Source organism: Jatropha curcas, chromosome 9, assembly GCF_041381405.1.
Source record: "Jatropha curcas cultivar XTBG-Jc1 chromosome 9, XTBG_Jcur_1.0, whole genome shotgun sequence".
NCBI lineage: Eukaryota > Viridiplantae > Streptophyta > Magnoliopsida > Malpighiales > Euphorbiaceae > Jatropha > Jatropha curcas.
The window spans coordinates 8,714,259-8,786,347 of record NC_143159.1 but is presented as its reverse complement, the minus strand read 5'-3'; the positions used below and the strand labels follow the sequence as shown (position 1 = coordinate 8,786,347).

Here is a 72,089-nt window from a genome sequence, read left to right as displayed (position 1 = left end):
GTACTGGTGGTGGAATATTTAGTACTTGGCCTGGATTTTGTTGCTCGGAAAGTTTTTGTAAAAATGCCATCACGGCAGCATCCTTGGCAGCTGCTATTGATCTTTCTTGTGCTAAAATTTCACGTTCTCTATTAATTCTTGCCATTTCTTGCATTCTCCAAGATTCTTCTCTAACAATTCTATCATGTTCGCGTTTCTCAATTGCCTCCAAGAATTTCCTTTGCATATCCTCTTGCTTATGCACCACTTCTTTCATTAGCCTTTCAAAAAAATCCTTCCATTTCCTTTTCCTCTTTCGCCGCCCTTGTAGCTCCACATCCGAGGACGTAGAAGAAGAAGAAGTCGAATTCGAGAAAAGATCCGGTGACAAAGACTGAATAGGGTTTGTTGCTTGCGCAGAGGGTAAGACAGTAGGGTTTGTCGGTTGCACCGAAGGAATTGTTAGATTTATTCCTGTTGTAACAATGCCTTGAAGATGATGATGATGTGATACATGTGTAGCTAATGTGGCAGTTGCTGCCGTGGTGGTCGTACCCGTCGCTATTGATGTCGATGGAACAGTAGAAAGAGTATGAGGATGATTAACGATTGGCATTGCTATTGTTGTTACCGCCGGAGCTTGAGGCTTCGGCTGTGGTGGCTGTGACGGCGGCTGTGGCTGTGGCTGCGGTTGGGATGAAGAAAATGAGAGAGGATGATGTTCAAATGCTTCTAATTGATCGAAAAATCTATACGTCTTTCCTTCTTGTTTACCAGTTCGGCTTTCTTTGGTTCTCTTGTGATACTTATAAACGTTTTCGAATTTCTCTTTGCATTTCTTTGCGCTTCGATTATAACCAAGCTCTGCTAACTTCCTGCAATCACCAGTTTCCAACAAAAGAAAAAAACTCTTTGTATCCCATCTGAAATAAATAAAATTCAATACTAAAAACAAGAAGTCACACATAAAATACACATTTACAGCAATAAACACCATCCAAGATTAAGATTAAAACAAGAAACAGCTAATTAACTTAATTAAATAATTGGATCAACTAATACAAATCCATTATTGTTTAGAATTATGGAAAGAAATGTATAATTGAGCATTTGAATTGTGTCTGAATTAATTAATGAAACAAAAACCCACATAATAAAAATGAAAAGATTTTCAATTTATCCTACTAAAATGGAACTTAGAAAAGAAAAAGGAAAATTAAGTTTGATTAAAGCAAAAGGGAATGTTCTCATAGTCAGAAATTACTGAAAATAAAAAGAGAAAAAGAGTGTAATCTCTTTGTGAAGAGTGTATAAATTGTAAAACGGCTAAAAGAAAAAACAAGCCGAAAAAGGAAAGAAAAGAAAATTATAGAGAGATTGCAGTTGCAGTTGCAGATCTCCACCAAAAGAAACGAAACCCAAATCAAAATCAACAAAAAGAAAGTTTAACAATAATCACCTGGAAACCTCTTCCCATAAAGGACCCTTTACACTGGCATCGCGAAACGACACGTCCATATCGGACCTTATTTTCAAAAGAGCCAAAGTTTCTTGTCTAGGCCACCGGTTACCACCAAAGCTCCGGTCACCATCATCACCACCACCAACACCAACACCGCCGCCGTTTCCTCCTTTATCTTCATCACCTGAATTATTAGAACCCACATGACCAACTTCGCTAGCAGTGTTAATTTCACCACCACCACCACCACCACCAGTGAGTAGCTGGTTAAGATGAGGAGGAGGAGCTTCACCGCTGCTTCCACCACCAGCACCACCACCACCACCAGCAGTAGCAGCAGCGGCGGCTGTTGTGGTTGCTAGCACACTACTACTTGAGTCCCCTAGCATAGGACGCCCTTTTCTTGCTTTCTCTTTCTTTCTTTTCTGTCTGTCTCTCTCTCTTTCTTTCTTACAGTTCTGTTCCAAAAAAAAAAAATTATAAGAAAGAAAAATAAAAATATATCAATCGAAGCAAAAGAGAAGGTGAATTCTCTCGAGGGTTTTAAGAAGAAAGCTCGTATGGTGAATTTATTAATTTATTTCGATGGGATCTGCTTGTCAATCTCAAGAAGTTGATTCGTTTTCTTTTTATAATTACTTTTCTAGTAATTTATTTATTTTCTTGCTTTACTTCTTTTAGCTGTGGAATCTTTTGGGTTTTTTTTTTTTCCTTTTTTTTTATAATTATTATTATTATTATTTTCCATTATGATTATGATTATTATATTTTGCTGTTTGGGTAGGGTTGGCTAGTTGAAAAGCATAGTAAGAGGTGTCACTTGCTTCCTTACAGTAAATAAATTAAAAATAATAAAATTAAGTGGCACAGAAAGATATAAAAGTAAAAAAATAAATATTGTATTTAGTGTTTTCTTTTTTATTTTGACACATATTTTTACACTCAGATTTTGTAATTAAATATTACTCCAACATGTAAATCCGGAAAATATCCAACAGCTAATGATTTATTAAATAAACATTTAATTAATTCTATCTTTTATATTTAACACGTATTTTTACACTCGGATATGAAGATTTTGTAATTAAAATTTACCCGAAAATATAATTCGAAAAAAATCCAACTAATGATTTATTATATAAATAATTAATTAATATTATTTTTTATATTTTTACGTGTATTTTTACATTCAATATATGGATTTATAATTAAAATTCGCCTCAATATGTAAATCTGGAAAAAATCCAATAGCTAATGAATTATTATATGAACATAATTGATACTATTTTTTATATTTTGACACACGTATTTTTACGCTCAAATACGTAGCTTTCATAATTAAAATTCGGCTTAAAAATGAAATCCAGAAAAATCCAACAGCTAATGATTTTTACATAAATAGTAAATTAATATTATTTTTTAGAAAAATATTATTACAAAAAAAGAAAATAAATATTTCAGGAAATTATGAACAGCTGCACATAGAGACGATGGTGATAATTAAGTAGGTTTTTGTCTGTCCAGCTAAATTGAGTTAAAAGCCGGCCCACGTAGGTCAGCTTTATTTCTTTTTTTTATTTTTTTATCTTTATAATTTATAATTATTTTTTTATTTATACCATTTGGGGGGTGAAGATGAATATCAACTTTGCTTTTAGGGTGTGATTTGGGATTCTGAGAAGGGTTGGATACATGTGGGTTTGAAAATACTTAAATACCCCTAACATGGATCACATTGACCTTTAATCATTGAAGCTAAATTTTACAATTTTTTAATTGATCACCTCACTTGATATCTGATCTGGGTTTGTCTCTGTAATTTCCAATTTTTTATTGTTGAGGGATATTATACTCTGTAATCCCAAAATTGCCCTATTGATTATTTAAATTGTTTCTTTTTTAAACATGAGGAAAGGAGATTTTATTTGAATTTTTATACCTCGTTTGCTTGGATGAATGGACTGTGAAATTCATTCATTTTATAAATTTATAAATTTTAAGGAATTTAATATTTATATAACTTCAAATTTTATCGGTTGGTTGGAAATTAACAGTTATGAATTTAAAAAATAAAATTTACCTGTATTTCTACATTTATTAAAATAAAGGTCTTCTAATGGTGGCAATTCTAAATTTCAATTTCTTAACCTAATATGTAAAGTTCACTTGAAATGCAATTTATTTTTACTAATTTAACCGTTTATTGATATTTAAAAGTTATTTTTGAAATAAAACAAGTGATTATGGAATTTAAAAATCAAACTTAAATTTCTCTATGAAGTAATGAAATCAAGATTGAATGAGAAAATTTATTAATTTGATGAAGGTGACTTATATGTTTATTAATTAAATAGTAAAATATTTAAATTTCATTCTTCAAATTTTATCAATCCAAATCGGTTCCAAAATTTCCGATGATACATGCTTTTTTTGGCATCAGATACTATGTATAAAGAATATTATACACATCACTATCGGCAATAACAAGAATTCAAATTACAATGAATCAATATAATGATCGGAATTGAACTTGAAACCTTTTTGAATCTCAAAAAGACATTACTCTTTATCACTAGGTTAGGAGATTATTTACTTATTACTTGACTATTCATGTGGTTAAAATTCTATATATTGGTAGTAATCACTTGATTTTATTTCAAAAATATCTTTTAGATATCAATGGAAAGTTAAATTAGTAAAAGTGAATTGCATCCCAAACAAACTTCACATACTAGGTTAAAAATCAAAGTTAGATTTCTCTATATTTAAGGTAATGAAATCAAGATTGTATGACACAATTTATTAATTTGATGAAGATGACTTGTATTTTTATCAATAAAACAGTAAAATATTTAAATTTCGTACCTCAAATTTTACCAGTCCAAATCGATTCCAAAAATATCTAATGATACATGCTTTTTTAGCCATCAAATACTATATATAAAAGATATTATAAACTCGATTCAAATTATAATTAATTAATATAATGATCAGAATTGAACTTGAAACCTTTTTAAATATCAGGAGATCACCTTTAAGATATTATTTACTTATCACCTGATTATTCATGTGGTTAATATTATATACATTTAATATTGTTATTGTAGCCGTTTCGGTTGGATGAGACAATGGGTATAGCAGTATATATAATATATAAATGTAGTGCTTGTGTTGCAATGGGCCTACAGTGACTATGACAAATGTAGTTTGACAAAATTTGATTTTTCATAATTGAGCAAAGAAAATTTGCCATAAACTTATCTTAAAAAGGACATTTTAAAGTGGGATCCACTGTTGAATTATACTAGTTAGATGTAGGTCATGTTATTAGGCCAAGCCATTTATGAAATGAAGTAAATGGTGGGCAATTCAGTTAGGGTAGCAACCTACCATAATAAATGGAGATCAACATTTTTTAATGGCTGTGATCTTCTAATCATGGATTATTAGAATCTTATTGGACTAATATTTTTTAGGGCCATTGACCATATAGCTTGTAATTAATAGGATGTTTCTCTAATTTTGTCCTTCTAATCTGTCTTTTGTTTTGCCCATACAATTTTGGTGTGAATAATTAGTACTAATCAGATAATAATAATAATAATATACTTAATTCTCTTTTTTAAAAAAATTACAGTATTATTTTTTTTCATTTATTAGATTTTTATAGGTGCACTTGCAGTTGAAAATGACTTCTTATAGATCTTGTGGTTGAGAGCTGTATATATATATATATATTTTTTAAATTATATTTCTATTTACATATAGTTAATGTTATTTGAATTTCACCACAAGATTAAAATAATAAAATTACTTTTTTCCATCTACTTTTATTTGTCATTTTTCACAAATTATGTTTGTCCTTATTTTTACTTAACATAATAACTATTATAACTCTTTTTATTACCTCAATCTTACTTTATTTTAATAATTGAGAGCAGAGTAATTAACGATAAAAAATAATTTTAGATAAATTAAAATTTTATTTTATTATAATTTAAAACGATAAAAAAAATAAACGGAGGGAGTATCAAGTAGTTATCTTCATGACTTTTTCCATCAATAAATGTTATGAGTCAAACCCAAAAGTCTTATTTGTGGCAAAATAGGAAAAATCACCAAGAAATTTTGGGGAATTGAAATTAAAAAAAAAAAAATTTAATTTTACATTTGTGTGCAATCAAATACTGATCAATCTCAATTATTGAATCAAAATACCAAGTGGATTGCCCAACAAATAATGCAAAAGGAGTGGACCCCAACTAATCAATAGGCCATTAAATGGACAAATAATCTGAAAGAGATAAATTTTTGTAAAATGTATATTATTAATACTATGATTTGGTACAATAATATTTGAGAGTAAAATGACATTTTTAATAAATTGTGATTATAGGGATAAGTGAAGGGCAAATGAGTAAAATGAGAAAGGACATAGGTAGTGTAATAAGGTAGGTAAACATCAAAAATAATTGGCAAGGGTTTATTTCTATCTTGGATACATCCTAATTGATGATGAATTACAAGAAAGAAGATCAATCACATCTCTAACAAAACACAAATGCATGACCTATTTTCACAATTCACATTGCCTTTCTATACTTTCAATTATTATTATTATTATTATTAGATTGGACAGCCTTCAATTAATTGAGTTAGTAACTAAAAAATTTTATATATCGTGAAGGCGGGATTATTAATTATAGAGATAATCCTTTTAGTCAACAAAATTAGTTTTCTCCATGACCTAATATGATAGAAACAAGAGTTGCTCAACTTTTTTTTTTTTTTTTACATAGTGAAATTTTTAAATTTTACCTCTCAAAAATAGTGAACTTTCATTTCTGGATTGACTACTGATAAAAATCATATTCCATTTATGGTCACGACGATAAGAATTAAAAGAAAAAAAAATAGAATTATACTTATAATATATGTAAATCAATCATTGAATCAAAAAGAACCAAAAAATATTATTATTATTATTCTTGATTTAATACATAAGTAAAAAAGGATTTTAATTGATGACCCAAAAGTCAAAATTTGAGGCTAATAGAATTGGGAATTTTAATTTATTTTATGCTTTAACGGAACATCATATCATGCTTACCACAAGAAAGATAAATAAAAAAATAATAAAAAGAGTATACGCATGGGATGGGAGCTTTGTTCTTCTTTCTTTCCTCTACATTATTTATTGCGTATAAAAGTATTATTATTATTATTATTATTATTATTTTGTTGGGTGGGGGTAATTATTTATAAAAATAAAAAATAAAAAATAAAAACAGAATTTGCTTCTTTTACAAGGCATGTAATTTACTGGTTTTTGTTGTTTAATAATTGCTTCGCTGGCAAGAACTTTGGTTTCTCTAGCTGGAATGGAAGGGATAGACATTAGATTAAAGATTAGATGCCTTTGTACTTCTCCTCTAGCTGGATTTTATATATATATATATATATATATATATATATTCCACTAGCTGTACATACCCACTACTATTTACACCCCAACACCAAAAACACAACCGTAATTTCTATTTTCTTTTTATTTTTTCTTTTTCTATTGCATTCAATGAATGTATATTTAATATTATTCTCCAATTTACGGTGAGAACGCGTTTTTATATTTCTCACGAGCTTTGAATAATCGAATTACTTTTAAACAGTTTTTAATGTAATTCTGAAATTATTATTCGATTTTGGTAATATTCAAATCCGATAAGTTATTTCCGTTTTTATATTTTTTCAGTTATTAACAAATGAAGGTTCTCATTACCAACTAGAGTATTCTACGTGTATGCTCGTATCCAAAATTGAGACACTATTTTTGACTGGTTGTTACCTTTTTATTATACGAGTGAGATAATGTATTTTCTTTAAATAAAAAATAAAAATAAATAATGGTATAACAAAAGACTAAAATAAATCATGTTAATAATTTGATTACACTCTAGTGTTATTTAATTTATTTTATAATATAAAAAGGTTTTCTGTTTCGTACTTTTTAAATTTATATTCTACTTTATTTATTATACCGTATACATACATATATATATATTTATATATATGATCTGCAGTTGAAGGCTGCCATTTATTTTTTAGCAGTTAAGAAAGGAATCACATGGTAATAAATTAACAAGTGGGCGCTTAAAAGAATTTTGTGAAAGTTGGCTGATAGAATAATTAAGTTGAGTGTATAATGGGGGATACCCTCGTGGTAATTAATATTATATTTTAATTAATTATCTAATAATTAATTATATAAAATTAATTATAATATTGGAGAATGATGATATCTTTCATCTGCTATAGCAATCTTTGAGAATCACCCATATGCCTTGAAAATAATGCCATTATATTTTGTTGTTTGATATCCTATGTATTGCTTCTAATTACCATATTATAAAATTGGATTAGTTTAATACTTTGATTAATTAGTTGATAATGCACCGGCAGATGTGTTCATTTTTTTTTTTTTTTACATTAATATTTGAAATAGGATATGCTTAAATGGATTCAAGTCACCCACTACTAATTCAAGAAACTTTCCTTTCTTTGATACATTTAAAATAAAATATAGATTATGATCTTTAATATTTAGGTATGCAAGCTCAATTTTCAGAATTTCAAAAATGAATTGATTTCTGAAATAAAAATTCACGATTAACTCTTAGAAATTTTTACATAATGTCTATTTATAAAAAAAAATTAAATTCATTCAGAATATTACCAACAATGGACTGATTGGGGTGGTAAGCGATTTCAATTTTTATAAAAGTGAGAATACAAGTTCGATCGTCAGGAAACGCACTTTATTGGGATGACAAAAAAATCTTTATACTCAACCGTCCTGTTTATAAGATCTTGGATTGAAGAAATTTTATATTGATATTATAAGCTGATTTATGAATATTTTGGTCATAAATACTATTGAAAATTATTACATATTATACAATAATCCATCATTGAAAATTAAAAGTTAACTTGGTAAAATTCAAATCACTGGTTTAAACAGAAGGATAGAAATTGTGCATACATGATAATTATATATATATATGTTTGTGTACAAATAAGGATCCAAATCTAAAAATACATAATTGACAAAAAAAAAAAAAAAAAATTGAAAAATATACAACATTATGGTTGCCAAAAGAAGTCTTAACAAGCAAGAACTATGATTGGCCAATCAATCAGTAATTGTAGTTGGCACCATCATTAGTTCATTTCACTCAAATCATCAATAGGCTGTCAAACATTTTTTGCTCAATTTTAACCTCATTTAATTAACTCTATTATCTTTTTTTTTTCTCATTATAATTTAATTAGATGAAACTTAATAGTAAAGTTATGTATTATATTGCATTTGGTGCCTTGTTAAAATCATTTCATTTGGTGTCATTTGAAGAAAATTTATTAAAATGTATTTACTTCCATCTTGGAAGTATTAAAAAAAATCATATTAACCTATTTTGTATTGCAAAGTAAATTAATTAATTTTAGGTTAAATAAAAATAAGAAAAGTGTCACTTTTTGGTGAGATGGAAAAAAAAAAAATTGAAGACATTAAATACATAACAGTAGAGACTAGAGAGAGGTGGGCGACTTTTATTTACTGGCCCAGATAGAAAAGTTACAAGTAGACAAAAGGTTTACTTCACATGGGTAGCCATGTGATGTGAATGTACACTTACATCTTCTTCTGTCCATCATGTGGTTTAACCTCTACATTTATCTGGCACCAGCTAAGCAACCCACCAAGTGGATTCTTTTTTGTTTTTCCCCTTTTTTTTTTTTTTAATTTTTGATTATAAGTAAAATCGTTTATTTTTATACATCTGACACCCACTAAATTTACATTCTCTTATCAAATTCAGTTTTTTAAAATCAAATTCAAATTAATCAGAATTGAAACTGGTAAATTTTCAGGTTAAAAATCTCAATTTTGAGCTCAGAATGTCTGAAACCGGTTATCCAGACTTGTTGAATAAGCCATCAAGTATTAAAGAATGAGAAATTCTTTATTCTCATTACACTTAAAAAGGGTATGAAATGATGGAAATTGCTTAATTTACAAATTGCTCTCTTCCTTTAAATAAAAACTGTAAAAAGAGTTAGCATACACATGAGACATATTCTCAAGGAAGACAGCAAGGAGAATTTAAGACCAAGAGCTTTTATTTATTTATTTATTTTTATCTTTTTTATTTTTTAATTTTTGAATAAGTGATAGTCACTTGAATGTGACCCTTCAAGATTTAAAATAATGTTACAATGACTGATATGCTTTTATCAACTATTATGATATTTGTCACTTTTCCCACCTATTGTGCAACTTTAATTTAGTTTAATTAATTACCTAAATAAAATAATTAATTTTAATAATATGAAGAGCCTCACAATGATTAACTTTACTAAATATTGTAATCACTAAATGTTAATCACATTAGTAGAACCTTCTATGATGACATGTTCAACCTCTTTTCACTATTATTTATTTCCCTTTTAATGTTTTATATAAATATATATAGAAGTAAAAATAATAATAATAATTCAAAAATAGAGATGATTATAGAGTAAATTGGAAGGGATTACAAGCATGTGCTAAGATTTCAAAATTAATCATAGATAGAGACTGGAGTACTAAAGTTATATCATTGGAACATGAGAACAAGTGCATGTGAAAGCTAAAAACCCTAATTAAACGATCCCAAGAAGACTAATTATAGTTAATAAAACCATAATTAGTGAAGTGATTAAGAAAATCCCCTACCCCACCAAAGTACACATTTTAGTGAAAAAGAGTCACTATTTATGGACCCCATTAGGGTCTAAAAAGAAAAGCACTCAAAAGCCCATATTGAGCAAAGAATTGTGGAGGCCCCCATGTGGCCACAAACAACAACTTACACTATTGGAGGATAAAAGAGAAGTGAGTCGTAACAAAATACCATGTTCCCTCTCATGTCCACTTCATCACTTTTTATTTTTTATTTTATTTTATGTGTAATTCTAATCGAGGACTTTAGCTTCTTGCAATTTGTAATTTTCAAAATAATCCCAATATCTTCCATCTATCTATAGTTCTTAAAACACCACCGGCTATCCCTTTTGGTTTAACGGTTCAATGATTTTTTTTTTTCAAATTTAAAATTTTGATTTTGCTTCTGCTACAAAAATATTGAAGCGGTATTCGGTAACATCTTTTCAGGTAGTCAAAACGCTGAATGTTATTTTTGATAATTTTCGGTAACATAACGTTTGAATTAATTTTTAGAGATTAAAGAATTAGTTTTTAGAGATTAAAGTAGCATTTTATATAAAGCTAATTTATGTAACATTTAACTTTTTATGTATTATGAAAAGGTACCTAAACAGTTAACCGCTAAATACTAATAAAACAGCAAACAGTTAATTTGATGAAATTGATCTTAAAATAAAAAAGTTTTTATTTATATATCTATGGCTCTCTATTTCTCCTTCTTTTGATACATATTTCTCTACTCACTCATGTCCACTTCTATTGATGTGAGACACTCAAATGGATAACAAGATAAGCCTTTGCTAAAAGACTTTTGTGTTTGGTAATATTCTATAGGTTCACTTCCAAACGGCCCACAATTAGGGTGGGAAGGGGAAAAAAATTATTATCTATATATAAATAGATTATGTATTCCCAATCAAAAGTGAGCACTCACTATATGCAAGCAAATAGCAAATTAATGATCACCCACCAAAATTGAACCATAAAAGAGAGCAAGTGTGTATATGTCACCAACAATATTGCATAAATTAGTCACAAAATATATCATTTGCGTTCAAGAACCATAAAGTGCTATTCATTCTTGCAAAAACATATTATGTAATTTTTATGGTTGAAAGAATGATGCTCTAGTCTAACCCACATAAAGCATGAACAAAATGTTCTTTAACCAAAGATCATTTTGACCCTTTCTTTTTTCTCCTTCATAGCTTTTCTCTTACCACTTTTGTTTGATGTGATGTGGGACTTTGAACTAGTGGTGAACAACAATTTTCCTAGCTAACCCCCTTAAGACTAGCTAGTTCATTGGTAACCTTGAAAGATTTTTTTTTCTTCTTATTTCCCATTCAATTTTTCCATCACCTTCATTGGAAATGGAATTTTGGATTCCAAGTTTAGACCAATCATTGAATTCATCCATCTGTTGGCTACTTAATTACTCTCTTTATCTCAAAATATATATCATTTAAGATTTTTGCACAAGGGTTAAAGAAGTAATTAATCTCTTAAATTATAACAAAACCATTATCCTTTATCACAAAAATAATAGTTACTTGTGAAAATATTTATTGTATCCAATGTAAATAAGGATAATATTGAAAAAATATCATTTATCACTCTTTAAAATATTCAAAACGATTTATATTTTGAGACAGATAGAGAAACTAGTAGGAGTAATTTAGCTTCATAAAAAATCAATCAGTATGATATTAACTAGTTTGAAAATAATACTTATAGCAGATTTAAAAGTGAAAACCTCATTAAAAAAAAGTAAAAAAATCAAAAATAAAAAACTTGAATTAGATTGCTTTAAGAATAGTTGCAAAAGATAGTTTAGTAGCAAGTATACATAATGTAGAGCTTTTTCAAAATATAAATTATTTTCGTTTTATTATATTGGCTAAAGTGAATTTAATACAATTTACCAAAACTAAAAATTAAGTTAATTTTGTAAATATAAATTAGAAATGATAAAAAGAAATTCCTTTTATATTAATTATATTATTCTCTTACACAATCTAACCCATGAATTTGTTATCATTTTGAATTAGTTAATTATAAAGAAGGCAATTTGCATTCAAATTTCAAAAGTCACATGTAATAGCAATATAATTGAGTAATACAAGCACGGAATGTTCATTAATCAAGTAATTATTACACGGAAATTGTAATTAGTTTATTAATTTAAGTATATGCGTGTTTAAGCATTACAATCCATTTAAAACCTAAATAGTTAATTAGCTGTTAGCGTGTAATTAAATGTTTGAGTGCAAATAAATCCTATTGCTAATGTTGTTTTTAAAGATAAAGCAAATAAGTTGTTATCTTTTTTAATTTTAGGTTATGTAAAGTAAAGAAATGCATACTTTAAAAAGAAAAAAGAAAACTCATTTCCCACTTGAATTGATAATTTCATATTGCCTCCATTTGATATACATCTTTCTTTTTTTGGTGTCAAAACTTTGAAAAGGAAAGAGATAAGTATTAAATTATTTAATTATTAATATTTTGTTAAAATAATCTTAATTAACTTTTATTTTTATTTTTATATATATCTTGGTTGTATTTAAGTAATAAGATGGTCTTCTTTGTCAGTTTTTGTGCATTCTACTTAATTTGTCTTCTCAATATAATCAAAAATATATTCATGCTAAATCTAGAAATTCTTTAAAAAATAATAATAAAAAATCCCTTACAGTGTGTTTTGTAAAAAAAATTCTAATAAAAAAAGGTAAGAAATAAATTTATTTATGAATTAAGCTAAATTTAAACATCAACGTACAAAGTTAAAGTTACTCTACTTATAATTTAGAGGTCGCAGGTTTGAGATAAAAATAATTTATCTATAAAAATACGAAAAATGTACATACATGGGCCTTTTGCCGGATGGAATAGTTCTGTATTGAGTCACTTTTTTAACCAATAAAAGTCAAAATATATATTATAACAGGAAATAAATATTATATATCATTTTAATAATTTTGAAGACATATATGAATGTGTACAGTGTTAAGTGAGGAAAATTACATCCATGAAAACAATTTGTGTGGATTAAAAAAAAGAAACAATTGAATGCACATGACAGGGCAAAGCCACTGTCAATCTTTTAAGGCATGAAAAGACCATATAACTACTGGCTGAAGTTTATAGCAAAATAAATGGTGGGTCTTCGAGTGGTACAACTCCATGAAAGCTCCAATTATCGAACTACCGTAATAACATTATTATGTGCTTCTCTAAAAAAAAATTATCCTTTTTTTTTTATATATACTTTCACAAAGTTTCTAAGTTTGTATCCATTTTAACGGTCCACGGTAAATTCGACTAATTTTTATTCGTCTTAAATTATAGTGATTAATCCTACAAGTACTATTTGCTGCTGAATTATCCCGTTCTGATTAAATGATTAATTTATATTTCAATATTATAGGAAAAGTTCATATTAATGCAATGAAAATTACGAAAAGAAAATGTTAATCCATATTGTAATAATTTTATCAAGTTGTCTAAAAAACAAGGAAAGTAATTGTCAATTGTTGAAGGATTAATAATTTCTTTTAAAATAAGTTCCATTTATGCAATTAAAATCAATTTCAAATGTGTAATAATATTAAAATCTTGCAATATTACCTATAGAATAAGTGAAGCAATTGTCATATGAATGACAATTTTGTTTACACATTTTTAATTTCTTAATATTCTGTCAATGATCCTACCAAATTTATCATTTAATTTAAGGTCTTCATTCTCCTTAAGGAAGGGTGTGTACTATGACAAGTCATCACGTCTTTTTTTTTTTTTTTGCCTATTGGAAAGGAGGTAATTGAAAATTTAACTTTTTATACCGTGAAAGTTTTAAATTCATATTAATAATGTTCATTTTATCTAAACAGTTGAATACTCGCCTAAACATGATTCAAATAAGATGAATAAAAATTCATTCATTTAAAAATGAAGCAAATATAAATAAAAATCCAGTCAATTAAAACTTAAACCATTTCGCCTCAATATGGAGCATATGATAGAGTGAGTATATATTTAATCTCATCTCCCACACTCTTGGTAAGCATCCCTGATTCAAATCTCATCCATTTTCAAATTCAATTTATATGAAAAAGAAAAATTATAATAAATGGGATTTTGGTTTACCTTCTTTCAAAATTCAATTTATATGAAAGATAGATGAGAAATTGAAAAGCAAAATTTGTACTATGTATATATAAAAATGGAGGACAAGTACCGTCAAGTAACAACAAATAATTCAGCTGGAGATCTTCATTAATTAACAAATTACCAATCATAGTTAAGTCCTTCACACACAGTCCAGCTTTCTATTATGATGCGACTTTATTTTCTCCCTACTTTCTAAATCTGAATAAAAAGATCAAATGCTTCCATTCCACCATGTCACTATGAGTTATGAATCTTCATTGGAAAAATAAGAAAAAGTAGATATAAATAGCAATCACTGTCTCATCTCTTCAGAATCTTTCCTTATGTGGAACAACAACCTCAATCCATCACCAATACAACTAAGCTGCCACAATAATCCTTTCCTGTTAAAACTCACCCACATGTGTCTTCTTCAAAACCCTAAAAGCTAACCCACCAAGGTAAACTCTCAAATCAAATTCAACCTAAATGTAATGATTTTATTTATAATTTATATGTATATTTGGAAGAATCAATCAATTAGGATTACAGTCTAATTAAAAAACTAGATCATTTACTGATGTTAAGACGAAGGGATTTGTGAATGAATTCATTTTTAGTTTAATCTCAAGAATCGAATTCCGATTAATAATTTGGAGAAAAACCCATTTACTAAAAATTTTAAAATAAAAAATATCATAACAATTTGAACACTTGACATCTTATATTATAAGGCAATACTCGAACATTAAGCTATCAATTATTGCAACAATGAAAAGAAAAATAGAACTAGCACTCACTTTGGGATGAGGACTTACTACTTACTGTTTTCAATAGTTATTTGCACTGCATTCAGCTACCTAACACATACAAAAATTGGTACATTAGAAGGGTGTCCTTGCGGATCCTCTCATAACAGGGAAAGGTCCTCTCAATTCTCTTGAAATCGTCAAAAAAAAAAAAAAAAAAAAAATGAAGAAAGGTAAATTCCTGTGCAGGGGAAACAATGATGCACAAATCAGAAGGACAAAAGGAGACGTCATTTTTAGATTTTACAGGTTAAGCATTCTTCTTTATTGTCACGTTCTTAATTGTTGCTCATTACAACTGATAAAGTTTGAATACAATAAATGGTACGATGATAGTACACCAATTATAGCCCAACCTGAATGTGGGTCTTTTATTTATGGCTAACATAGGCCCTTAAGGATATTCTTTCAGCCCTTCATATAGCTAAAATCTCTTTATTAATGGCGGAATATGTAAATTGGAGCACTCTTCGCAATAAAATCTCGTAACACTTTCACTTTTAACTTTCACTTTAACGCGTTAAATACTTTAATTTATAAAATTACACATATTAAATAATTTAATTTATAAAATCATCCTATTAAATTTGCTAATTTATAAAATTAGATCGATTAAATACTTATTAAATAATTAAAAAAATATAAAAATTATTGTTTCAAAAGTTATACTAACCATATATCATATAAAAATTTATATATAAACATCCGAAGATTCTAAAAAAATTGTTATTGTTAGCGTGGAGTTTTATACAATATTACCAAAAATCATAATTTTAAGGATATAATATTTTACTTTAAATTTAGAGTGCTATAAATTTTTCACGAAAAGTATGATGATAAATTTATGTATTTGAACCCTTTGTCAATGGAAAAAAAAAAAAAATTTAGTCTTCTCTTTGTATAAGCACCTATAGAGGTGATTCTAAATTAATTAATTAATTAATTAATAACAAAACCTTGTTCTATCACATATTCACATGGCTATAAAATAACTAATAACTATAATTAAATACTAAACTGTCACCTTCAAAGCCTAATTGGAGCCATAAAAAATCTAGGTAAGAATTTCCTTTTTTTTAAAAAAAAAAAAAAAGTTTTTCTTCATAACCATTGCACTTTATCAAAAAATTAGAATATAGCAATGCAAAAAAACCACCAGTTGTACAAGGAGAATGTGAGAAAGCAGCATGACATTTCATCAATATGTCCACTTCAGTACTATTATCACATATGCATTGCAGATTGAAAGCCTCAAGGTAAATACACATCAATAAGCAAACTATGAGGTTCTGTTCCTCTGAGCTAAACTCCGATGTTCCTATAGCTTGTTATCAGCTAAAATTCCAAGAAGTTGAAAAATCAAAGACATTATCATCAGCAATTGTTTTTTATCACCAAATTATAGCCTGTAATGTAGATATGTCATTTAGTTTTTATTTTAGCAGACAAAACATGCTTAAAATGTAGGCAGGAAAACAGTTCTTGCGAAAAACCCCACATCAGATCAAACCTATTTAGAGAACAATAGTAACTTAGGCATCTTCTATTATGGAAGTCCCTTCAAGAACTTGCCAATGATAATGTCAACCACAACCAACAAGAAAACATAGTGAAACAACAAAAAATAACAGTAATTACAGCATAAACTATGGCTTAAAGTTAGCATATGAAACTCCTGGAATGTGCTAATTCATGTATCCATAATAACCATGCAGGAGCAACTCAAACATTAACAGCGACAATATACGTAGCTCAAACTCTAGACTGGGACTTAAAAGCTATAAATGCAGATAATTAACCCTGCTAAAATATTTGTAGAATGCATAATACCATTTCACAAGAGTCGAACAATATAACTAGAAAAAGGTTTTGTAACTGTCCTAAGTTTTCACAATATATGCAAGCATTGTAACATTTCCTAAATTCTTCCTCCTAAAGATACTGCAGACATTCAACAGCATCTTAACAAAACTGGAAGTAATCTTGCATGAAAAACTCACTGTTGTGAACAGCAAAATCTGAGAGTGCCATAGAATTAATTAAAAACAATGCCCATCTCTTTGCGCTTCAACTCCAATGCTATTCGCTCATTCTCAAGCTTCATCCTCTCATTTTCCACCCTGAGTTTTTCTAGCTCATGATCTCTCTTCCTGCTAAATCTTTTCCATTTGAATCGCTGTTTTTCTAATTCCATCATCTCAAGTTGAATTTGTAGCTTCTGCTCTTCTAATTGAAGTGTTTGAGATTCCATCCACTGCTTATGTAACCAAGCTGCTTTTGTACTTTCAGTTGACATTTGATTCATATCAACTTGAGCAATCTGCAGATGAGGATAGGAGCCTTTGTTACCATCTTGAGATGGATTCCAAAAACAGGAATCTTTGCAGCCCCGGCCATGTCTCAACCTTTTCATAGAACCCCCTAAGACCCCATATATTCCCCTGTCATTGCCATGGGAAGGATGCTTCTCTTCAAATTCATCATGGTCATCAGTTTCCACTTCTTGATCATCTTCATCAAGATCATATTTTTGGTTCCTTTGAATATCATCATTATCATGATCATCTTTACTTCTAAGTGCCAATTGCAAGGAATGTTGCAATGCCGGATCATGAGGTAGATGCAATCTATTACTATTATGATATGAACACATCTCTTCATAGAAGAGATGCTTCGAGCTTAATATTTTCCTGACATCATCTTTCTCTTTCTCTGTTAGATAATCTATATGAACTAGAAGCGCCGGGTTCTCCACAACTTCACAAGAAGTTCCCCTCCCAAGCATGTCATTTAGCTTTTTATACCTTTTGTTAAGATCATTGAATTTATCCTCACATTGCTGACGTGAAACATGGAAACCCCTTTCAGCCATGACTTTGGAAATTAATTTCCATTTGCCTTTTTTTTGTAAAATAGCTAACTTTCTTCTCACCCCACCATCACCATCCGAAGACATATCCTCACCTATATAAGACACAGCAGTTATCAAAAGCCTCACCATCTTATCAGTCCACTTAACACGCTGCCAAGGCAATCCCTTTTTCCCTTCACTGTGACCATTGCCATCATCTTCAGTATAGCTTGGCTCATCCTCATCACTTGCTGAATTTTTCATCTTCTCTCCTTTGTTGTAATTAGTCTTGGAAATGGTTTGATCAGAGTTATTCAAGGCCCCTATGGTAAGGGGGAAACCCTCATGAATTGAGGGATGGACTGAGGAGCCCTGGCGATGGATAGGGCGTTGTTGATTGTGTATAGCATGTGGATATTGTGTTTGATGATGAATTCTTACCGCTCCTTCCAAGTCAAGGCCTCCAAAAGGAGAACCACCAGGAAGCATACATCCTCGTGACAAATTTCCTTCCATTTTGTCAGTTTTAGAACAAATTAGATTCATACCCATGAACCCATTTTCCATAAACCTTATAAAGATGACGCTTTAAGCTCTTAGAATCTAATTATCAATTGGTTCACTACCTTCTCAGCTATTATACACAAAACAAAGAATAGCCATTTCTTATTTTTCCTTTTTGGAGAATCCCATCAAATCCCAGAACTTTCTAGATCCTCAAGCATACATTTTCAATTCTCACGAAGCAAACAAATACAAACCCTTCATTTATAAACTCAAAATCTCAGTTGAAATTTACCAAAAAACCACAAACAGTCAAAACAGAAACAGAAACAGAACAATATCAACAATAATCCTTCAATGTTCAATAATAGAGAAGCGAAAGCTACTTATCTGCAGCAGAACAACTCCAAATAGCTAATAGTCTACTACCCACATGCAGGCCTTGAAAGACAGAGAGAGGGAGACCAAGCTTTCCTATAATGAAGGCAAGAATCTAGAACATCTCCTATCAATCAAGCTCAGAGATCTTTCAGCAACAAAGAAAAGAAGTATTTACAAAGTAAACTGTGTGTGATGAGAATATTTATAAGTATATGTTTCAGCAGGTTCAATGTATGAGAAGATCTAATGGGTCCAAAGTGACATTACTTTCTTTGATTTTATATTCCAGACCCGACAAAATTGCTAATACGAGGATAATACCAATAGAAACTTGTATTGCAGAACACTTTTTTTTACCTTTCTTTCTTAATTTACTAGTTGGTGCTGCAATTTAAATTGTATTTTCTTTCTGGGTATATAATTTAAATAATAATGTGATACTATTCTTAGGACAATTGAGAACCTTTTAATAAAAGAAAAGGACATGAGGTTGGCCAAATTCATGTATTTGGCATATAAATCTACTGTCAAGTGGGGGACACAAATCACAACTTGGGTTCATATTTTATGCTTGCTTTTGGAACGAGGCATTAATAAAATAAATGGCTCAATTTCTTTTATTATATGATCTTAATAAATTAATCATACGATGTTATTCATCAATAGCTTAATTCTAATTAAAATTTTAATCATAGATGATTTTGCCTTTTTCTTGAATAAAAATATTTGTAAAAAATTCATATTTGTTTTTATATTGTATAATATTTTGAATTAATGGACGTTCAAATTGATTGATCAATTATAATTAATAACTGGTGTGAAATTAGTTTAATACCACTTTTGGTGATTGAATCAATATTTTAAAAATCTGTTAGAATTAGTTGGTCTAACCATTACTCAGAAACTATAATTGGTTTGATTAGACTTAAAAAATTGAAAATGAAAAATTAAACAAATATAAATTAAAAAAAAAAAAAAAAAAAAAACTGAGAAGTAGGACAAACTGATATAGAACCGAACTTGCTAATAAAAATTGGTTGAATGTCCATAAGCATCTCGAGTGAAATTATTGTAACTTGTGTTTCCATATTTAACTGCACTCGTATTGAAATATTTACTTTTGATATATGTTTGGATATTTCTAGCTTATATTTTTTTTATTTAAAGATTTATTGGTGCTTGTTATAGTCATTGTGTTGGCATATAAAATTTATTATCATTATTAATATTTGGTGATGAATGGTTTAAAAATAATTATATATCTATAATTATATTATTAATTTGTTCACTATATAATTTTTCATAACTATACTTTTAATTTTAATAAAAAATTAAAAAAATTCATTTGAATCTTGTTAATCTAATTCAACAGCAATCTAATCATCAAACTGATTCAATATGTCTTTTAGTTTTAAAAATATTATATGTAACTTAAAGTAATATGTAAATTTTAATTGGTCTTTCCATGTCCTTAAAGAATGTGATATTTGCGTTCTTTTCACCGTAAAAATTATTATCAATTTGTTGAATTTTATTTAAATAAAAGGACATTTCATGTTATTCATTCTATAATTTTATCCACCTCTAAATCCATATATACTACAAATCTTTTTAAAAAATATTGATAATATTAATAATTAAATATTAATATTATTGATATACAAAAAAATAATATATATATATATATATAGCAAAGTTTAGAAATGATTAATTCACTTTTAAAAAATCTTCAACTTTTTAAAGTTTAAGCGTTGAAAATATCTTCAATTAATGCACAAATATTGAAGCGTATCTCCAATGAGATCTTACCTTACACATTTTACATATTTTTTTCATTAATATTTGCATAGTGATCTGATATATAGATTAGTGTTTTACTTACATTAACGTGAGATTGATTAAAAAATAAATAAGAAAAGAAAAAGAAAAATTGTGCATTATAGAAAAATTGATCGTCTTTCCCTTATATGTTCTCACTTTCTTCAATCTTGCCCCATCAATGCCTTCTCTCTCCCTTCCTAAAACCTAATCAAATTTCTACTCGAAAGCCCTTGTATTTTTTTATTGGAATTCAGCAAGCCCAGATTTGGCGCTCTATCTCTCCTCCATAGCTTGATTTCTCTCCACTCCGTTTCTGCTTTTATGTCTCTTCTTCTCTTACAAGTGTTTTGGTACCAATTCTTCCCGTGTTCGATTTCAAGTGCGGTCTTCTTTTATTCATGCTTGTATTTATTGTGTTTGAATGGGATTATTGTACTTTATTACTGTGATTTTGGAGATAGTGATAGATATGGGGTGATTAGAATTTATCGCAGAATTCTCTTGCAATTGGACAAAAGAAAGGAAATTGATTTCTAAGTGTTTTTTATTGGAGAGGGAACAAAGTTCCCTTCTTTATTTCTTAAAAATATTACCGATTCTTGTATTGGTCTTTTCCCAATTTGGTATAGCATATGATTGTGCATTAATTTGGCATTCTTTGGATTCGCTTCTGGGTATGGAGCTAGCTATTTGTATTCTTTCTTTTTCTTGCTATGCTTGCTTGTTGTCATCAACTAAACAAGCAGCAAGCTTGTTTTTTATTCAATTGAATTTAATTTGATTGTATATTTCTATGTGGTGAACTGTGATTGTCATCAAGAGTATTGGATGGATGGAGTACCTCAATTTCTTGCAATTATTTTTCATCTAGGTTGGTTTGCCCATTGGCATTTTCGGGCCTATTGAGAATTAATTCCATGCATAAAACAGAGAACTTGATGTTCATTCTTGATAGCCAGAAGACATTCAGATTAGCCTGCTGGCAAAGTTCTAGATAAGCACACAGATCATTATATATTATTTGGCAATTTGTTGCCCTATCGTTGGGATGGGAAATCACCCAATGAAGTTTTCTTTTTCCATCTCTTTTTGAGTCATGGTTTTGCTTTGCAATGTATGATTGAGTCATTTCGATCTAATTATAAATCTCAAAACATAAATTATATAGTCATTAATTGTAATGATGGAGAGGTTACTCTTAAACTGTGATTCATTTTTTCCCTATATGTCATAAAGAAAGTTTGAATCTTCATGTCCTGTCATTTCTTCTTCTCCTTCTTGGGCCCTTCTCTGCTAGATTTTTATAGTGAAGTTAGTGATCATAATAAATGACAAATGACTAGCTAATTCAAATCATACATATATAAGATTTTCATGTCCAATTAGATTGGATGTGGCCAAGCTTCAGAGGAAAGAAGTGTTTTTTCATATTAATGGTTTTTCTGATTACACGTGTTCTTGAAAAAATGAGACCCCATCATTAATTGTTGGAAAAGGAAGGTAGATGGATGGTTGATGAGTAAAAATATAAACTTCTGTAGTAGTTGGTTTTCTGATTTCTGGTTAGATGATTTTATGTTGACGAAAAACTCACCAACCGGAACAGTGCCTCTTTCGATAAATACAGAAAAAATAAAAGAGCCATTAATTGTAAGCTTCGCAAGTAGGTTGTTGCAACTCTCAGTAAGCCTTGCAGTCGCAGAGTAGTTTCACTCTTTCCAATCTGTACAATCTTTTAATCTATTACTGTGATCAATCTGCTGGCAAGAAATGTAGTTCCTTGATGTCCAATAACTCATAACTGTCTAGAAGAATTTTCTTTTTTCCCTATCTGTTTGTGATGTTTCTACGAAGCTTTCCGTTATTCTTTTTTTTTTCTACTATATATTTTATCTTCTTTTTGTGGACGAGAGGATGTAAGTTACCATGGCCAGTGAAAATTTAAATTAGATTAATAATAAATTATTTTTATTTATTTATTTTCTCCACATTTAATAAAATAAAATAATTTTATTAATTAGTTTGTTGCCTTGAACTTTTATTCTCTATACCATAATAAAAGCACAAGGAGCACAATCAAATGGAGGGCAATAAATTGGGACTTAAAAGAAGTTCTCAATAATTTCGGATTTAAGTAGTCTTTAGTAAATTCAGTCTTAAGTAGTCCTCAGTAAAATTCGGTGTTAAGCGGTCTTCAATAAATTTGATCTTAAAGCAGTTCACATCGAGCTGAAGCAGCTCAACATTTAAACGGACTCAGTCCACTTATTTGGACTTAAACCAGTCCGTTCAATTCAGTTTAAATAACTTAATCACAACAGTCTACCGGCTATAACATTTGTTGGACATCTTGTAGGGGGACTGCTGATAATATTAATAATTGAACATTAATATTATATATATATATATATATATATATATATATATATATATATATATATATATATCCAACTAAGTCTAGAAAGGGCTAATTCACCTCAATTTCTGAGAGTTTAACGGATATATAAAAATTAAATTTAACAAATTATTTTTAGTTTTCATGCAATAGATTAAGATTTTTTAAAAAATTTTACTAATTTTTGGACCAATCAACAAAAATTCATTAAAAATTTTATATTCATATTTCTATAAAATTAGTTTTTTAGAACTAATGTTGTAAGTGGATACTCGTTATTTTTACTCATTATATAATTTTTTTCTTGATTTATTTCAAAAGTTTATTATATGCATGATAAGATATTGGGGAAAAAAAAGAAATAGATAGACTCAATACTTTTTATTTATATATTTACCATAACTTTACATATTTGTTAATGTTAAAAATAATGATATAAAATATTTATTACAAATATTAGTTACCATTGTTACATTTACCTCGGTCAATCTCATTCTCCTTTTGAAGATCTACTGTATTAATAAGCAATTCACTTTTTCAAAACATTTCACGTCAAAGTTGAAATTATTATTTTTATTATTTTGAACACTGGAATATTTTTGACGTTACTGTGAAAATTTTGAACGTATTTTGTTACCTATGAAAATTTTGAACGTATTTTGTTACCTATTTGGTAGCATGACCTTATTGTATATAATATTCTTCATGTATGTTGCGTCCTTCTTTCTTTTCTTATGTGACTTCACAAGGACATTTTATTGTGGATATTGATATCCCTCTTGACAATTAATGTCACATAGAGCTGCCCATGTGAGAAAACATCGTGTGGTAAATAAATAGACACCCACATTCGATGTCATTTAATCTCAAGCTTTGTTTATTGTCATTGTGAAGCATAGATGGACTGAAAAATGCTTTATATTGAAATAGAACGGGTATCTTTCATTTTCTGCAGGCGAAAGAGGTATTCTGTCTAAGAACACTAGCTTCCCGGAGTAGGAAAAAAGAGTTATTCTCAATAATACTAGGATTATATAAGTATCACTATGTTCAATGTGTGTGTTTCTATATTTATATTATATATTTAGTCATGCTTTTTGTTTGTGTGTGTATACATGCTTTGTGTGTGTGTATGTGTGCGCATTGAGTTGGGAAGATCATATACATCATTAAAATTATATATATAAATATTACTGAGATTATAAACATTCGTGAGATTATATACCTCATTGAAATTATATAAATATCTATTGTGTGGTGCCTACTCAAGTGGGATCCACACACGTGATGAAAGAAAGAGGAAAAATTCTAAAGTTGGCAGCAAACAATTCAAAGGTTAGCATGCAATTTTGATAAAACGGAGAGCCGTGAATGAGTAATGCACGACTCTCTCGTATCCTCTCCTATAAATAGAGGAGATTGCCAAGCCTCAATGCACACATGAGAAAGAAGAAAAAGAAATATAGAGAGAGTTATCTAGTTTGAGGAAGGGTTTCCTAAAATTGGGGGAGGGAAAAATAGTGAGGAAATTATTATGGGGTGTTTTTGGGAAACACTTTGAGTGCCACTATTTTTGTATTGCTCTCTTTGTGTACATCCTATTTTTTTTAATAGTGGAAGAATTATTCAGAGTTTGTCCCGTGGAAATAACCCTAAACAGTTGAGGGTGAATCACGTAAATTCTGTGTGTCACAATTTTACTTTTCCGCTGCCGTAATTATTTTCGTAATTTTATTGCCGGTGCCCTAACAAGTGTTATCAGAGCCGAAATTTCGGCAGGTCCAGCCGGTCAGATAGCGGTACCGGATCTGTGGATATATTTTGAAAAAAAATATACCATGACGAAGAGAAAATTAAGACGAGTCCATTGGTGTTGTCTGCTCGGAAAGACGTTGCAGAATCGACTTAGTGATGAATAGTAAAATAGTAATTCAAAGTTGATGGTGAATAGTACTATTGGCGTTATTGCTGTGTCTGTTTCAAGTAAGCCCAGCACTATTCACGCATAGTACTATTCACATGTACAGTTACTATTCAAGTATACTATTACTATTCATGGTCACTATTCACGTATACTACTATTCACGTATACGGTTTATGTTGGTGATGATTTTCTGCGTAAGTCAAAATGGACAAGCAAAATGATCAGTCTAAATGGGGGGAATTACCATATATGGAGAAATGAGAGATCTCCTTATGGTAATCAAAATGCATTTGCCTGTGTTTAGTTGAACTAAACCGGAAGAGAAGACTGATGAGGAATGGACTTTCGAGCATGCGTCCAAATCTCGATTGGTAGATTTGATGATGAATGTTTCTATAGCACCTTCAGAAATGGTCAGTGGAAGCTCACAAAAGGTTCATTTGTGTTAGCTAAAGACCGAAAGTTGTACGTGATGCATGTGAAACTCTCACAAGACACTTTGAGTGTAGCGGAGAATGACAGTACAGTTGAATTATGGCATAAATGGTTACGCCACATGAGTAAGAAAACTCTCGCAAGAAAGAACATACTACCTGGATTGGATGAAGTTCACCTAGAAAAGTGTCCTGATTGTATGGCGGGAAAGCTAAACAGAGTAGCTTTCAAGATTACCCCTCCTTCTAGAATGAAGAATGTATTAGATCTGATTCATTCAGATTTGTGTGGACCATTGGCGATGTTGTGACATCCTACTGAGTCGAGTCTTAGCATAGAGTTGAGTAGTCGAGTTGAGTAGAGTTGAACCAAACCCGGTTGGGGTAGAAGAGGTTATTAAGTGGAGTTACTTGATTGAGAGAAAAGATTAAAGCACATGGGTGAGGACTGATTTGCATTAAAAGATTGAGCTTGGGTATTAAGTTGTAGCCTGTTTATAATTGAGGTACCATTTCGGAAGTTTTACATAAAATCCTTGGATTTTTGATAGCCTACCCGTGCATACCCATTTCACTTTCCCATTTTCATCTTTATCTTCATCTTCTTCATTTTCTTCCTTTCCTCTTCCACCTTACTTTCAATTTTCATGGTAGTTAAGCCTTAACTTCAATTTTTCTTCTATCCAAGTAAATAAACCTTCTTGAAGTTCATAATTGAATCATTTGGTGTTATTACTTTAGAATTCATAAGAATTCTTATTTATAGGTGAAGGGAGTTCAAAGAGTGTAGAGAAAAGAAGCTAAAGAGGAGCTCAAGCTTTTGGAGTAAAGGTTTGATATCTCTTGTTATTTTTCATTTTCTTTGTATGAGATTTGTGTGGTGTGTTGCTATTGAGACAATCTTGCTTTATGTTGAGTGGGAGGACTGGTAATGGTGAGAAAACAGGGGAAAACAGGGGAAGTATTGAATAAATGAAGTAAATAGTGAGTTATGTTGAAACAGGTTTGCTGGAAATTTTACTAGTAACTTCATCTTGATTTTGACCCCATTTAATGATGGAATTAGGAAGTGTCATAGAAGAGTTATTTGTTCCTGTATGTGTTAGCTTTACATGGGTTTTTGAATCATCCAAATTGGAGTTGTATATTGAGAGATATGACCAAAAGAGTACAGACAGTGCAGGCTGGAAGCGCCCGCGCGAATTGCATGACGAGTTCGCATTGCCTTCTCGCGCTCGCGAATTTGAACTACGCGCTCGCGACTTTCACCTGAAACTCTCTGACTCTCATTTGGCACATCTCGCGCTCGCGACTTTGAAGTGCGCGCTCGCATACTTGGCCCTTGGCCTGTAAGCGATCGCGACCTTCATCGCACGCTCGCGAAATTGGCCTGGGAACTCACTGTCTCTCATTTGGCACTTCTCGCGCTCGCGACTTTCAAGTACGCGCTCGTGACTTGTGCCCGATAACTCACTGTCTCTCATCTAGTGCATTACGCGCTCGCGACCTTGCAAGGCGCGCTCGCGACTTGTGTTTTCATGCATTTTTGGACTTCTTTTTCAATGCAATTGTATTCCTTTGCTTCACTTATATGCCTCCAATCATTTTAACATCAAATACAACATTAGAACATGTATCAAAACAACATTCAAGCATGCAAATGATGCGAAATCAAATAAACATTATGAATTATGAAGTTATGAACTATGACTATGATGTTGTGTGATATTATTGACATACCAACATTATGGTCCATTGAGGTTAGGTAGAAACCATGTAGATAAGGCTATGTCGCGACATAGGATAGCAGATTTGCACCTCATACAGTTTGAGTGGATATGATTATATATGGGCCATAGCAGCCAAGCATACAGTATTCATCCAGTTTCATACAGTTTTTCTTATCACTTCGGTTTCACTATAACCTTATGGAGCCATACAGATATCTTGACATAACATTTCATGAATTATACAGTATTATAAACAGTACAAAAGATAATCAAGGTATCATGAAAGTATCATGATGTGTGTGCTTATATGTGTTTGCATGGTTCTTTCTATACATGTATGTGCTTAATTGTTTCTTTACTTGTTGAGATATCCACTGAGCATTATTTGCTCAGCGAGTTACCTGTTTAACTCGCAGGTTTTGAGATTGGACCGTAGAGAGTCGGCTTACAACTGCTGCAGTTCATCTGTAGAAGACTCAGTCTTCAGGGTAGCTACTCATTTGGATATGTATCTTTTGTCTACCCCTTTTTATGGCATGTACAGGACACACAGTTGGGCCCATTTCATTTTGACATTAGTATCATGTTTTGTAAATATAAATTACATTATTTTTGTAAACAGTATCAGCATGCTATTATATTCAATATACATTATGATTTCAGCATGTCAGGCCATACAGTCAACCAGTTTGTAGCGTCTCGGTCTGGTTCATTCGGGTTTACGGGTGGACCTGGAAGGGGTGTTACAGATGTCATATGGTGGAAATCGATATTTTATGACATTTATCGATGACCATTCTAGGAAGACCTGGGTATACACATTGAAGTCTTCTAAACATGGTTGAGAGACAGATAGGCAAGAAGCTGAAGTGTATTAGGACAGATAATGGTGGAGAATACACTGGGCCATTTGATGCTTTCTGCAAAGAGCATGGCATTCGACATCAAACAACACCTCCCAAGACACCGCAAGTGAATGGTTTGGCTGAGAGGATGAATAGAACTTTGATGGAGAGAGTCTGATGTTTACTCTCACATGCAAAGTTGTCTAAGAGATTTTGGGGTGAAGCTTTACTCACAACAATTTATCGTTCACCTTGTTTCCCTCTACAGTATGATACTCCAGAGAGAGTATGGTCAGGAAATAATGTTTCCTATGATCATTTGCTAGTGTTTGGTTGCAAAGCCTTCGTACATATCTCGAAAGATGAACGGTCGAAGCTTGATGTCAAGACTAGACAATGTGTATTCATTGGCTATGGCCAAGACCAATTTGGCTATAAGTTTTATGACCCAATCCAAAAGACAATTATAAGAAATTGTGATGTTGTATTTGTTGAAGATCAGACTATTGAAGATATTGAAGCAGAGTGCCAATAGATCTGATGAAAACTCAACAGACATACAGAGAGTCCCTCCAATAGAATGCAGACAAATTGGAGATGAAGAAAATGTTCCACAAGAACAAATACTAGAGTTAGAAAATCCAGAAGTTCCTAATGAAAATGAACCAGATGAAGATTACGGTGTTCATGTTCAACCACCAGCACTGGAAGGTTCTCAAACATTAAGAAGATGTAGTAGAGTCTGACAACCATCTACTAGATATCCAGTCAATGAATATGTACTGACAACTAACGGGGGAGAACCTGAAAGCTTTGAAGAAGCTATGGAAATGAACATAAGAGGAACTGGATTGAAGCCATGCAAGATGAAATGAAGTCCTTGCATGAGGATGAAACATTTGAGCTGGTGAAGTTGCCTAAAGGCAAGAAAGCTTTGAAGAACAAGTGGGTGTTCAAGATCAAGAAGGAAGAACACAGCTCCCAACCACGATTCAAAGCTAGACTGGTTGTAAAAGGATTCAATCAAAGAAAGGGTATTGATTTTGATCTTTTCACCTGTTGTGAAAATGACATCTATTCGGACAGTGCTCGGAATGGCCGCCAGTTTTGAACTGGAAATTGAGCAAATGGATGGAAAGAGTACCTTCCTACATGGAGATTTGGAAGAAGAAATATATATGGAGCAGTCAGAGGGTTTCATAGAAAAAGAGGATTGTGTTTGCAAACTAAAGAAAAGTCTGTATGGCTTGAAGCAGGCACTGAGACAGTAGTACAAGAAGTTTGAGTCTGTTATGGGGGAGCATGGCTACAAAAGACTACTTCAGATCACTGTGTTTCTATTCTCTGATGATGACTACATTATTCTTTTGCTCTATGTAGATGATATGTTGATTGTTGGTCAGAATTCTGTCAGAATTAATAGCTTGAAGAAACAGCTAAGTCTTTCTTTTGCTATGAAAGACTTGGGACCAGCAAAGAAAATTCTTGGCATGAAGATTACAAGGACTCGAAGAACCAAGAAATTATGGTTGTCACAGGAGAAGTACATTGAGAAAGTACTTCAAAGGTTTAGAATGGAAAACGCTAAAGCAGTTAGCTGTCATCTTACTAATCACTTTAAATTGAGTTCTAAACAGTACCCCTCTACGGATAGAGAGAAGGAAGAAATGGAAAAGATTCCATACGCTTCAGCGGTTGGAAGCTTGATGTATGTCATGATTTGTACACGGCCAGATATTGCTCACTCAGTTGGAGTAGTGAGTCGGTTTCTTTCAAATCCTGGAAAGGAACATTGGACTGCAGTGAAATGGATTTTCAGGATATCCAATCACATTTGCAGGGGGAGCCATGTTGTGGCAGTCAAAATTACTGAAGTGTGCAAGGAGTTGCTGTGGATGAAGAAATTCTTGAATGAACTTGGAATTCATCAAGAACGATATCAGATATTTTGCGATAGTCAAAGCGCAATTCACCTTGGAAAGAATTCCTCCTTCCATTGAAGATCAAAACATATTGATGTTAGATCAAGGATGTACTGAAGATGAAGCTGTTACAGCTTGAGAAGATCCATATAGAAGAAAATGGATCAGTCATGTTGACGAAGATTCTTTCAAAGGAGAAGTTCGAATACTGTCGGTTAACTGCAGGAATGATGGTGGCTAATGTTCCCACTTGAGTGTGCAGGGGGAGATTTGTTGTTGTGGTGCCCACTCAAATGGGACCCACATACTTAAAATATTCAAGAGATGTTTGAATATTTGTTGTGGCGGTGCCCACTCAGTGGGATCCACACACGTGATGAAAGAAAGAGGAAAAATTCTAAAGTTGGCAGCAAACAATTCAAAGGTTGGCATGCAATTTTGACAAAACGGAGAGCCGTGAATGAGTAATGCATGGCTCTCTCGTATCCTCTCCTATAAATAGAGGAGATTGCCAAGCCTCAATGCACAACAACAGAAAGAAGAAAAAAAAAATGTAGCACACTTTGAGTGCCACTATTTTTGTATTAATCTCTTTGCGTGCCTACTATTTTTTTTAATAGTGGAAGAATTATTCGGAGTTTGTCCCGTGGACGTAGCCCTAAACAGTTGAGGGTGAACCATGTAAATTATGTATATCACAATTTTACTTTTCCGCTGCCGTAATTATTTTCGTAATTTTATTGCCAGTGCCCTAACAATATCATATCACTATGTGTTTAGATTTTACATGATATGTTAAACCATATGCTTTGTGTGTGTGTGTATTTATATTTCATATAATATGTTCACGCATGCTCTGCTTGAAACTAGGTAATGAATGAGTGGGAATAAGAGTTATTCTCAATTTATTAATGTCAAATTGAAGACTGTTTTCATCATTGGTTGTCCTTAAGTCTATTTGACGAGATCTCATTTCACCCAAATTGATTAAAAATATCTTGGACTGAAATGCATAATAAATATCTCATCTCTCTCTCTCTCTCTCATCTACACTAATACTTTGTTTACAAGCACAATAATTTCACTTGCATTTTCCTATGCCTTTATCTTGCCATTTATCTAAGCTACGTCTATTTCTTTGTTTGTTATTTATTTCTACGCTTTCCTCAATGGGTAGGAGCAATAGCATCTCATGTTGGAGTATATTTTAAATACTCGCAAGTGGCATTTCATTCCTTAGTGGACCAACCCAGTGCAACCAAGATTTAGTTATAACCCAATGGATCGAAAATACTTGTGGTTAAAATAAAAAAAAAAAATACAATGATAATCTAAAACTGTTTTCTTTACTATATGCACAATAATGTTAGCCTCCTTTGTTGAAAACAAATAAAAAAAAAAAGGTTTTGCTCAATCCCACATCGGGGAGATGAGCAAAAGAGGGTGGTAGGTTTGGGTTATAAAAGGAAGCTAATGTTTAGGTTTCTAAACGCACCAAAATACATAAAAAATACTTGAATGTGTTTTATATTAGGGATTTAGAGCAAGTCTCTTGGAGTCCCTTGGAGTATAAAATATTTGGGGAGTTTTGAGGGTGTCGGGTAGAAAAATATTTTGTAATTGTGGTTGTAACAATTTGCCACATAGTGAATATTTTTCTTGGTTGTCGTTTGGCAACGGCCGTGGTTTTTCTCCATTTGGGGAGTTTTCCACGTTAAATTATCGTGTTATTTATTCTCTTTAATTTCTCAGTCATTATTTTATTTTCTCATTTGTTCCTGCTTGAAGCTGATCTGAAGGGCGGGAAAATAGCGATTTTCCCAACAAGTGGTATCAGAGCCTAGTTTGTTAGGTGGAGCTTTTAGTGTTAAAATAATTTATTGTAATTTAAATTATAAGTATGCACTGTGGTTGCGGCTTAGTCTAATCTTCCACATCAGAAATACTGTTGTTAGAAATTATTTTATTTTAAAAGCAGGTGGAGTTTTGGAAGTCTTGAAGCGGGTGGAGCTTTGCTTTGGTGTGCTTGAGTACCGGTGGTGAAGGTCCTGACTTTAATTATTGAAGTTATTTTGGTACGAAAGTTCTGATAATATACCGTGCATGTAACTTCTGTCTAGAAGGCCGAATTTTAACTGGGATCACTTGTGACCCCTCCGCCCAACTGAGATTTTACGTGGAATGGTAATACTGTCTAGGAGATCATTGTGGTCTTTCCTGTGTATTGCCGAATCGGTTTACTTCACTAATTATTGGCTTCACTGTTATAAGCACAAGTAAGCATGTCGGCTATGAGATGTGAGATTGAGAAATTTGACGGGAGAATGAATTTTGCACTGTGGCAAGTGCAAGTCAAAGACGTGTTGATTCAGTCTGGACTACATAAGGTTTTGCAGGGTAAACCAGTCAGCGGAAAGAATTCAGGAAAAGATAGTGGCAGTAGAGACTCAGAAAAATCCAAGATTAGCGATGAAGAATGGGAGGAGATGGATATCAAAGCGGCAAGTCAAATTCGCATGTGTCTAGCAAAAAATGTTCTTGCTGATGTGCTTGGATTGTCCACGACAAAGGAGCTGTGGGAGAAACTGGAAGAATTGTACCAGGAAAAAAATATATATCCAACAGGTTATATTTGAAGGAGCAATTTCATACGTTGAAAATGGCAGAAGGTGCAAAGCTGTCAGATCACCTGAGTGTTCTTAACGGCATCGTCTCTGAATTGGAAACTCTTGGAGTGAAAACCGAAAATGAAGATAAAGGTCTCCGACTCATCCTGTCACTTCCTTTGACATATGAGCATATGAAACCTGTTCTGAAATATGGTAGTAAGGAAGTGGTGTATGCGGATGTGGTTAGTAAGCTCATTACTGAGGAGAGAAGACTGAATGAAATGAAAAATATATTAAATTAATTGATTGTAAATAAATATTAATTGATTATTTATACTAACCAAACGTTATAAGAAATTTAATAATAAAATAAAATGACCAATGCAAATTGTAAATAATATTCGTGTAATCACTTGATTTCGTTTAATATAATTAATTATATTATTATCATGTATTTATGATAATCTTATTATATTTAAAAAATAAATAGTATATAAAATGATATATTATTTAAATTTAAAAACTTTACTCGCATTTTGTAATAATATAATTGCATATAAAATTTTATATTTGAATATACCAACTAAAGAATTTATATTTAAATAGGAAAACTAATAACAAATTAAATTAAATTATCTTTATTTAGTAGAAGCGTATATACTGACTACAGAAATTACATTTAAATTGGAAAATCAATAATTAATCAAAATTAAATTACCTTTATTTTTTTCAACCAATAAAATTAAAATCTTTCAAAATATTTTTATCAATTGATAAACGTAATAAGAACGTTTTAGAAACTCAATATTTCTCTTTTTCCATTCGTCAAAATACTAAAAATTACCTCAAAAGTGGTCGCCGAACGGGGCGAAACCGAAAAATACAGTAATGATTTGTAGATACTGAATTCTCTAGATGCATTTCTTTGAATAATTGAATTACCAATTAGCCCGTGGGCTTCTTTCTATTATTTGAAAAGCTGATGGAGAAACTATGATATAGATAATGATATCATTTTAAGAAGGGATAATTAGCATAACGGTCCTATATAATATCATAATTTCTTAGTCAGTCCTTCATCCATTTCATGAGCTTTTACCGTTACTTTATATTTAAAACACAAAATACCCTTACTTATTACAAACCCAAGACAATTAAATTTTTTTTTTTTTTTTATCTTTTCTCTCTTTTTATTTTCTTTCTCCTCTCTTCTTTTTTCTCAAATTGTCCATTCACTCTTCTGAGATTCATTGTCACTGTCCTTCTTGTCTGAATTTCGAAGATTTCTTTGTTCGAGCTGCTTTACTTTTGAATTTTCTTTGATTTGATTTTAAAGTCTATGTCTGAGATTTTTTTAATTTACTTTCTGTATTTTGATTAATTGTTGAAAGTTGTTAGATTTTTGATTTTTGATTAAACCCGAATTCCAGAAAACCTAATAAAAATTGCAAAAATGAAAAGAAAAGGAGATAGTGAGGCGACTTGCAAAGCTTGACTTTTCAAAGAACACAGATTCTTCCAACGTATGTTTTTTCAATTCTCTCTTTGATTTCAATTGGAAAATTCGCCTTGTTGATTAGTTTCTAAATTGAACTGAAAATAAATCATACAAGTGCCATTTTATTTGAGACAATACTGGATTTTGCTTAATCTGCACCAACAAGAATTGTTTGATCTATTTTCAATCATCTTAAAGTATTAATTTTCTAGGTTTTGTTTTTTGGTTGTGATGGTATTTTCAACCGCAGTTTCTTCGTTTTCAGAGGTAGTGGTGGGGACGTGGTGGTTTTTGAGTTGGATTTTCCATCTTGTGTACAGACATAAAAGTAATTACCCCTTTCAAGAATGTCTATTTTTCTAATTTTTTTTATTTTTTCATCTCAAAATAATGTTTTTTAAGTAATTAATTATGTGAAAATAGAGTTAAATTTTGTAAATTTATAATAATTAAGTAATTAATCTATACTTAGTCAAGTAATTAAATATGTAAAGGCTAAAATTATAAATTTGCAAGAACCACATTTTCTTTCTCGTATATTTTAAACTTTTCCAAAAAGGAAAATATATTTTATTTTTCTCTTTTCTTTTTTTATTTTCCTTCAATCTAAACTCAGAGTAGAAAGTAACTAAAAAAACAAAATAATACAATCTTCCTTTGTTTTTCTTTTCTTTTTCCTCTATTTTCCAAACATAGGGTACAGCCATCCATTTGTAAACAATCGGGTTCAACCAAATCGATTCGGGTTGGGTCCAAGCACTCTAGCTAGCTGCTCGCTTTAACGCCTAAACCCTTGAAGAACAGAAACAGAGACGGACAAAATCACAGAAAGGTAAAGACAAAAATGGCGACCGAAGAAGAGAGCGCAGTGAAAGAGCCATTGGATCTCATAAGACTCAGCCTCGATGAGCGCATCTATGTCAAGCTTCGGTCCGAACGAGAACTGCGCGGGAAACTCCATGTAAGTTTCACTGTGTCTATATATTTATTTCGATTTGTGTTTTTCTAGGGGCTTTTAGAGTTCGTTTTCGTATTCATATTGCGAGAAACCCAGATAGAAAATTTATGGTTTTTGCTATCGAAACAGGAGACGAATGTTGTATTATACTTCCCCTTGCCTAACTGGTTGGTGGTGTTAGCTTAGGGTTTTTGTTCCTGGTTTTAGGCATAAACAAGTTCTGGTAAATGTTTTAGTATCCAATTGGACATGAGGGGAGTTGAGGGTGGAGACTGAAACATGCTTTTGATTATGGTAAATATGTGTTCAATGAATTTGTGAACTTCAGACATAACACAGTAGGAATTTGTGGATTTGATTGCTTATAATATACACATACACATGGTATTGTTATAGACAATATCAGGCCTTCAAGAAAATTATGTTTACAGGATACAATGTCTATGCTACAAATGCTTATTGTAGTCTTTGATTCTCACGCGTGTATAATTTAGATCACATCATTTTGTCAGTGGACAGAAAGGCTAAGCACTAAATGCAAGTCTGGATTATGATTGTGATCTGAGTTTCACCGGCATGGATGTTTTGTTATTTGTAATCTTCTGCAAACATTGCACATTGCTGAAGAGTGACATAAGAAAAACACCAAGGAAAGGTTTTTCTTTCCCAATAAATTTTAGCACGTTTACCTAGCCACTATGTGTTCTTATTTCTCTATTCAATCCCTAGATTTCATGTGGTAACAGATTTGGTTTGGCAGGCTTATGATCAGCATCTAAATATGATTCTTGGGGATGTTGAAGAAATTGTTACAACTGTTGAAATCGATGATGAAACATATGAAGAGATTGTACGAGTATGTTTCATATTCTTTTCCTTATTATAAATTTTTTTGGTCTATATTCTTGTTGAATGCATATCTAGTATTAGTAAGAGGGTAATATTAATTACTGTGTCTTAGCCTTATGAATATTGGAAGTTCAAATTGCATATAGTTATAGAATTATTCAAGGAAGCATCTCACAATCAGCTTTATTTCCTGCAAATGATAGGATGCACCTAGCACAGACAATAGTATTATACCACTGGATTGGGGAAGAAATATCTATACATGCAAACTTACTCAATGAGAGATGCTATTACGGATATTACCATCATGGAATTGAAGGGAAATTTTCACCTACAACACAACTGGAGAGTTGTTTGCATTTAGGATGGATTCCAAATGTTGCGAACTTTAATTTCAGAGTGTGCATAAATCCTATGGAGGTGCTTTAGAAAGTTCATAACCACAAAACATTCCTTCCATCTGTGCATTTCATTGCTTGCATAGTTTGGACCTTAAATTTTCAGACTTATCACTTCATAGAATGTGCAAAAGCTCAAATTCACTGTAGATAATATAAAAAATGTATACCCTGTATTAGTACATTTTGGTAATGAAAATTTCCATTGTTCTTGTTTTGCAAGTAAATATTTTAGTTGGGACTAGATATTGTATGTTATATATATATATTTGTCTATATTCCTGTTGAACCCAGTATTAATGATTGAGTATCATTAATAGTTGTGTCTTAATGTACAAGTAAGTATTAGAAGTCCAAATTGCTTATAGTTAGAATTTTTCGAGGAAGCATCTGCTTTTTATTGCCTGAAAATGATAGGATTCACCTTTGGGCTAGGATTATCTGGACCTGCGGAATTGAATATTCACCTACAATCACTGATTGTTGTTTGCATTTAGGGTGGCTCTGAATATTGTGAACTTTAATCGGTTTACATAAAGCCTATGTAGGTGCTTTGGAAAGTTCATTACCTCAAAGCATTGCTGGCGCTCTTTATTTCAACACTTGCATTGTTTGGACCCCAAATTTTCACCAACTTATCAATTCATGAGATGTGCAAAAGCTCAAATTCACTGGATAGTATAAAAATTATGCCCTGAATAAGCAGAATTAGGCAATGAAACCTACTTTGTTCTTGTTTTGCAAGTATATATTTTAGCTGAATTGCATTGCTTACGATATTGTATGTTCTCTTTCTATTTCAGACTACAAGGCGTACTGTTCCTTTTCTCTTTGTTAGAGGAGATGGTGTCATATTGGTTTCTCCACCACTGAGGACTGCTTGATTTGGAGGATGAAGTTCAAGATTCTGTCATGATATATCTGTATCAAATGAATGGCATTGTGGGTGAAATTTAGGGTATCCACTTTTTTATACCATCATGTGACTAGTTTGTTCAGACAATCTGTGCTTTGCCATGTTGAATCTTTATTGTTTAGGAACCATATATAGATAATGAAAAAAATATATATAAAAATTTCAAATTTTATGGAACTCTGATTAAATAAATATATATTCTTGAAATATCATTATTCCAAAAAAAGGAAAAAAAAAATACTGAGGCTCTCACTTCATTTTGCATGGAGCTTATTAAGCTGCCTAAGAAAGTTCTCATCTGAAGTGAAAATTCACATTAAGCATTTCTTTCACAAAGCATTAGGTTTCCCAACTATAAGATAAATGGGAAAGCAGAGTCAAAAATCATAAATTAAAAAAATATATATGGGCAGTTTATTAACACTAATCAGTAAGAAGGATAATTGGAGACGAGCTCAAATGGAACTTACAATGGAAAGAATATGGATTTCATTCAATTGGATCTACCACAACTATACGATACAACAACTGCACATACACATTGGGGAAAAATTATGAAACAAAACTGTAATTTCCTAAATCATCGACGCCTCTGTCTGGCAAAACCTGGGGATCCCATTGCTTGTGCACCTCTATAGTTTTTGCTGGGAGAATCCAATGATCCTCGGAAACCGTAAGCAGCTTTTGCTGATTCTGGCACCGAGTCCAAGGGAATTGACTCGACAAAGCATGCTGTATTAATTCGAGTTCTCTCAAGTTCTGCTTGAAGCAACTCAGCGCTACACTGCTGAGCAAGAGCCTGAAATGCAGAGAGAACATTAAAAGAATAGGTGATAACACAATTATAACTTTCTATTTGTATGATTACGGCTGGTGCTATTAATTCTAAGCATATAGACTAAGCATATTATCTGACCGACAAGGAATTTGATTCTTACAATTAGGTCATCTGGAGACACAGTCATGCCCTGCTGCCTGTCATCAAGTGCATCCTCGCTCCCACGAGTTGATCTCCGTTGATGACCTGGATTTTCTGCAGCTTCAGTGACATGTTCAGTTGCCTTCTCTAACAGCACACCTTGCAAGGACTTGAGAGACTCCCTTGCATCATGTGTGAAATATGGATTTAATATAGTTTCAAAATATTCAAGCTGCAGAAAACACATTATGGAAACTAAATTATTTGTGCAATTACGAAATTAAATTATTCAACTGTACAGATGAAAATATTTTGGTGCATTGCTGCAGCCTTCAGATGAAGCAAATAAATCTGATCTATTCTCTTAATAAGAATCTACTGAATGTCAACTACAAATGTTTTGGTCTTGGATATTTTTATATGTTTTCCTGTGTGTGACATCCACTAAATTGTTTCCTTTTCTGCGCCCTTTGTGGATAGAGCAGTGTAATATTTTCTTCCAAGTGACATGCTTCAACATGTTTTAATATTACAGAATTACAAACAAATATTGGTCTCACGAAGATTTTCAAAATGTTTACTTACTAAAGTTAAATAAAACTATCAGTTTTCCCAAATGTTTTCAATCATTCAAGTTAGGGGATCTTGGAAGCAAATTCATACAGCAAGAAATAGAAACAATTGTATGTATTAGGACGCGAGTTTGATTTGCAAATAAGCACCTGAATTCTATAATTCATTACCAAGGAAAGAAAAACAATATACTCTACCTCGAGCATGAGCTGACAAAAACCATTTGCATCTAGTGACCTCAGATCTTTGCTTTTGTTTTCATGGAAAAGGCTCAGAAAAGTATCAATTAGACCTTCCACAAGTATGCCAAGTGTCTTATCCAACAGAGGCTTAGCACCAGCAAAGACCTGAAATGACGATTTTTTTTTTAAATGATAATAGAGAAGATGCATAACTATCACTCATATGAAGATGTAAGACATGATATTGTTATCACATTCAAGCAGTCCTGATTTCATTAGCATACGCATGATGTACCTCTGAGTGCACAGCTACTAGAGTGTGCAATAACTCCACAGCAGCATCACGCACACCCTGAAAAGAAATATTTCATAATACCATCCAATCTAAAACTATGTTCGGCACAGTGTTTTTGGAAACAATAATAATAAAATAATCAATTATGAAATCGTTAAAATGTTACTTTGACTGCAGGCACTGATCCCCACTGAATGCCAGAGTTCAGTAAATAGTTTACGGTGGCTGTTCTGATCATATTGGCCTGGCAGAAAGACACAAAGTTCTTAATCATGATCTTATAATGAATAAATAGTCAGATAAATACTTTTGTTGGCCTGACTCACAAATTGTTGAGTATGAAAAGATTCTTGGACTACCCAGATTGATTGTTGTGAAAAATTATACAGCCAACAAGTTATTACATATTTGACGATAGTTCAGAAGTTGCAGATCGCAGATAAAACACCCAGCTCCCCCATAATATGGTTCTTCAGATCTTAGCAGACTCTAATTTGATTTAAACTCTTATAGTTTATGCCACAAAAAAGCCATTTCCAAATTAATAAGAATTCTTCTCATGTCTAATATATTAATATTTACAACTTCTCATGTCTGTTTAAGTCTCTGTTTGTTTTTTTTTAAATAACTGGCATCTGGAGAATATTTCCCAAATAACTCACTTTCTATTGTTTGGTTGTAATATTGAAAATTAGTTAAAAAATATTATTCTCCATCCCATTAAAATTATCACAATTTCGAAACTTCCTTTTCCCACCCTGGATCATTTTAGAAAATTAAGGAACCATTTTTTTTTTTTTCCAATTTTACTCGTGTCTTGGTATATCACTAAATAAGCATTAATCATTTAGAGAATTGACAAAAAAATAATTTAGTTAATTACAACTACTTTTTTCTAGAGTTGAGATTATTTAATGATTTTCTTAATCTTTTGAAATTTTAACAATTAATTATAACTATAAAAGTTTTATATTTTTAAAAATTTATTATTAAATATGAGAAAAAAAAATACATAAAAATTATAAACTATGGTGGTTGCCTAAGGTCAGAGGTTGCCGATAACTAGTATCAGTCAACAGTGGTCAGCCATGGTGTCTATTGGTGATTGATGGATTAATAAGTGTATTTTTATAAGCTCCTTTCTGGTTAAATATATTTATCAAAGTTTGAAAAATATTTTCCTTACAAAAGATATCATTTTCCTTCACAACGGCTTAGTACTATCTAACCAAGAAAATATTTTCACTTGACTGTTTTTTTTGAGCACCTCCAACATCAAAAACTTATTTTCCAGAAACAAATGAAGTCATAGGGTCTATTCAGCAAAATTAATTATTTTGGTAGTTGTTAGTAACGTTCAACTGTTAGCTGTTTTAGTAGTTTTTCATAAAACACTAAAAGCTAAACGTTACATGGGTTAACTTTTAATAAAACGCCACCTTAACTTCTAAAGTCTAGTTCAAACACTATGTTACTGAATACTATAAAAAATAGTGTTTAGCTAGTTGTTGCCGAACACAGCCTTAGTATACACTAACAGTCTGGGTTCTTGGTGTACACTAAGCCTGTTTTGACTGCAGGAACTTAGGTCAGGAAAAACATGATACAGTCGGACTAAAATTTAATAATAGACCAGTGAAAGAACAACAGGATATTTAAAAAGGAACCATCTCCAAACCATCATCTTCACCGTAGCATTAGCTACATATATGCATCTGAGATACTACCAAAATTAGAGAAAGGTGTCATACTATACCTTTGCAAAAGTATACTGTTCAAGAACCTTTTCTTCCATGCCAGAGAAGGATATCACTAGATCTTGTACGTCGCTGTTCTCATCTTTGTCCCTGAATTACGTAAACAAGATAGCACATTAATGACAGCCATAAGCACATGCATACACACACATATATTAATAAATGTCTGAACAAATAGAAAATGCAATACAAACTAATGTATCTCAGAAGCCAACAAAAAATGTGAAAAAGATAAACCTACGAGTTAGTTGGCATAACTAATGAAAAAACAGATGAGTTGGTTGGCATAACTATTGAAAAAACACATTCCTTGAGAACCAATATAGCAAATTCACAAGGCATAACTCTTTATTCCCGTATTACACTTGCTCTACAATATGCATATATAGTTATGCTAAATACAGAATTGAATTTGGGGAAATCATGTCAATTCTCAGTTGTTCATGAGCCATGACTTGGGTCAACTTTTACTAGGCAAGTATACGATAATAATGACCCAATTAGATTCCTTCAACTTTGGCCATGAATAGGTTATCCGCTAGCATTCATAAAATCAACTATTTACATCTGAAGTCACTGCCAAAGAATCCAATGGTATTTTTTATACTGCTCACTGACAAAGAGTTGGCAAAGAGCTGACTACATACCTAGACTGCTGCCAAATATTTTTATACTTGTTGTATAACTCATGAGAAAGCTCGTCTTTGCAGTATCCAATATTACTTAACACCATCAGCAATTGTTGATGTGAATCAACAATACTTCCAGGGAGATTAGATAGTCTATCCTCTGATTCATGAATAAATCCATTTTGTAGATGCAGACTTGATCTGTTTTCAGCTAGCTCACTCCCAATTTGTTCCAAATGAGCTGATTAGTGAACATAGAATCAAGGCATCATAAACCATGTTTTCAAGTCCAAACACCAAATTGGAAATTACTTATCTATTGTACCAGCAAAATCTAGGAAACAATTGAAGAAGGCAAGTCTAACTGATTCTTGAATTTCTTGAATTTGCATAAACAATTCTTCCGACTTTCTTCCTTCACTCTTTAAGGACTGAATCATCCTGTAGAAGAACACATAAGAAAACAATTTAGAAAGTACATTGGCAGACAGCAACCTTTTTTGCAGATGAAAGAAAATCCATAACACGGCCAAAGAAACAAATTTATCCTGAACCTGATCCCTAAAAGTCCTATCTTCACTCTCCAGCCAAATACATAAAGTCCTCACAACCAAAAAGTCATCCATTTGGGAAAAGAAGAGTTAAAAGAGAGAGAATTCAGATCAATGAAGAAGGGGAAATCAGAAGGGCAAAAGATCAGTTGCAGAAATCCACAAATCTGCTACCATCATATTGGTTCATAAAATAAAACACTGAATATTACAAAAATTAATAGATAGTGTGGCTGTAGCATTCAGAAACAATGTGCAACCATGTCAAAGATTTTGTTTTTGGAATATTGATAATAAATATCATGGCCATGATACAATGATCCACGATGCTGAAGAAGCATGAGTTATAATTGATGTGCAATCATGTTCTATAAAGGGTGTCAAATTTTCCTTCTCTGAACATGAGAGAATCAGTATTAACATCAATGCTTTGAGTCAATAAAGACGGTAGTGACCTCCCATCCTCACTTTGTAATCAGGGAAGCTAGCAAACCTAAAATCATAGGCAAGTTCTCTAAGCTCGAACTTCAGTAATCATCGATTATAGTATTCATTGCTAATGTTTGTACTGGTAAGCTCTAGTGACTTACAAGCTGATCTGATCCATCGCTGAGGCTATAACTGAGCGGAATACTAGAGGCAAGAAAGAGATTGTGTATGGAGATTTATTCCTTTCAAGAACAGATACAGGAACCCATGTTTCTTCTTTTGATATCTCCTCTGTTGTAGCTCGCATCCATGAGCAAAGCCTGAATATATAAATCTTTGTAATCTCTGCTTGAAGCGTTCGGAGTGCCATGACTGTAACATACAAGTAGTAAATACTCTGAATTTACAGAACAAAATTAGGTAGCTTCAGTAAGAGGTTACGCACCAGCAATAGGTGGGGCTGATTCTTTTGCTTCAAAAGCTTGACAGACTTTGGATATTTCCTTTATGGCGTCACTCATGTAAGACCGAAGAATATTTGATTCTTCAAGATCACGGAATGCATTTTGAACCTGCACTGGCAATGAACTAGTTTGGTACATGCAATAAACAGTGGAAGATTCAAAGCACTAGCCATGACAGCTGCACTTTAAGGCATACTGACACAAATTTAGATTGGAATATCAAAAACAATGACATCACCCAGATGGGACAACTGATTGTCAATGAGATACTGGAGGATTTAACAGGGAAAAAAAGTCTCACAAAATAAAGAAAAAAGAGGTTCTACAACATCCATTAACAGAAAAAGTTTTGGCTGGACACATGTACAACTTTTACGATATTTTTTGCCTCAAACAAGCACAATTGAAAAATGCATATTCGTTTTCATAAACAAGGACGAACGTGAAAGCCTACATGATATCTGCAATAAAGATACAAATTCACATAAGCCCTGGATATATCATAATACCAACTTCTTGCCCTTGTGTGCAATCAAATTGGGGAATATAGTTTGGACCAGAACCTGTTACTTGCATCTTTAATCATCTTCACCAATAAATAACTGGCACCTCAAAAATTTAGGATTGGTTTATCAACAGTGTAGGACAAAATCAAGGATAGTGATTCTGTAGAACTTCATTTATGCACTTTCATTAAGGACATTTTACGAATTTGAGACCGAATAAAGTTGGGTTATTTGTATGGTTGAATGGTAGTGGATTTGGAAAGTTGTTAAGATTAAAGCTTTTGATTAAGATAAAAATTTCTCTATTAATTTCATAATTAGTGCTTGACTTATGCTCCAAAATACAAGCTTCAAGCCATCATTGCTAAAAATTAAAGATAACAGATGAACATTCTTTTTTGGCCATCACATATTTGGAAGAATGTAATTTGCATATAATAAAATAACAGAATGATGCTCTGAAATCTTATCCTATTACATGTTGTTAATGATCTATTACGGTCTGCCAAATATGCACTCATGTATTGGAGTCCACCACACAATACCATACTCAATCTTAACCCAACCAACATCAATGAAAAAAAAAAAAAAAAAAAAAAAAATTAAGGTGTGTCTGCATGCTAATGCATTTGCGCATACAGTTACAAGGAGCATCAGATGCTGATACCAACTTGGCACTTCTGACTTATCATTTTATTCGTGAAATGAACAATTTTCATAAAAAACATCACTATAAATATTTTATAAAGGTATTCTCAAATCAGCATGTCATGGTCAGCCCACCTTGGTAGGTATTGTCCGCTTTGGGCCACGCAGGCCCGCACGGTTTTGTCCCTTGGGCCAGGCTTTTCAACCCACCCCAAAAGGCGCCTACCAGGTTAAGCTACCACCCCTCTTATGTACTGATCGTGAACCTTGTGCATAGCCGATGTGGGATTTGCCTAAGGTGAGTGCACTGCCTCTCTGCAGCCACCGCTCACCCCCCCTTAGGGACTCAGCGCCCACGCTGAGGTTTGCCCCACCACCGGCCAGAGGAACAAGGCTTGGCTCTGATACCAAATGTCATGGTCAGCCCACCTTGGTAGGTATTGTCCGCTTTGGGCCACGCAGGCCCGCACGGTTTTGTCCCTTGGGCCAGGCTTTTCAACCCACCCCAAAAGGCGCCTACCAGGTTAAGCTACCACCCCTCTTATGTACTGATCGTGAACCTTGTGCGTAGCCGATGTGGGATTTGCCTAAGGTGAGTGCACTGCCTCTCTGCAGCCACATCGGCAAATCCCACATCGGCTACGCACAAGGTTCACGATCAGTACATAAGAGGGGTGGTAGCTTAACTTGGTAGGCGCCTTTTGGGGTGGGTTGAAAAGCCTGGCCCAAGGGACAAAACCGTGCGGGCCTGCGTGGCCCAAAGCGGACAATACCTACCAAGGTGGGGGCCATGACATTTGGTATCAGAGCCAAGCCTTGTTCCTCTGGCCGGTGGTGGGGCAAACCTCAGCGTGGGCGCTGAGTCCCTAAGGGGGGGTGAGCGGTGGCTGCAGAGAGGCAGTGCACTCACCTTAGGCAAATCCCACATCGGCTACGCACAAAGTTCACGATCAGTACATAAGAGGGGTGGTAGCTTAACCTGGTAGGCGCCTTTTGGGGTGGGTTGAAAAGCCTGGCCCAAGGGACAAAACCGTGCGGGCCTGCGTGGCCCAAAGCGGACAATACCTACCAAGGTGGGGGCCATGACACAGCACTTTTGCAACAGCATAACAGTCAGCGTAAATTCTCCACAAAAATTTCTATCCAATTTAAAAACAAAAAGTTTCATGTACAACACTTAGAAATGCATACTACATAATACCTTGATTTCATATGCAGATATAGTACTGCAAATCATTGCAGCAACTTCATCAAGAGAATGTGCCGAGTACCTGCCATCCCCAACTTTTTCCTCGGTTTTATTTGCTGAAGTGTTAGCATTTGATTCAGCAGAAACTTGGGAAGACTGAAAGAATTAAGTTCCACAATCAAAGATAATGCTGAAATTATCTTATACAGAGAAGACTTGATTTTATATGTGATATCGCACAGAAAAATGAATTTTAATGATAGCTAAAGCAATACAATTAATTTGCTCAATAACTAGGAAGGGATGTCATAGCATTGATCAATACAAAAAGGTACCCCAAACTACCTTTTTTCCCTCTGTGCTGCATATATGCAAAAGTAAAGCAGTTAAAGCAAGCACTAATTCCAAAAATGCAGGAAGAACCCAATGCAAATGTGCTAGCACCATTTCCAATTAATTTCATACGATTAAGGAAAACAAGATTGTTAAAGGTGAGCATCACAAAATTCAGGATGCCTGTTAACATCACTAATTTCAGCTGTTCGAAGCTCACAGTGTACCAAGAAAATATCTGGATAAACCAGCAAGCTCTTCATTACATTTGGCACAGTCAGCACCATGCTAAATTTCAACTCCAAAATCTGGTTTATGACAATCTAATCAACCCAACATACAAAGACAAGAAAAGAATATTTACAAGTGAGGTAAAAGAGAAATCCATAACATCAAGAACATCAACAGAAATATAGTTCACCATACTGAATATTGAGTCATTTCAAACCAACTATAAGCTAGAACAGAGATGTTTAAATTTAAGAGAGAATATTCTACTGGCTCATAACAAGTTTTTTTCCCCTTGATTACTTCTTCCATCATAAGCTCAACATCGACAAAATGCTTGATCAAATTAAAAAGACTTGAGAAAATGTTAAAACCACAATCAAACATTCCCAAATGAAAGGATGCAATAAAAGGTTTATAGGACTTCCATAGCCACTGAAGGATGTTCTGGTGCTGCCTTAGTTGGTGTAGATGTATTTAGCATTTTTGTTTTTTTTGTTTTTCCCATGTGTAGATTAAGATCTGGACATCAGTTTTTTATTAGTGGATAATTCTTAAGTTTGTTGCTCTGTTGTGACGAGTATTTAATTAGTTTTACCTTCAGTTGTTTAAAAGGTTACTGGTTAATGAAAGAATCAAGCACCATTTTTCTCCAAAGTTTGAGTTCCGATAATTAGAGATTGAAGGGTTCGATCTATAACAACCTCTTAAGTTTTCTCTTGTAAACATAGGTAAGAAGGGAAGGAAAACATCTGCACATCAACTCCAAACTGATCCCATCCTAGAATTTCCCAATCCTATACAAGGGATGGTGATACTGCATGATCCCCATTACCGCCAAAAATTAGGAGAAAATGAAGAAGGAAGCCCTGAGCAATCAATCAGCAGTGAAAAATTTTCTGTTCCTGACAGGTAAGAAACTCATCTAAAATTGAAAAAGAACTGCTATATATAATTTTATTTGACAATCCATCAGTCTATATATTTGTAACCTGTGCAAAGAATGGGTCACTCATTACAACATTCTGCTACACGTTTGCCTATTTTTAAAAGGTTACTGAGGTTGGAGAGTGCAAAAAAGTCTGCACTTACATATAAATATCTGGAAGAGAGGCAACATGCATATTACCTTTGCAAATTTCCCACTGAAAACAGAAAGTGCAACTTTCCAGAAGGCTGGTATGTGATGGATCAGTACAGCAGTTAACCTTCGAATATATTTTCCTCTAAGAGTGTCAACTTCTTCACCAACCAAGTATATTGGTTGTGAGTCTACTGTCACAGAGGAATAATCAACATCTGACTGGACGTAATAAAAGAGAATGTAAGATACTCATTGTCCAGCACCAATACATAAATTATGTATAAAAATAATAATAACCTCTAATTTTTGCACTTACAGATTGATTTACATTTTGCTGAATTTGCCTCCACCTTGCATCAGAGAGAGCTCGTTCACGCATCTCATTATGCAAATGTTCCATTCTTGCTTCATGATCTAGGGTGCATTTCTCAAGTAAACCTCGAATTCTATGATTCTGCCACAGAGGAAAAACCTTCAACAAATTGACTTTGCAATTATGATTGGAAGTGTTTAAAAATGGTAAATGCTCAGATGAGTGGATTTCTTGTCTTGTACACATGCTGCTACTGGCATCAATGGTAAGTGGAATCAGAGATAAACCAGTAATGTAATATTTAAAGAAGCAAAGAACTTCGCACAAGGATCCATTACTTGATTAAACTTTAAAGTCTCATTGCTGAAATCACATAAGCTAATAATTGTTATTATTCTAAAAACAACACAAGTACATTAATTTGCTTACAGAGACAGTTTCCATAAGTAATGGTAACAGATGTACTGACCTGTACATTTAAATAATGCCATACAGGATCTGATTCAGGTTCCAACTCCAACAACAGCCTCACAGTGTTCTCAAGCTAGATGAACCACAAAATTTATCAATAGCCAATAAAGAAGAAAAGAACAACTAAACAATTAATTTCCTTGGAGCGGCAGCTAACGCAACAATTATCTCCTTAACAGTTTATAGCTGAGTGGATATCTGGTGAACTACATCAATTGCAGTTTTTAGATTAGCAAACTAGAGGCTAAATGTAATCATGCTTGAAATAGAAAATAATTAAAAGGCATGCAGTAAACTTACATTTGTTAGATCTATTTGAGGATCTTCCATTGATTTGTACAGTGTGCCTTTGAACTCATGCACCACTTTTTCAACCTCTTCAAGAACACGTTTTAGTATATTTACCTAAATTGACACAAATCAACAATCACATAAAATAACAAAATAAATGAAAAGGAAAATGAGTCGTGTCCTCCAAATGATTCAACAGATCAATGAAACTAGTACTGAACACTTTCTGCTAGAGAAATATATGATGGACAATGAGCCATTTCTGAGAAAAGCACTTATGAATCTACAGACCATAATACCAAATGAGGTAACTTAATGATGTATAACATTCAGTAAGAAATGAGGCTAAAACAAAGGGCTTGTTCCTCGATAACCAGCAGATAAATGCAACTATGGGATAAGAGATGAGTAGATAGCAGCATGTTTCATGTTTAAACATTTAATTAATACAAAACACTCCATAACTCATTTTATTCCAATTTCAGGCGGAGATTTGGGTCACGTTCTATAGCTCTCCCCTACTAAGACACTAAAACTCTAATCACAAGACCAAAAGTATATTAGTATCAGATTGTCTTAAACAGTTTTTGCAAAATCAAGTTACAGAATGATGGAGGCTACACACGTGCTTGGTAATAACATAAAGATCACCCAAAAGAAAAAAGTCACAAATCCTTCCTGGCTTATGTGTGAAAATCCATAAAATATCAGAAGTATTTAAGCCATGAGAGTAGTGCATTTATAAATACATGAATAATGAATATTTAATTAGACAAGCTCCATATAATGATAGAAAATATTCTCTGTATTGAGAAATCATAAATTGTGAATGCTTGCAAATTAAAATTTCAATTTTGTTTTGTAGCCTAAATCGAGAGAGTAACAAGCATATAGAGGGAAAGTTTCAATAATATACTACTTGCACTTGAATTATCTACCATAGTGTAACAATATGACAGTAGAACAGTATTGTCTCTTGCATACATGAGAGGGCAGAGCAATTGACTTCGCCTTTTTGTATTCCCTTACTGCCAAGTCATATTCACCCTTACTAATGCTCCCACGAATCGTGCTTGGCAAGTTAAATAGTGTTCTGAACCTCTGAAGCATTCCTTGGACAGCTCTGATCTTCTCAGCTTGAGCCTGTTTATAGAAATAACTCCAGCCTGAACCATGTCGTAACAAAAGGTATATATTTCAATGCAAATTCAAATGTTAAATCTTACAAACCTGTCTCTCAAATAGAGGCTCAAAAGCACGATTAGCAAGTGAGCTTACTCCTTGCATGCAATTGAAAAGATGAGAAGTCCCAGAACCTTCAGGGTCTTCTTCAATGCGTTTTAATTTTGATTGAATATCTGTAAATAAATTAGTCATTTCCATATCAGAAACATGTAGCATATCATTACCAGCTAGAAATCTAATAAAAGCTGCACCCCAAAAGCTATGCTCCAGAAAATTTGGTGTCAACCAAAATTTCATCTCACTTGCAATAATTAGTCTAGAGTAAAACTAGTAATCCATGAGGAATGTGATGTTTGCATACCATCAATTGTAGTTTTGCAAGAGACAAAGCAATCAAAGTTGTCTTTCACCAATTGTTTCCTCTGTTGCGTACGCCCTTTGAGATCAGTTTTTAAAGAAAGAGCTCCAGACACCAGGTCTGCTGCAGTGGTATCTTGATGCACTCGGGACAGAAACAGCTTTGCATCAAACCTTTCAGAGAAATATAACAACTTCTCTGCAAATGTAAGTATAAAAATGAAGTCAGTCAAAGATGTCCAAACATAAGTACCCTCCAAGTTCAAGCAGCCACCATAAATTTCATAACTCCACGAAGAATTCAAAGAAGTTTAGATTCAATATCACCATTCAGAAACAGTAAGAAAAATATAAAAAATAGAAGTTCATTTAAAAATTTCATGAGAAAAACGAGCCTATAATTAAAGATACGAATACTATGCCTAAAGGTATGACAAAATACATCTATGGATCACAAATGGTGATTTTCCTCTTTAACACAAATATCATAGCACAACATTGAGTCATAATGTTCAATAACAATCTAAGCAAGAAAATGAAATAAGAAACAAGGAGACAGCACTGTTGTTAACCTATCAAAATATTTGTTCATACAGTTTATAGCACCAGCTAAACCACAAAGGCTTGTCCCACCTGCACCGGTCCCACAAATTCTACCATAGAACTTTCCAAATCATATCATTCAAAGAGTGCTCACGGGTTGAGAACTCAAATTAAGAGAATGACACTTGGAGATGGAGCTTAAGATAAGAGAATTATTTGCTAATTTCCCGAACTAAAAAAATTCTCTCTATATCCATTAACATTGTGAAACAATAGGAGATTTCAAGGGGCATCCAACCCTGCCCGTCAAAAATAAAAAATTTTGAAATGAAAGTATCATGGAGATTGCATAAGCAACAAAGGTACCCAAGACTGGCACAAAAAGGAAAGCCCCATATTTTATACCTGACTCAAGGAAGGCAAGAATAAATTATTAATATATGGATTTCCAGGGATTCACACAAATAATATCAATGGAGCTTCCTCAAAGTTCTATTCATCTTGGTAATTGCTCTAATATCCAACACTTCGAAGATGTTTTTAATATCAAAATTTTTTTACATTGTATGTCAGCTTCTCATCAGATATTATAAAGCGCCCAGTTATAGTTGATTCTTTTCTTTATTTTTTTTTCCTTTTTATACCCTAATATTTCATCTGAGTCCTGATCTGTTTTTCAATGTAATTCCTAAAATCTATGATTCCTTGTTTTTGCCAAACATGGATTTTCTATTAATCAAATGTTTTTGTAACATATTAGGCATTAACTAGCTAGCTTGAAAAATAAAATAGATTTTGTCCCTCTTATCAAAGTTATTGGGTTTGATTGAAATTCCCCAAGTTTTTTCACTCAACATCCATGCACATTAACATTAATTTATACCCACAACCAGCAACTTTTTTGTCCCAATGTGCACTTTCAATTGCCAGAAAATTGCATTTTAGAAAAGAATGAAATGCCCTTAAGTTGGAATAACTAAGTGAAAAGCAATGAAATGTAACATGTTAAGTTAAATTAAGCCAGGTTAAGAGCTTGGCCTTCCTGTCACAAGGGTATATGTATATGTAGATATAACCAACATATTTGCAAGTTCAGGTTGCAGTCAAAATGTTGTTCATGTGAACCAAAACAGAATGAAAATGCATAGCAATAAAATTTGTTGTTTACTCAATGCATGATATGGAGTTCCAAACCGCACTGAATATTTTGAATAAAACAAAATTAGAGAGAGAGATTTACCACGAAGGTTATTATCAAGATACGCTTTGTCAGATCTAGGAGAGCTGTCTAATGATGCTGTAATCAACCTTAATGTTCTGTTATCTATGATCCTGTCAATCAAACATAAATTCAGGTTAGCAAAAGTGACGTTCAGGGATGAACTATTAACCACATAGTTCAGACCAAACCAGGAAAAATATTCCATGGTTCTGCCACAATTACATTAGTACAGTTGCTGACAGATAGCATAAAATAGGTTTTCTTTTCAAATAACAAATGACATAAACCTTGTCAAGAAAGCAAAAAATTTCTTAAAGTGGTCGACTAGAAGAGCCAAGTATTCAAGCAAAAAGTATAAGCCGTAATAAAATTGCAAAACAAGCTACCACATAGTAAGAAAGTTTTCTTATCTAAGAGATTCAGGGGAGAACTAAGTGTGGAATCAAAGATAATAATTATAAAATTAGAAACTTACCCCAAACCCAGTGGATCTACACATTCCATACCACGAGGGAAGGACTGTAGATTGTTAAGCCCCTTTCTAACGACTGCTGAAGGCTTTCGATCATACTTTTGAGCCACAGGTGCTGTTCTTGTCTCTCGCATTTCACGAACCCTACGAGCAAGCTGTTGGAGGAGCATGATTTAATTACATCATTTTGAAATTCCCAATAAAAGATAGCATGCTCACACATGGAGCACTCTAAAGTCTAATCAAATGGAATTAAACATCGACAACAAATCTTGAATAACATGACTTTCAGACGTTTATACCAATAACTATTATATTTACCAATTATTTTCCATCGTGAATCAAACAAAAACAAAAGAAACAGAGACGGAAAAGTAAACATGAACAAATATCAATCAGAAACCATGAATTGCACAAGAAGTGCAGAGACACAACAATTCTTTTAACCGCAACCAGTTCAATTCTTAATCTTGATAAATCAACTAGGAGTAGAGATGGAAATAGCTACTTGTCTAACTGGTGATCATTTTGGAGTACAATGTCATGACAAATTCCGTCTTAAACTTAAACTAATTCAAGTTGCCGGTTGAGCGTTTCTATCCAATCTCTACATAGACAAAATACAATGTCTCACTCTCAGAGGTGGCCAGGGTAAGCTAGTCAACCTAGTAATAATTAAGCAAGCAATTAATGCCTTGGCATTTTGAGGATTGACCCAAGAAATGGCAAAACACAATTAATAATGATATTCTCCACCTTGACTTGATTTTTTTTTGAGAAAAAAACACCAAAAATGTTTGACTATTTCATTTGCCTCCACTGCAAATGAAATTTTTTTGAGTCACGCTCCGAAAGAGTCAAAGAAACTCATCCTGAGTAGATTCATCCCCACATAATACCATAACGCACTCAGCGTTGTGATCCTCCACCTCTTTCTTCTCCTTTTGATACTCTCTTTTAATATGCCCAAACTCTTTCGAAGGTAACATTGGATACCACTTCTGCCTCTAGATATATACCTACTATGTTGTGCGATCCACCATTGTTAGATGATCATGCTCACCAACTCATACCATTAACAATAAACACCTCACCATATCCTCAAACTATAGCCTTTTCTTTTCTCTGAGTTGCTAGACACTAGAGCTTCCTTTGCTTAGTCCATCGACAAGTGTCCTTTTCACCAAGCTACAACTCTACAAAGTTCTCATATGAGTCGGGGAGGTAGAAGCAGTGGAGCCCTATCTTCTTCCTCAATCTTCACATCAATTTTAGCAGTTGACTTAAAAATTCCTTTGAACCCGTCCAAATGCTCCACCAGATTGTCACTCTCTGCCATCCTTATTCTATACAATTCTGCTTTACATGCAACTTATTGGACAAACTTTTTGCACTATAAAGTTTTTCCAACTTCTTTAAGATGTCCATGACATAATCTTCATCAACAACATTATTCACAATGTTATCAAGAACGCAAAGCCGTATTGTGCTTCCGCAACTTTTCGTAAGCTCTTCCCATACTACATGAGTCATTTTCTCAAGCTTTCCTTTCTCCTTTCCCTTCAACACCTTTGCTAGACCTTGTTGAATGATGAGATCTTGCACTCTTCTTTGCCAAAGCGTGAAACTAATTTTCCCATCTAACTTCTCTATTGTGAAGTGTGATCAACTACTTGCCATCTTATTGAATTTTATATCTCCACCAAACTTTGAACCTTATAGCAACAACAAGGCTCTTATACCACTTCTTAGGATTTTTTTTTTTTTATGGCGGATCCACAACAATCAAACAACCAATCAATAATTCAATAAGATCTAAAATAAATACGGCTGAGAAAGATATACAAGACAGAGACTTTTACGTGGTTCAACCAAAGTTGCTTACGTCCACAGATAGCACTAAATTCTTTCACTACGTAAGAATAAAACAATACATACAAGATTTTGTAATTTCCCTTGAATAATCCTCACTCAATGTCCTACAACATTTGTATATTCGTGGCATAAACACCAAAGAATTATTCATCAAACAACCAAAACAAATATTGCTAAGAAAAATAAATGAGATAGAGAAGTTTTATGTGATTCAGCAAAAGTTGCTTATGTCCATGGATAGCACTAAATTTTTTCACTACGTGGAAATAAAACAGTAAATATAAATATTGTAATTTTCCTAGAGTAATCCCCACTCAATATCCCACAATATTTATATATCCGTCACATAGACACCAAAGAATTACTATCACGTGAGAGTAAAAATGCTCTCAACAAACCTAATGTTTAAGCCACCCACATTGAAGCAAGCACCTCTCTCGATCCTAGCGTAAAATATCCGAGCGTAACACCCACTCTCAATGGACCCAGTATTTAACCGACTACTCTGAAGGACCCAGTGTTACAACTATCACTAAAGGACAATCGCAATTAACTAAACCAAATTAATTGCACTCGAGAGCAAAACCCACTCTCAACAAAATTGGAGCTCTCAATTTTCTTCTGAGCTACTTATAGCTCAACCACACTCAAGAAAACTACATGTATATATATATATATATATATATATATATCATGCTAAGATTGATTGCTTTGGCTTTAACCGACTTTAATTGCTCCATTGCAACACATTTTATGCTTGCGTGGAAAGCATATGATGGACATTTTTCATTGTAAAAGAAAGTTTGAGCTATTTTATTTGACTTGTAAATTGATGTGGCAGTAATGAACAGCCCAAATAGCCAGATATAAATTTCTGTTGGGACTCATTGAATCAGTGCGGAGCCAGGATTAAGGACTAGGGGGAAAGTTTGGGGGTAAAATTAAAGAAACACACTATTTTAGAGGATAAAAATTTAAGTGCCAATTTAAAAATAAATAAATAAATTGGCTTCAGAGGCAGGGGGCCACCCTTGGCACCCCCTCTCTCTGTCGATGCATTGAATGACTAACACCTACTTGAAACAATACAAAAACCTAACCCCATTGCCACCTATAGTCCATATTGTTCTCAATAGCTATTTCAATCTCATGAATAAAACTGATTTAAGCAATAATTTTTTGCATAAAGATTTTAATCAAATAAATGCATATAACTGATAAAAAGTGTTGTTGCTGGCGTGGTAATTGTCCATTTACATCAATGCCCATTAAGCAGTTGAATTCTAAGTCCCATGAGCTAAAGAAAACATATTTGTACTAACAGCTTCAAGCCTCAACTGCAATCAATTTAACATGTATGCTATAGTTTATAATTATATAAGTATATTGCTAATCTCTAAACTAGTATTTAATAAATGCCGCCATCAACAATGTGCAAAATCAACCAAGATGGTTAAGATTAAAAGGGAGAAGGGAGGAACCAATGATCACTCTCTCAGCCTCATACTAATAATGTCATGTCATTTTGCAAAAAAATTCTAACTCTAAACTTCTTTTAAAATATTATCTCCGTCGCAAAAAGATAATCCATCGTTCATTTTTGGTTTGTCGCAAAATATAGTTCACTCTCCTTTTTTGCATTATAGTTAGCCGTTAAATTGTCTGCTATACCCTTATTAAATTTCTCTTATTTTCAATAACCCTCGTTAAATCTTACTTATTATTCCAATATAATAATTTCGCATGTAGTATTTAAGATGGACATAATAGGAAAGTTATATGAATAAAATTGTCCTTTAACCATATTTCTTAATCTGTATGAAAATAGAAAGTGTCCTATCATTTTGAGGCAGAAGGAGTAAATTACATGCATTATACTTGAAAAATACACTACTGTCTAAACATGAAGGCAATTCTCTGGAGGAGAAAACAACAATCCAATTTAAAATTACAATTTTATGTTAAAATAGTTAAGTTCTTCTAGTATCTGTCTTTTTATCTAATCCTATTATTTTTATTTATTTTTCATAAAAAGTCAGCAGATGGCGTTCCTCATCAATTTCCTTCAAATGTTAATGAACCATTAATAAACAAAGCAACAGCAAGGACAAGATAACAAAAACTGAACTTCATCTGCCTAAAATAAGCATAAGCATAATTTCCCGTCTTTTTTATCATGGAAAATCATTCAACGCCATTTAACATTACGCCAAAAGCCACTAATCACACCTCAAACTCAATCAATTGAGGGAGGAAAACATATTAATAAATTGTTAATTCAATCTTCCCATCAATCTTAATTACAATTGTAGTCCCTTTACACTCAATTCTCAAGTATAGATTACAAGACTTATACATGTGATCAGCAACAATAAATAGAAGATAGCCGAGCATAAATTAAATAATAAAATAGTTTCAATCCCAGTTTAACACCTAGGGTCTACTCCTTCCAACCACATCAGGATAGAGAGAGAACAGAAAAGCAACTATATAAGCAATTATACATAGCTAAGCCCACCCAACAGAAGAAGAAGAAACTGAATTCCAGTAATCTAGTCAACTACATTTTAGAGAAAAATAAAGCAAGCACGCATTTCTATGCTTCATGTATATACATATACCTGCCTATCCATTTCTCCAAAATCTATGAAAAGAAAAGAAACTCCTGATAATTTAAATCATAAAACTGACTAGATTAACCATACCTCAGCCTCATCAACTCTTTTCCAGCAATCAGGCTCTTCTCCATCCCACGGTCTATCATCGTCCCCTCCTTTCTCTCTTCCTCCAGCTCTCCCTCTCGCTGCTCCTCGATCCTTAATCACCTCCTCATCTCCGCTCGATATACTCAGCATTTCCACCTCCGAATCATCGTCATCCTCCACAACTTTCCTGTTTGCCTTCAGCGGCTGTGCCGCGCTCGCCCCTGGTCTAGGTGGAGCACCTGCCCCTGTCTTTGGTGGCTGTACAAAATTGGCCACAGGCTTCCGCTGATTGGACGCCGACGAAGATGTTGGTCTATGGTAGTTGACATCGCGTTGCGCTTGCTCCTTCAATGCCATCTGCAGAAGCTCATCTTCGTCGCTGTCGCTTGACATTTTCGTAATTAATCGAAGTTTTGGGGTTAGATCTGAGCAGTTATGGTTGATAATTTGGTGTTAATGTGTGCTTTGCTTTTTCATGTATGAAGATATAAACAGAGAGAAGCAGAAGGCAGGGAGGGGGTTTGTCTATGCTATGGTGTACGATTGATTTTTAGTGCGAGTTAAATTATGATCGACACGTGGATATGAAATAGAGGGACGAGGAGAGACCAGATCTATTGGAATTTAGAAAAAGTAAATAAAGAAATAAAATGAGTATAATATGATATAATTGTAATTATTTTTGTAATTTTACAAAAAAAACATTACCAAAATATATATATGAAAGCTGATAGAAAAAGAAAGTTTAAAGCATTATCTTTCTCCACCAGCCTTTTTTTTCTTATTTTTCTATATTTTGATTGGTCAATTCAAATAATTATTCAATGGGAAAATAATTATTTCGTCCCTGAGGTTTGCCATAATTATTTAAGTAGTTCTCGACATTTATACAAATATTTATAACATCCCTGAGATTTACTTCCATCTTATTAATTGGTCATTCCATCCAAAAAACACATTTTTTCCGTTAATTTTTGACAGAAAAAGATGAAATTATCCTTTATAAGTTTTCATTATTTCGTCCCTGAGGTTTGTCATAATTATTTAAGTAATCCCTGACATTTATATAAATATTTATAACATCCTTGAGATTCACTTATGTAATATTATTTGATCCTTCCATTTAAAAAACACACATATTTCTGTTAATTTTTAATAGAATGACCAAACTACCTTAAATCCTCTAATTAACATATCCTCCTTTTAAACTACCCTAAATCCTTTAAATTTACCAAAATTTAGAAATTTTAATCTAAATTTTGGGTAAATTTCTAAATTTCTAATTTGTTTATTCAATTTTGAGTTCAAATCAAATTAGGTGATTACTTTAAATTTAGTTTATAATTTATGATTTAAAATTTACAAGAGCATTTGTTAATGGTAGTGTCGAGTTTCAAGTGAATAAGAGAAAGCTAAATGTGCTATATAAATTTTTGTTTTGCTATATTGGTCTTCTTTTTGGCAGATTTTGCATATGGTTGCTGTTTCTGGGATTAATTGCTGAGGTTATTGAGCAAGTAATGCATTGGATGCAAATACAAAGATTAAATATATGAACATTTGATGTTCAAGTAGATGTTGTTCATTCTGCTTTGAGCTCTATGGAATTTGTTTGTACCATTTTTGTGAGCGAATGAGAAGGAAAACAAATGAGTTGAAAATGAGGATATGTTAATTAGAAGATTTACGGTAGTTTGATCATTCTATTAAAAATTAACAGAAACATGTGTGTTTTTTGAACGGAATGATCAAATAATATGATGAAATGAATCTCAGGGATGTTATAAATATTTATATAAATGTCAATGACTACTTAAATAATTATGGCAAACCTCATGGACGAAATAATTATTTTCCCTTATTCAATTTATATTTATATGAATATGGATAATTGATATGTTTTTGAAACCTAATCAAACACTTTAACTTAATCTAAAGTCTAACCAGTTTAATTGAACACAGTATTATTTGAACTCGGTATTATTTTATGAATAATTCTATGAATTTGAGCTGAGATTATTCCTTTCATATCTAACCAATATTTAGTAGAGGAAACATGTTTTAGAAGAATTTAAGTTATCTTTACTTTTTAAAAAAGTTTTTGCTTTTTATGGTTGTACATTACCTTCTTTTTCTTTATCTTCAAATTGGTATTTATAGTTTCAAGAAAATTTTGTTTCAGGATATGATCTTAATTCAAGTGAATGAAGACCTTCAAGTAAATATACAATTTTTTTTTTTGTTTTATTTCTATCATAATAACTTATGCAGCGGGAGACCAGTTTCAAAGATTGCATTTGGAACAAACGTATATCTGTTTCATAATACTTGTCATATTTGGAAGTTCACGTATTTTAACAAAACCATTAAATTTGTCTGAATTACAATAAATTATTGAATAATTTTTATATATTACTCTTATAATAAATTATTGAATAAATTTTCTACATTACTCTTAATTTAATACTAATTCTCTAAAAAAATTATTAAATTAATGTCATAATTATTAGGCATATACAAAGTAAACATGGAAAAAAATTATTTATTACTCGTTGAAATCACAAATGTGATAAGTATTTTGAACAAATTATTTTCTCAAATGTGACAAGTATCATGAAACGGGGGTTGTACATAAAATTTTAAAATATATATTACCTCTGTTCCATAATATTTGTCACATTTGGAATTTCACATCCCTTAAAAAAAACTATTAAATTTGTCTAATTTACAATAAATTATTGAATACATTGACTATATTGCCTTAGTTTAATTCTAATCCTCTAATAAAACTATTAAATTGAAGTAATAATTATTGTTCATATACACAGGATAAATATGGAAAAAAATTATTATTCCTCGAAACCACAAATGTGACAAATATTTTAAAACAAATTATTTTTTCAAATGTGATAAGTATTATGGAACAGAGGTAGTAATATTATATCATTATACTCCCTCTGTGCTAGAAATAAATCATTTAAGGTTGTTGTACAAGGATTAAAGAAGTAATTAATTCTCCTAGATTATAACAAATTCAAATATAATTTGACGAAATTATCATTTATTTCAAAACCAATAATTATTTGTGAAAATATTTATTGCAACTAATCTAAACAATGGTAATATTGAAAAAACATCATTTATTACTCCTAAAAATACTTAAGACGACTTCCATTACGAAACAAAATAATTACCCAAAAATGACTTATATTTTGGGAAAGAGAAAGTAATAGTTCAATGACGAGATATTATTATCTTTTTAGTTATTAATGATTTTCGTGTAGCAAAGAGACCATTTAATCATTGCCCTAGCATTCAAAAATTCAAAACATTGAAAATATATAGTAATTTTCTCTCTCTGTCTCAAAATATAAGTTGTTTTTGGGTGATTATTTTATCTCAAAATATAAGTCGTTTTGAGTATTTTAAAGAGTAATAAATGATATTTTTTAAATATTATTCTTATTTACACTAAATAAAATAAATACTTTAACAAGTAACTATTAGTTTTGAGATAAAGAATAATTTAGTCAATTTATCATTGATTTTGTTATAATCTAGGAAAATTAACTACTTTCTTAATCCTTGTATAAAAATTTTTGAGTGCTTGACCATCTTTATTAAATTACTGATCTTGGCATTACTTTTTTGGTTAAGATTAGTGGTATGAGTTGTATAATGATTACCCATTTTTAAAAATCATGAAGGTATTGATTATGATATTAATTATCAAGTCATTAGCTTGGAAAATTATTTTTGAACATTCCTAATGACACCCTTTTGGCTTGTGACCATTTCTTATGTTGAACCTTCAACTTTTTTGGAATTGCCAAGTATGGAAGAATGCTAAATTTTTCTAAAACCTGACCCACTCAACTCATAATTTTCTTCAATTTCTTCAAACCCTTGCTACCCATCCAGTTCCGGTCTATCATTCTAGACTAGAAATTAGTTACAAATTATTTTTTTATGGTATTTAGGGTTTAGGTCATTTTCGACGACTTTAAGTAGATTTTCATAATTTTGGTAACATAACAATTGAATTGCTTTTAAATGTTAAGATAAAATTAACTATTTGAATAGTTTTTTATAACACACTAAAAGTTAAACATTTTTCCATAAAAAGATACATTAACCTCTAAAATCTAATTTAAAAGTTATGTTACCGAATATTATAAAAAATAACGTTTAACATTTTAACCTGTTGCCGAACACCACCTATTTTATCAATCAGATCCTTAAACCCAAGCCCTTATTTAATGTAGTACTAAGAAAGCAGAAATTTGATCTTTGGGGACGCCAAATTGCAACCTCTCTCTGCTGTTTTAAATACCTTTCTTTATACAGAATGAAGAGATTGATTCATGCATAATACCATAAAGATGTGAACGTTATTCAAACATATAAACTACAACTTGCTTACAACCAATAGACATCTCATCTTATTTAAGAAAGAGGATTTTAACCTATGAATACATGATCAGAAATAGAGAGTTGAGTAGCCCATACTACAATCAACAATGATATGTAAGAACTATATGAGACTGTTCTTTATGCGGTCTTCCCTTCTTCAGCATAGAGTGCTTTGATTTCCTCAACATCATCATAGCTTCCAAGGAATATTGGAGAACGCTCATGTATCTTCTGCGGAATCAAGTCAAGTGCCTGCAAGACAAATAGCGTTCACTGTAAATATTATTCAAACCCAAGAAGGCACTTTAAGTTAATTGATGAATATTTTTCCCCGAGTTTTATGTAGAACTACTTCAATATGATGTAATTTCCATAGTTAAGAGTGGTTCCAATTAGTTGTAGCCCGTCAATGCTTACGAAACTAAGTTATTATGGTCTTTTGATCTAAGTGGATATATAGGAGGGGGAAAAAACAGGCCTAAACCTTCATGTAGCAGAAGAGATTTTACGTATTGATGTTCATGAGAGAAATGAATGGAGATTTGAATCAGTAACAAGAACAAGAAAATAATACCCGTTGCTTGCCAGTGAAAGCCTGACCTCCCGCTTGTTCCATCAAAAAGGACATTGGAAAAACTTCATACAGAACACTAGGACGCACAAATTAACCAAAGTGAGTAGCAAAATGAAATAACTTAGACAGGAAAGCAATAGGTTAATTGAGTATTTCAAGGATGCCATCAAGACAAAGAACCATGAATAAACATACCGCAGTTTTCCATTTGGGCTCTTCTTATCAGCAGGGTACAAAAATATCCCTCCATAAAGTAATGTGCGATGGACATCAGCGACCATGCTGTTTCATTGAAAGATTGTTATCAGAAATGAAGAGATTTAATTGAATGTAACAAAGCCAGATCAAAAACATAAATGGTTAGCATCAAATTCTGTAAAATTTGGATACTCAGCTATCCAAATTGAATGGTTAAGCATATTTTTCACACAAATTGCAGATCATATAGAAATTAAAGCACATACAGAACATTGTCCTCATTTGCCAATTTGAATTAAATAACACAGAAACAGTACTATTGGTTACAGAATTCACAAATTAGATAATAACAATTTGTCCATGAGATGCTTCAAGGTCCAGATAGCATAATACTACTCACTACAGGATTTAGACTATTACTTTAATAGGCCAAATTATCAAAATATCCAAAAATTAAGGCTTTCTCAATTTTTGTATAAAATGGGTGTTTGAATTAGCATTAATCAACTTAGTGGAATGGCTTTGACATCCTTCAGCATCTCTATTTGCTACTCTGACTGGCGATTGCAAGGCTGCATTGTGGTGGAATTGACATTGGAAATTGCAGCTCAAGGTAGCTTACCTATACTCTCTCACACAGTTGGAGTTATTCAAGGGACTAATATTGTCACAGGCAAGCCTAGTTAAACTACTAGTCATTTTGTTTAAAAGGATTCTGCTACAAATTTTGCATTCAGATGTGCAATATATGATTTATTTGATGGACAAGTGATTAAAGAAAATCGTACAAGTTAGTAACTCAAAGAATCATAGATGTTGCATCAGATTCACCCAAGAAAAGAAATGGAACAAAAGAAAGCAAAGGACATATTACAGATTAAGATTCTGAATAGCAGAGTAAGAAACAGGCAACTAAAACGATTAAATTTAGAATCATAAGAAGAAAACATTAAATGCCAGCAGGAAGAGACTGGTTAACATCCTATATAACCCCTATCAAAGGATAATAGACTGTCAATTTCCATTCAATTATTAGGAATGTCAACCAAAGATGAAAGAAAGGACCACCTAAGACACAATTGCAATAATTAAATGCCAAATAAAAATTTTAAAAATAGAAATGCCACAGTTGTCAGGGAGAGGATTCATAATACCTTCCAATGTATCTTAGAGACTTTGAGGAGGAACCATCCTTAGGGAACTTGCATTTCTCCACATACCTAAGGCCATATAATGTCATTAAACTACAGTAAGGAATCAGTAGAAAACTAAGAGAATTTTGAAATGCATCTGCATACTTAGCTGTTGGGCCATCCCAGTTCTTTGCATTTCCTTCATTTACTGAATAAATCTTTCCTTTCTTTGGAATCTATTAAGAAAGGGGGAAGGATTGGTGGCTTAGAAATGAAAGCTAAATGTAAAGAATGAAAACGCAACAAATAAACCAGAAGATATTAAGTGAAGAGAGTCAGAGATGGCTAATGTCACTTATTATGTATATGTGATTTGAAAATGACTTCTGTCATTTAAACCAGGATTTTTCTTAGGCCTCTAGCCCTATTAAAAACTATGCGGATAGGCTTAAAAAGTGGTAATTAAAGAAATATTCGCATATTAGTCCATTTAACTTGCTCCAAGAGGATATTGTGCCGTTTGACTTGTTGCAAGAATTGATTTTCACATTTTATTCTAGACATAATGCAAGTTAAAAATATTTATGATTTCAGTTTTCATCAAATTGATGCAGCAATCAGATAGCATACTCTAATATCAGGATGTGTCAGTATGAACTCCCCCAGGGATGGATCAAGGGTGAACCCATTCACACCACCTCCAGTGCTCAATACAAGCTGCAAAATCAGATATTCCTTAATAAGTGAAAAATTGAAGCACTGGTCAATACATGTCTGAAAACTATGAAGCACAAACAAAAAGAAACCTTGGAAATACTGATTCCTAAAGCTCCAATAAAATAAGTTCAAAATAAAAAATATTCTCTCAGATCAACAAGAAAATGCCAAAGAATTAAAAAATATCAATCCACATTTTCACAAATTTTACAAACAGAAGCTTTATAGCTTCACATTTGCTATCCTACATACATTATTTTGTGAAGAAAATAAGTTCCCTTAAAATTTGACATCTTGAATTGAATCCATATGAAAGTGAAAGAAATTTTACAGAATCTAATTGCCCTTACAAATCCCATACACAACAAACGAAGAAATAACTTTGTAATTTACAAAAACTAACAAACTCTAGTATTTCATACCGTGCAAGAGCTTCCATACATGCAATAACCAGCTGCTAACATATTTTTCCCAGGTTGCAAGACATCATCTAGAGTTGGATCATGGCCATGTTTCACCATGTAAATCCCAAAGATCTAGATGAAACATAAGACATTCAATATATAACTTCGATATCGGATTATTCTGGAAAAAATCACTTTTTATAGTGTCAGTAAGTAAAGGATTCCAATTCAAGTACAAATTCCTATCATGATAAAGGCCCTACCGTTCCAATGGAAACACCACAGTCAATGTTAGAGGATCCATCCAACGGATCGAAAACAACACAGTACCTGCTCATATAAACAATTAGTCCACACCGCATACAAATAAAAATATAGTCATAATAAAACAGAATAGGCTACAATAACTAATAAAAATGAGTCTGAAAGTAAATACTTTCCACGCTTGGCAGGCTCCACAAATGTTGCTTCCTCATCTTCCTCCGATACAAGGATGCACTGCCACAATATTTTAACTGTTAGAGAAAGTCAAAACTCATTATCCTTAAACCACCATAAATCAATAGATTATCATCGATCCTGTTACTCACTGTTCGCCCACTGCTTACTAAGGCCTTGACGAAAACTTCATTTGAAAGCACATCCAACTTCTTTTGCTCTTCACCCTTTAATAGTCAAAACAGGCAAAAAGAAACAAAATAAATTAACTTTACAACAACGCTCCTAGTAATAAAACCACAGAAGTTTATCTATTTCTTTTCTTTTTTTTTTTTCTTTTTTTTTTTGTTTTTACATAAATACCTTCAGTAGAGAAAAGAAAAACATATAGCAGGATAAATAACATGGGTTTTGGGACCAATGGACAACTTGCCTGAACATTTGTCTCCCCAGCAAGTCCAATAAGCTTGGCAAGACCCGCCTGCACAAAGTAATAAAATATTGGAGATAATAATTTTTTGAGACCAATATAAAGATATAAAGCTAAAAAGCTGTGAATATATTCTTGCACTTAAACACTAAAAATATTCTATTTCTGATTTCCCACTTTTTTTATATTTCCCCTTTCCATTTTATGCTTGGCCACCACAATTGACTGACTACGAAGTATAAAAGTACATTAATAACAAGAAGCAAGTCAAGCAATGTTTATTATGGAATTTCTTCCCTTTTTTTTTGTTGTGAAATTGAAACGAAAAACGCATAGAATCAAGAAGAAAAACTCACCCTCATAAATTCATTAGAGGAAAAAACTGAACAAACTAAAATACTACGAAAAGGAACATAAATGAAACCAAAAAAGAAATAAATAACCATTTGAAGAATAGATAGAGAAAGAGAGATAGACCTTGTTAACAGCAGTGCAAACGAATTTGCATCCAAGAACAATATGACTAAGCAAAATAGTGAAATCCCCACGCGAATCCGGATGCTTTGATTGCTCGTTCAGAACAAACCTAGTTATGGTCATCAAATCGGTCCGGTAAGCATCGGCTGCGTGATCCATTTCTGCGTCCCCCTAAACTAATACTACAAAAGTACCATAAAATATAAGCTTTACGGGTGGTGGTGACTTGGGTTATGAAAGGATAATTATAAGATTGTTGGGTTCGAGGAGGAGTGAGTCAGAAACAGAGAGGCAACGGATATATACGAAAACGATATAGGAGAGAGAAAGAGAGAGATTATGTAGGCAGGGATGGGCTATCTGATTGCAAATGGAAGTTTCGTAGGACACGTGGCGAGAAGAGATTGAGGGAATCAGGTGTGTGGCCATCACTGAGATAACGCCTTTCTCGTCGTCTCCTCTTGCCTTCTCTGTGACTGTGACTACGACTCTGACTGCGTATTCGACGGTTATGAGGTTTTTGTCTCCGTGCGTTTTGAAGATGACGAGTTGGTGGTGCACCTGGAGGCTTTATTAAATTAATCAATTTATTATTATTATTATCTCCAAAAAATTTTTCATACTTTATTTTAAAAATTTTCGTTTTCCTTTTTTTTAATATATTTATTATTGTCATCTTATCATCATTCTTGAGTAGTTTTGATAGGTCAAAGAATAATAATTAAAATGGACGAAGGCAGCGCGAATTATTTTTATAATTTATAATTAAAATTTATATTATATTAAAAATTATATATTTCCAAGGATTTAATTATATTACACAGTTTCTATTTGTTTATTTTATTTCATTTGGATACATTTTTAAATATATGACTATAAATATTAAATATGGTATTAAATTTTGGATAGATAAATGAATTATAAGTTAATTTAACCAAATATTTAATTTCATTGATAAACTCTTAACATAATAGCTCAAAAGCTCATTATTCAATCCTCTTAAATTAAAAATAAAAAAAGAAAAATCACTTATCGATATAATATCTAAACCTATTAATTTTGATGTCATAGTACTTGATATAAGAGACAATTTTCTAATATTATTTATAATAGTTTGAAGTATAAAATCCTTAAAACAACTCTTTAACTATTTTTTTTAATGGAGGTTTTTCTGCCCATCTGTTCAAGAACGTGGTCGATGGATATGTTGTTCTCCTGGATAGGCAATGAGATGTGCATTTGGCAAAAATTTTCACGGGGGCGAACTTTGTGGCATACGCCCAATGAAGTCATTTTTGGTCTTAGGGGTTGCAAATCCTTCACCTTCCATCTCTTTCGGTTGGGTCTTGTCTTGCTATAGATTCTGCGGGGTTTGCATGGGCTCGTGCTAGCTGGTCTTTCCTTTGGATAAAAATAATATGCTTAAAATACCTCTTTAAATACTTTCAATATATCAAGAAATAATGAAACTAAATATTTCATACAATTAAACACAAACATTTCAATTTGCATATTTAATCTTTTCGAATGCTAATAAAAACAATTACAATAAATATTTATAAATTGTGTGATATATATTATTATTTTTATTTTAGAAAAATTAATTATATCGTGTAAAAAATAGATAGCTTTTCATGGCAAAATTGTATTTATTAATTACACATCAATAGTATACTACTCAAGTAAGACTCTCGATTAAATTAGATCAATGTGAAAATACTGATGTGTTACTTAAATTAGTAATATTCACTTGTCTTAATTACTTTAGAAATCAATAAATATTATGAAAGTGTAAAAATATTGAACAGGGTAATTAGCGTCAAGTTACATGAATTGATAGACGGTTAACATTATAAATAATATTTAATAGTAAATTGAGGGATTAAACAGTAATATTATATTAAATGTACATTTCAAAAAAAAAAAAATATTACATTAATTGTGATTATGTAAAGAAGCAAAATATTTAAACACAGGGATTATGATAATTTCATGAAAATAATAATTTTCAAAAAGGAAAAAAAAAATTGGTATCGCAAAAGTCCTTCCCTCGACTGTTGATGGAATATGAAACGTTTTTTGCAGGTGTGACCTCCATTTTCAGGTTAACTTTTGCCTTGGGTTTGCAAAGTCAATGTACTTAGACAAATCCTGCAATGCCTAGATCTCTCAGCTTTAAATTCTGCACTTCGCCTGCCTTTTTTCAATTTCAAAGCACTTGCATAAAATCAGGACACTCTTCCGCTATCCTTCATGGCTGCCTTATCTTCCGCTACCGCCAAACATTGCGATAAAAAATCAGCACACTTGACCCATTTAGATGAATTAAACAGGTGCCTACACCAATTATTTTCGCCGTAAAAATCAAACACCATATTATGAACTCAAGCTCCCTCCATAATTTAAAAGACAACAATTCATGGAATGTAATTAGTGTGGATTGCAAATATTGATTTATTGATAATGAATTAATGATCACTATTTAGTAAATGATTTATCTGAAATAATTACACTTCAAACTTAACTAACCTTTTGGAGATACTTTCGGTAGCAAAATTCATTAAAAAAATCTTGAAAAATTCAAATCAAATACCTTTGGTATTTGGCATAACCACAATCCCGCAATGAGTGCATGACCACTTCCAAAATCTGTAGAATCCAAAAATTAGAGAGTGAAGAAATATCATGTAAAATCAATATAAAAAATGAAAAAAAAAAAAAAGTAAAGGAAGAGTAAGAAATAAATGACTATCGCAATGGAGGCTACAATTCTTATTTATTGTTAAAAAGATGAACTTCCATTTGATTGACGATAAAAATTGACGATAAAAAATAAAAGATTTGAATTAAAAAATTATAGTTATTATTAATAAAAAAAAATTAAACAGAGCATAGCCTATGGATCTAAAAAGAGTAAAAGTTTATTAACCGTGATAAACGGAAAAATAAATAACTAAAAATGATCAATAAAAAAGAAAATTTAAAGAAAAAGGAAATGCTGAAATAGAAGAGCGCCAACTCAGCTTTTTGAATTTTTTTTGCTTCAGGATTTTATATATATATCCAAAATTAATCCTACATACTTATTTGTTATGTAAAATTTTGTAAGGAAAAAAAAAAAAAAAAACAGAGAAGTTATAGGGTAACTAACTTTTAGCCTGCCTGTATATTATTCTATACTCAAAGTTCATTGATCCGATTGATTTGGATTCGTTTTAGCGGCCAACGAAAATAGATAATGTTAGCTGCCAATGAAAATAGATAAAAGGTTCTCCTTAAGTATTTAAAGAGATTTTATATCCAAATTCAGCCTCGATGCTGAAATATATAAACAAATTAAAATAATAATAATATTAATTAATATTCAATCGATCACCACTAGGGATGCAAGTGGTAAGGGTATTTTATGGTACCCGTTCGGCTTCAATCCGTTTAAAAAAGATATGAGTAATTATAAATAAATTTGAAACAGATACAAACAGTAAAATTAATTACTATCCGTTATGGATACGGATAAAATACGAGTACAAATCTTTGGATATCCGTTATCCGTTACTCGCTATATTAAATAGATATCTCCAAAAATTGTCCCTTTTTTTGTCGGTCTTGCAAATAAAATACAGCTAAAAAGTGAAAGATTAAAATTAAAAGACAAATACACCCTTGCGACAAATCTAATAGGCCTTCGCCACTTCCTCCTTGTTTCATCTCCTCACCACTAAATATAGATTTAATTTCATCTGTAGTCTCTCAATTATACACTCTATTACATTGCAATTTGTTACGCAAAAAAATCAAACCATTAATTTTTATTACCTAAAACAAATCCATCAGTATAATCGATTTGACATTTAATAGATTGTAAACATGGGACATTGTAAACATAAGAAATTGTCATCATTATATAAAAAAGAATCATAGATTGTTTTAATATGCTGATGTGGCACTTCACATAAGGAGAGAGAAATTACAGTTTTTGAATATCTTCTTTTATCTTGATTGGGAGAAATTTCTGATTTCCAAGAAAAAATTCCGTGAAAAAATGTCTAACATTTGCAAGTGCCTCAAGTTTTCATTTTCTCTTTCATTCCACCTCTTAAATTAAACCAAAGATTAAACCCCATTTTCTCTTCTCCTATACACGATAGCCAATCAATCTGACCCCTTCTTGCCGCTGCGTCATTATCCCCATCAACATGCGGCCAGGATGAATGGAAATATACTATCCATTCTGATATAGGTACTGCCAATTAGATCGTTGTGCCACTAGTATTCTTACTCTAATTCTATCGTTGTGCCGAAAGTTTCCTTATCTTTCTTTTTTTTTTTTCTTCCTTTTTGTGAGTTTTTAAAATTTTCCCTTTTAATCTATTATTAAGCGTATTTTTATTTGGTTTGATGATAATAATTGTGGGTGTTTTGATTTATTTTTGAATTACTGCAATTCAAACGTTGTGGAATTCTTAATAATCCAAGCTACTGAATGTTGTACTTTCTCTATTTTAGATGTATGAGTCTTAATTATAATCCACGTTATAGCAAGTACCGAACTTCATTTGAGATTAGCATAAAGTATTATGAAGTTGTTCTAGATCTTGATTTTAATCCTCTCTTAACTTTTAATATGGCATTTAGCTTCATGTTTATTGCCTTAACGTAGCAATATGAGTATGACTTTGCTTCATTCACAGTTTTAATTATTGCCATCTAAATAATGGTGAGCTCTTTAACATATGTTTTTCTGATCTAAATAATGGTGAGTTCTTTAGCATGCATTTTTCTATAATTCTTTTTAATATGCAACAGTTTGTTTTGACATTTTTTATGATTTATTTCTTAGATTTTATGAATCATTTTGCCTCTCACTGGAGATTACTTTGGCATGGAGATCTTCGCAACAAAGAGAACTCCATCATTGACATGGAGATTACTTTGGCACTAATAACAGTGTTATAATTCTTGGCGATAAATGATGCTATCTTCTTGAATTTTTTTTTTTCTCGTTAATTTTTGAAAACTAAAGAAATTGAGGCATGATATGATTTTTGTTGTTTTTGTATTTTAATTTGTTGTGTATTAGCATGTGATTAGGGAGTGTTGTGGTTCTTGGCAGTAGAATTTAAAGTACCTTATAGCATTAATTTTCAGGTACTGTTATTATTATTATTATATGTGTCCATTTTATATTTGTGAAGTTGGTATTTTCTATTTGAATTTGTGCATGCATTTTGGTTATGAGTTTGTCATGTTATTTTTATTTTTTTCGTATGTATGTAAATGGGTATTCCCCGTCTAAAATCTGAAATGGTTTTGAGTTGAGGGCCACATTAATGGTTATTTCCTTGAAAATAGTTTTGATGCTTGCAGATCAATTAATAAGTATGCTAATTGTTGGGAAAATTTTGGTCTAAAACATTTACTGTACATATGCATATTCCATGATTTTCATGTACAAAAACAGAGTTGAGTATATGCAATCAAGCCTGAAAATTTGTAAATGGGCTTACGTCGCAAGGCAAATCAAGTAGTTGCCTTTTTAGTGTGCTTTTGCATGAAATTATCCTTTTTTTTTTTTTTTTCATTTTTTTCCTGTTTTTTATTAGTACTATTTTAACTGTATCACTTATAAGTTCTGATTTAGTATATTTCTTGTGTCTTTTGTTGTAAACATTATTCACCATTTAATTACCATTAGTACGAATTTATTTGCTTTGAATCTTTGGTGAATGTTTGAATAAGATATAGATATATCAAAGTAATCAAAATGGCATTGAAAAAAGAAGCAACAACGAAAGTGATCATACGGAGGGCGATGACAATTAGTTTTAAGTACAAATGAATTAGTTTTATCCCGTTCTCCAGGATAGCAACAAAAATTAGAAATTTGCAGCAGCTGATATGACATTGGAGTATATGTTCTTCAAAAGTTATATAGTCTAATTTGCTATTAATGTTGTTTCTTTCTTTTAGTAGTCTTCAAAGTTTAAATTGTTAGGAAGTTTTGTTTTTTTGAATTTTCAGCCCTTTTTCAATTCTGTTTTGTTTGTAATTAAAATGAGTGTCTAAATTATATAGTTTCAAACCGAGAGAAATTAGGATACAATTAACAGAGAGAAATTATTTGGCAAGAATTAAATTATATGCATAATTTTAGTATTTTAGATACTAAGTTAATATGCGTTAATGATTCTTTAAAATAATCAAATTTCAAAATTTGAATGTTATCTTCTTAAAATAAAGCTTTAATAGGAATTAAAACTGAGTTAATAAATATGAATGATTCTTAATGAAAATAATTTCGAAATTTAGAAAACTTTGCGCATGCGCGCAGGTATACGCCTAGTTGTTAGTAGAAATTGTATACCAAAAGTGGCATTTTCAAGTGTGAACAATATCAAATTACTATAAACATTACTTTAATCACATGAATTCTATCAGATAATTACGTTGATTAAATGCTTTTAATAGGGTATATTAATTAATTTTCTTGTAATAATATTATATTTATAATTGACATAATAAAAATTTTCCAATAAAATCTATTCCCGTAAAAAAAATAAAAATAAAAACTAAATAAAAAGAGAAAAAGAGCGGGCAATTGAAGTACAGAAAGTGTTTGGTTTGCTGGGTTTGTTTGGATCAGAGCTCCAAAAAGAAATAAATTTCAGATGCACTACCCATTGAAACCTTAAAACGGTCGATTTTAACTTGAAAATTTGAAACGAACCAAAGAAATAAGAGAATGGAGTTTGATGACGAAGACTGGGGTTTAAGCGCAGAAGAACTCGACTCGCTTGAGAAAGACGCTAACTGGAAGGTCGGTCAACAATAACAGCAGCAGCAGCAGGATTTCTCTTCTTCTTCCCATAAAACTCAGCCCACA

The 72,089-nt window shown here is 32.0% G+C and overlaps 5 protein-coding genes and 1 long non-coding RNA gene across 8 annotated transcripts in view; 2 read left to right on the top strand and 4 right to left on the bottom strand.

Annotated features, from left to right (window-relative positions):
• LOC105629111 (Duplicated homeodomain-like superfamily protein) overlaps window positions 1-2,041 on the bottom strand; it is a 3,142-nt gene extending 1,101 nt beyond the window's left edge. The window contains exons 1-2 of one of the 2 annotated variants that reach the window (XM_012210627.4): window positions 1,439-2,041; window positions 1-902 (exon numbers count right to left, since the gene is read on the bottom strand). The exon at window positions 1-902 is cut by the window's left edge and continues 1,101 nt beyond it. In XM_012210627.4, the coding sequence (XP_012066017.1) occupies window positions 1-902; window positions 1,439-1,830 (1,294 nt within the window). In that variant the 5' untranslated portion in view covers window positions 1,831-2,041. The remainder of the gene's footprint in view (window positions 903-1,438) is intronic. The other variant, XM_012210628.4, reaches the window with a different exon arrangement.
• A 14,936-nt stretch (window positions 2,042-16,977) lies between these two features.
• On the bottom strand, window positions 16,978-19,178 carry LOC105629112 (uncharacterized). Its single transcript, XM_012210629.4, has one exon. The coding sequence runs from the start codon at window positions 18,582-18,584 to the stop codon at window positions 17,202-17,204; it is 1,383 nt and encodes a 460-aa protein (XP_012066019.1). The 5' UTR covers window positions 18,585-19,178; the 3' UTR covers window positions 16,978-17,201.
• A 15,568-nt stretch (window positions 19,179-34,746) lies between these two features.
• LOC105629113 (sm-like protein LSM3A) lies at window positions 34,747-37,378 on the top strand. Of its 2 annotated transcripts, none has more exons than XM_089725755.1 (3): window positions 34,747-35,041; window positions 35,799-35,894; window positions 36,091-36,512. In XM_089725755.1, the coding sequence occupies exons 1-3, from the start codon at window positions 34,925-34,927 to the stop codon at window positions 36,166-36,168; spliced, it is 291 nt and encodes a 96-aa protein (XP_089581881.1). In that variant the 5' UTR covers window positions 34,747-34,924; the 3' UTR covers window positions 36,169-36,512. The 2 variants fall into 2 exon arrangements, with proteins under 2 accessions (XP_089581881.1, XP_012066020.1); XM_012210630.4 differs by lacking the exon at window positions 36,091-36,512 and adding an exon at window positions 37,089-37,378 and having other exon boundaries at window positions 34,773-35,041.
• A 214-nt stretch (window positions 37,379-37,592) lies between these two features.
• LOC105629114 (exocyst complex component SEC5A) lies at window positions 37,593-56,934 on the bottom strand. The gene is made up of 21 exons (XM_012210631.4): window positions 56,423-56,934; window positions 51,846-51,997; window positions 51,389-51,480; window positions 49,610-49,804; window positions 49,294-49,421; window positions 49,048-49,206; window positions 48,073-48,177; window positions 47,771-47,845; window positions 47,305-47,442; window positions 47,034-47,207; window positions 45,356-45,499; window positions 42,982-43,108; window positions 42,698-42,908; window positions 41,882-41,997; window positions 41,575-41,797; window positions 40,927-41,017; window positions 39,337-39,414; window positions 39,171-39,227; window positions 38,891-39,040; window positions 38,140-38,352; window positions 37,593-38,000 (listed from the first exon to the last, which is right to left on the bottom strand). The coding sequence occupies exons 1-21, from the start codon at window positions 56,813-56,815 to the stop codon at window positions 37,782-37,784; spliced, it is 3,240 nt and encodes a 1,079-aa protein (XP_012066021.1). The 5' UTR covers window positions 56,816-56,934; the 3' UTR covers window positions 37,593-37,781.
• A 3,907-nt stretch (window positions 56,935-60,841) lies between these two features.
• On the bottom strand, window positions 60,842-65,508 carry FBP (Inositol monophosphatase family protein). Its single transcript, XM_012210632.4, has 12 exons — window positions 65,207-65,508; window positions 64,733-64,780; window positions 64,452-64,526; window positions 64,298-64,359; window positions 64,125-64,191; window positions 63,880-63,993; window positions 63,371-63,457; window positions 62,906-62,976; window positions 62,762-62,827; window positions 61,605-61,691; window positions 61,410-61,485; window positions 60,842-61,087 (listed from the first exon to the last, which is right to left on the bottom strand). Exons 1-12 carry the CDS (start codon window positions 65,363-65,365, stop codon window positions 60,974-60,976), a joined length of 1,026 nt encoding a protein of 341 aa, XP_012066022.1. The 5' UTR covers window positions 65,366-65,508; the 3' UTR covers window positions 60,842-60,973.
• Window positions 65,509-69,217: 3,709 nt separating this feature from the next.
• LOC110008956 (uncharacterized) lies at window positions 69,218-70,400 on the top strand. The gene is made up of 2 exons (XR_002283755.3): window positions 69,218-69,446; window positions 70,047-70,400. It is a non-coding gene; the product is annotated as an uncharacterized LOC110008956 (long non-coding RNA).
• Window positions 70,401-72,089: the final 1,689 nt, after the last annotated feature.

What these genes read in the sequence shown, in the direction of transcription:
- LOC105629114 (XM_012210631.4), bottom strand. Translation starts at nt 56,815, where the DNA reads ATGTCAAGCGACAGCGACGAAGATGAGCTTCTGCAGATGGCATTGAAG. An exon ending in TCTTGATAATAACCTTCGTG is followed by an intron (nt 49,805 to 51,388) that starts GTAAATCTCTCT and finishes TTACATTTGCAG; the next exon opens with AGAAGTTGTTATATTTCTCT. An exon ending in GATCAGTGCCTGCAGTCAAA is followed by an intron (nt 39,228 to 39,336) that starts GTAACATTTTAA and finishes ATTTCTTTTCAG; the next exon opens with GGTGTGCGTGATGCTGCTGT.
- FBP (XM_012210632.4), bottom strand. Translation starts at nt 65,365, where the DNA reads ATGGATCACGCAGCCGATGCTTACCGGACCGATTTGATGACCATAACT. An exon ending in TGTATGGAAGCTCTTGCACG is followed by an intron (nt 63,458 to 63,879) that starts GTATGAAATACT and finishes CTGATTTTGCAG; the next exon opens with CTTGTATTGAGCACTGGAGG. An exon ending in TGACACATCCTGATATTAGA is followed by an intron (nt 62,977 to 63,370) that starts GTATGCTATCTG and finishes CTTTCTTAATAG; the next exon opens with ATTCCAAAGAAAGGAAAGAT.
- LOC105629112 (XM_012210629.4), bottom strand. Translation starts at nt 18,584, where the DNA reads ATGGAAAATGGGTTCATGGGTATGAATCTAATTTGTTCTAAAACTGAC.
- LOC105629113 (XM_012210630.4), top strand. Translation starts at nt 34,925, where the DNA reads ATGGCGACCGAAGAAGAGAGCGCAGTGAAAGAGCCATTGGATCTCATA. An exon ending in AACTGCGCGGGAAACTCCAT is followed by an intron (nt 35,042 to 35,798) that starts GTAAGTTTCACT and finishes TTGGTTTGGCAG; the next exon opens with GCTTATGATCAGCATCTAAA. An exon ending in CATATGAAGAGATTGTACGA is followed by an intron (nt 35,895 to 37,088) that starts GTATGTTTCATA and finishes TTTCTATTTCAG; the next exon opens with ACTACAAGGCGTACTGTTCC.